Source organism: Nomascus leucogenys, chromosome 7b (assembly GCF_006542625.1).
Source record: "Nomascus leucogenys isolate Asia chromosome 7b, Asia_NLE_v1, whole genome shotgun sequence".
Classification (NCBI taxonomy): Eukaryota; Metazoa; Chordata; class Mammalia; order Primates; family Hylobatidae; genus Nomascus; species Nomascus leucogenys.
In genome coordinates, this window is record NC_044387.1 from 74435129 (window position 1) to 74507217 (window position 72089).

Consider the following 72089-nt stretch of genomic DNA (forward strand, 5'->3'; position numbering starts at 1 on the left):
CTTATCTTTTTTAATCCTGTGAATTTCAATATACTGGTTTGTGCATGCAGACACTGCCTTCATCCTTTGTTCACTTAGAAAATGCTGCCCTAAAACCTTTTACAAATATCTCTTGTAGAACAACTCATTTCTCAAGCTATTTATTAAAGGGAAGAGGAATTAAATGCATAGCAGATATGTAGTTTTAAAAAAACTGTTTTTGAGAGACACGGTCTTGCTATGTTGCCCAGGCTGGTCTCAAACTCCTGGCCTCAAACAATCCTCTCACATCAGCCTCCCATGTAGTTGGGATTACAGATATGAGCCACTATACGTGGCTATTTAGGCTAATCCCCACTTTGGGCATTTTAAGTTTATTAATGGGTCATGAGCCATCTTAGGAAACTCAGAAATCCAATATCCTTGATTACTTGCTTGCTTCTTCCAGTAGTGGGTGGACATTCACGTTTTCATCTGCCCACAAAAGAAATCTGATAGTTGAAAAAGTAAGAATATAATCATGATTATTGATATAATATAATCATGATTAAAAAAAACCTACCTGCTCTACCCCAGTGAGCATGTCTCATTGGCTTGTGCCCTCATCAAAGACAGGAACAAGAGGCATGAGGTAGAAGAGTTGGAAAGTGTATGGAGAGACATGTAATCATGCACCACTAACAACATTTTGGTCAATGATAGACTGTGTATACAGTAGTGGTCCCATAAAATTATAATGGAGCTGCCCTATACAGGTGTACCATATTTTATCTTTTATACCATATTTTTCCATACCTTTTCTATATTTAGATATGTTCAGAAACACAAGTACTTACCATTGTGTTACAACTGACTACAGTATTAATTACAGTAACATGCCCTACAGGTTTGTAGCCTAGGAGCAACAGGCTCTACCATATAGCCTAGATGACTATATATGACAAGAGGCAGACATTTGGGTGATGCCAGAGCTTCTAACTCCTCAAAACATGACCAAAGGTTGAGCCCCATGAATAGGATTAGTGCCCTTTTAAAAGAGGCTAGAGGGAGCTTGTTCACCCCTTCTGCCATGTGAGGACACAGCAAGAAGGCACCATCTGTGAAGCAGAGAGCCCTCATTAGACACCAAAATCTGCCGCCACCTTGATCTTGGACTTTGCAGCCTCCGGAACTGTGAGAAATAAATTTCTGTTGTTTATAAACTACCCAGTATAAGGTATTTTGTTATAGCAGTCGGAAAGGACTAAGAGACATTTAATGGACAGATGTCTGTCTCTCCTTTTTTACCCTAATTCAAGTTTTCACCATCCCCTTCCTCCTCCTTGCATACCAGTGGATACTCTCCAAATCATGGCTCTCTATCTGAGGGTTAGATTTGAGTCGGGGAAGGAATTAACATTTTTGCAGTGGTGTTTCTTTTTCGGTATGAAAAATCTCAAGAAATGAAAAGCACAACTGTAAAGCTCATAAACCTTAAGTTTAGGGTAGTGTTTCCACATAGCTGCAGCTGGACTGCTCAGAAGGGTCAAAAGGAGGCAACCCCTTTCTAGAGGCTGCAAGTCGCTGCTTCTGCAGGGTCAGCAGTGGTGAAATCTGTGAGATGTGGGGCATGGTGGTGGAGGGGGAGACACTTTCTGAGTCACTTGAGAAGTAGATCACTTTAAACTGCTGGAGGGCTGGGCTCATGGAAGGAAGTGACCACCCATGCATAGCTCCATTCCCAGTTTCTTTTACTAAGAAGACAAGACAAAAGACAAAGAATAGGTAAAACAGGATGTAAAGTTTATATACAAGAATATAATGTTTATCTGAAATATTTACAGTGTTGGTTAAAGCAATATTTTTACAACTTTTAAAGGTAAACTACTATGTATATTACAGGTAAGCTACAATGGGTTTAATTTGCAAAAGTTAAGTAAGAAATGTTTTAAACAAGGCTTAAAGTACTCGTCAATTATAACATTTATCTTTTGCCTTTTACTTGAAGAAATCATGCTATAGAAATGGTTAATGTGCTTTTAATAAATGGAAGCACTGTAGCTGGAATGTGATACATGATAAGTTCCCATTGAGGGTATAAAATGATGAATTGTTGTAAGACTTAGACACTGAGTCTCAGTCTGGAGCTGATGAAGATGTTGAGATAACAGCCAGCTTTATCTCAACAGGGTTTGTGACCCACAAGTTTGGGCCACAGAGAAAATTGAAGCAATTTGCATGTTGTGACAACCTCAGTGGGAAGTGAAAATCAGCTGACTCAAAACAACAAACAACAACAACCAGACCCAAGTCACAGTTGCACCTATTCAAAACTAGCTTTAAAGTGAGCTATTTTTAAACTTCATAAAAATATTCATGATTTTATTAGTTTGAATATTTCTACAAGATTCGGGTGGGCTTTTCCTTTATGTGAAAACAGCTATCCACTCCTGTGGCCTCCTGGGGCCTTATAACTCAGGAAATGCTGGGGATGCAAACGTGCAAAAGGCAGGGGGAAGCTGCCCAGGCTGAGGCTGGAGCAGCTGGGAGTGTGCTTGGGAAACGGGAGCTGAGATCCCGGAGCAGAAATGGTCAGCCGTGCTCTGGAGCAGGCCTTTCGGAGCCATCAGGATGCCGGGACTAGCACTGCAGCTTGCGGATGCTGCGGGAGATGCGCTTGAACTCTCTCTGCCCCTTCTGCCACCGCTTCACCGAGGTGATCACCAGCTCCCCACCCTGTTTCTGTCCCATGACCAGATAGGGCGCGTTGATGTCGTTCATCTCCTCACAGGTGCACTGCAAGCTGTCTTTGAGCCACAGCACCGATTTCTTCAGGTCCCTTTCGGACACACCGTTCAGCTTGTAAATGGTCTTGCTCTTGGTCTCCAGGATGATTTTGGTATCTCGGTTGATGTAGGTTATCTCCTTCACTTTTATTTTCAGTGCTATGAGAGAAGGCAGAGTCATGCCAGTTATAATGAGGGAATACAGTATATCTCCCCCTATTCTGCCTACTCGTGTGACTTGGCCTGGATGAGGAAAGAGAGGCTTCCTAGAGCTAATGGGACCCTCAGAGGCTGCAGATCAGGGGTTGGGAGCTAGGGGCAGCAGGTGGCTCCACTGCTAAAGCCTCAAAGCATTTGCGAGGCACTTTGTTTCCAATCAGCCATTTTTTCAAAACTCTTTCTCTTTGCGGGACTCAATTAACTTTTCTTCTCCTTTCCTCACCACCCTTGTGTTTGTAAGAAAGTTGCATGTGGTGCGTGCTCTCCACAACAAATGACTTCCTCTGTTGGAAACTTAAGCATGAAAAGAAATGCCTGACTTTTAGGTGAAATATGATCCCTCTGTGGCCGTAAAGTTTAAACTCAATTTATTATGCAGGAGGTTTTTGGACAAACCTGTAAGGAAACTGTGTCACATAATCATTGTTTTCTAAAGAACAGATTACAGGGAAGGAGAATTGATCTTACAGCTGCATTTGATTTGGTAAAGTAGGAGAAAAAATATGCAAGTCTCTTTCTAACAGCACAACATGTTTAGTCATAAAAGTGTTTTTCTGAAGACCTCATCCTTATATGCTCTCATTTGCCTGTCCAAGGCCAAGGCATTTACAGATCATATATGTACTGTTTCCAAAATGTATATGTAGACTCATTAGAATGCAAAGACAAAAGTAAGTGGTTTACTGTAAAGGACACGTTTTATAGTCATGAACAGTATGCTCTGGGAAAGAAAGCCCTACAAACGTGTATGCTGGAATTAAATTTCAAGACTCCATGAAAGCAGGAAAAGAATAGAATTTGAAGGTTAGAAGGGATCATCCCATTAAAATCGCTTGTTAATACACAAAGAATCTTAAATCCAGAGAAGTTTAGTGACTTGCATGAGGTCACCCAGTTTAGGTTGTTTCCTAGAACTCCGGTTGCCAAACCTCCTCCTGTAATACCACTGTGGTGTCTTGAGGCAATGACAATGTTTTTGTAGTGGCTGCTGCATAAACTTGCCCAGCTGCAATGTGTCCTAAGACCCTGGGTGCCCCTGACAGCTATTCTGTATAGATGATGTGTAAGTATGACTTCCTGACTTTGATGGAGTTTAATCTATGTTTAAATTAGTAATAGAGGAAGATTTTTCTGTGTTGCGTACAACTGTTTTTGAGATTCTCTTTTTCTTTTTTCAAATATCAGAATGGGAATTTGATTGAGTATGGCTTTCTAGTCAACCAGGAAATTATAGAAGCTCTATCAGGTAAATCAAACATGCTATGACTTGGCCAACCATGGTTTTGTCTGGTATGATATGCATCTGAACTGTGGTACTGAGTTCTCAGTTTTTGAGACTCAAGTCGTGGAGTAAGCCATACTTGTGGAAATGTTTCATGCTCTTGTGTCCTCTGCATTGGGAGTAGGGTGTTGGATAGACCTCACCATTGTGGGAGAAATGGACTGATTACACTTTACCTGGGAGCCTTGTCTGTAGTACAGATAGGGCATATATAAGATTTCACCTGGCCAAATGAAACATTCTCAAGCTCCAAACATCAGAAAAAACCATCACTTTTAACCAGGAGGAAGATTTATTAGTCGTCTTTGTCTAGCTCTCAAATAACTAATTTTGCAAATGTTTATCATGAGAAAACATTAGGGATTTTCTCCTTGGATTTTCAGCTAGGCCCAAACAGAGAGAACTGAATCCCCCACATAAACTTTCCTGTCCTGGAGGATGTGACTGAGGATGCAGAATGTGATAGGAGGCAGAGGTGATGATACTTTCTGGTCCTACAATAGGTTGTATATATAGGAAGGTAGTTCTGAACCATCTTTTATTCACCAGTAGTTGCACCATTGAATTTCCCTTGTACTTCAGGAGCACAGTAGGGAAGAGGTGATGCTTTCCCAGAGTAGTCAAGTCAAATAAATCAGATTTCTATGCTTGTTCCTCCTACTCTTCCATTATTCACAAAGAACAGAGGCAAGATGGAATAGTGCTTGTAAACCAACAATCTTATGATGCAGTTCTTAAAATTCTGCTTCATTATCCCTCTATGGGTCAAAAAGAGTGAAGAAATAGAAAAAAAAGCTTGTGAGGTATCTATGCATGTGATACCTTAAATGTGATAACTTCTGTGTTGTTTTGAAAGGCTTTCTCTCTGTAAGGAGACAGCACACTAAGGCACACAGGCATCCATGTTTTGGCTCATGTCTTGACAGGGCATGCTTTGAAAGGGGGTCTTCTGTAAGGTCAGCCACAAAGCAAGCAAGTAATAGGTGTGTGTATGTGTTTCCCAAAGCCAATTGTTATGGAGCTCCACAGTGTTAACAATCAACTTTTCATGGAAGTCAGGAAGGATCTGTTTTATGTGCAGTGCAAAGGATATAAACTGCCAGAAGAACATGATATTTTATAGGCTTTTTAATAGAAATTTTATAAAATGATATTTTTCTATCTTGCCCTTAATGAAGTGATGTAGCATGGAGGCTGAGAACTGTGTTTTGGTGAGGCTCTGGTGATTTGGAATTATCTGCTGCTAACATGCCTGGCCCTCGGCCAGTTTGAAGGTTGTGTACATTTGAAAACAGGCATATGAAACCCTGTCAGCCCCATTTGTGGCTCCTCCTGAGGGGAAAGTTTGCTAAGGACTTTGAGCTACCTCCCTTCTTTCTCCTTCCTCAGCAGTGTGTAGCCTTTCCCAACACTGGGACTATGGTGGTTCTGGGACCAGTCAGAGTTAAACCCAGGACACTTTCTGGAAGAGACCTGGAGCTGTCAAAGAGCAGGGATTGGATGGTTCCAAAGTTTTAGGGACCTGACTAGGCCTGAGATTTCTGGGATGGCAAGGTAAGGAGAGTGAGAGCTGGAGTGATTTCCCTGTCTCGAGGACTATGTTGAATATGTAGAAGTGTTAATATGGGTCTATTAGACTCCATTATTGATTGACAGAGCAGGGAACATATCTGCTTATGAGTAAGTTCAGCCTTGTGCCTGAATAAATACTTTTTAAAAAGGTACCAATAATTCCAACACACCAAAATGTACCTGCCCTTGGAAAAGGATAAAAGCAAGAATGCCTCTGGGTGAAGTTCCTGGTCATTCCCAACTCTGAATTTAGCATTGATCCTGTGTCTAGCTGGGCTCCTCTTCTGACCTGAGAGCCCTGAAGTCAGCAGATGAGGTGCTGGTGGAGTTCTATGTAGACAAAGTCCCAGCTCTCTTTCCCCTTATAATCCTGTCTTCAGGGGAGTGACTTGCAACTTATGGAACATATCACATGTGTTTTTTATTGTCCCCAAACACCATGTCATCTATCATGTATCTTGCTAAAGTAAATTTCTAAGCTTTTTTTTTTCTTTTTAAAACTATTTTCAAAACTGTGGCAAATGTGTCTAGACTTAGTCATACAAAATTCACAAAAACCTTTTAAAAGGGATTTTAAGATGGTGTTTTAAGGTTGTTAGGTGTTCCATGTTAGGTGTCTTCTCAGTAAGCCACTCTTCTTTTTCAATTTAAGGAACCCCTCCTCGACAAATTATTAATCAGTGCCTTGGATATATTCACTAATGGTAGAACACAGAGGAGCAAATCATTATGGGTTATAAAGAAAGTAAAAATATTTTTACTTGTGGCCAATTTAATGCCTTGAATCTGTTTGGCTGGGGCTAATATTTACACCTCCATCCCTGGTGCACATGTTAAGTAATCAAAAGAAAATAGAACTCGGGATTATGCCTGTTGGCAAAAAAAAAAAAAAAAAAAGGATTTAAAATGTGCCATTGGAAATTGATAATCTGAATAATTTTCATTATTTGATTATTGGCTTAACAGAACAATGAGTCTCACCTAACAAGATACAACTCAATGCTAGACAGTTACATAAGGAGGAAACTAGGATAGATCAAGTTAGATGATTTTGGGATACATGAGCTATAATGGTGTTTTACCCAACCTCTATCTAGCAACATCATAATGATTTGTACCTTGAAGTTTTACTGGTAAATAAAACTTCTGAATGTGAAATCTGTTGTTATTATTGTATTACTTACCAAAATCATTTTTACAAAGCGTTTCCATTATGTCGTTGTCATCATCATTTTTATTTTTGCAGGCTTCACATACCTTTGGAGCTAGAAATGTGAAAAACAGTCTTTAGTAAGTTTGCTTAAAAGAGAACAGCAGGTGGCATTTGTAAACAACTCAAAGGGACTTATCCAGGCAAAAGTAGCAATTGTCCTATTTAACCTCAGCTTCTGCCTCCTCTATAAAAGCAGGAACACTCATTCCTAAGAAAGTTCTCCCATGCTTCCCAATTTTTTTGGTGGGGGGGGGGTGGGTGGGAGCAAAATGAGAATGCCTATATGTTGTTGTGTTTAATAAATTATGACTCTCAAATAAAAAGGGAGTTGTGGGCAGAGTATACAAGTGTATGTAGTTATAGTTAACTGAGACAGGGTGCAGCTTTTCAGCTCATCCTCCCAACCTCTGGGAAATTCAGTCTAAAAAAGTTATTCCCAAGGCCTTTTGAAGGAGAAAGTACCCAAAGAACCAAAGATCCTTGAGGGGTTTGGGAAAACTGTTAACTAGAAAATATAGACAAAAGATTGTCTTTCTCAGCCACAGGACACCAGTGTAGCTGGCTCTACTCGGCAGAGCCCTGTATCTCAGGGGGGCCAAGTCTGGACTGGGAGGGGTGACTGGCTAGCGTTCCACATATGGGCTATTTCCACCTTGAAAACACATCTTACTAATTACAACAGCCTGCTCTAAGTGGTTCTGTGTCATCTTGTGCCTTCTGCCAAGCTTGTGCTTGAGTTAGGCAGCATTCATTTCATTGTTATCTGCAAGTTCCCTGGTACAGGTTCTTCTTGCCCTTCTGTGCCTGTTTCAAACTCTCAAAACAAACAAACAAATAAACAAACAAACCTGTTTCTGAAGCTAATCAAAGATGAAGCAAAATGGTTTAGTGGTCTGATCAAACCTAGGGATTGTATATTAGCCCAATTATCAGAAGACCTGCTAAAAGCTCTTCTAAGAGTCTGATTTCTTGGGAAAAGTAAAAAAAGAACAATTATATTGCCCTTCTCTCATTTATAAATGTGTTAATTATGTCTTTAAAATTTAGGTGAAATTAGATTTTCACTAATGTGAAATTTAATGTTCATAGAAAACGGTGTGACTTAATAGAAGCGTTATTTATCAAATTAGAAAAATCACAAAGATGGAATTTTGAAGAACGTAAACTTTTATTATGAAGGAGAACAGTGGCTTTTTGGAGAAATGTAAGATGCATAATGTTGCTGCTGATAGTGGGAAGAAATAAAAGCAACATACATAAAACTGCCCTTAAGTCCCCTCACCCAAACAAAATCAAACATTTCCAGTTAGGAGCTCTCAGAATGTATATAAAATGTTACTAACCCGTATTGGTTGGTCTATGGTACATGTTGGACAAATGTTTGAAAAATGCCAAACATTTGCAATAAATTAGAAATCTAACGAATAAAATGATTGCAAACTCATAGTCCCTGCCAGGAAAGATTGCTAAAAAACTTTGCATTTGCTTTAACTAATGATGTCTGTAGGAAAACTACTAGAGATTGAAAGGGAGAGGCTGCTGAAGCCCTGAAAGGGATTAGGAAGCTCCCTTTTCCAACCCAGGGGACCCAAATCAGCTCAGAGGCATTGTATATGTTTTCCTTTCAGAAAAAATAACGAGAGCCCATGAGGTTTTCATTGCTTTGATGGTTTTTGCACAGGAACTCTCCCTCCGTTTTCTAAAAACTTGGGAATCTCTTTTGCATGATTTTCTCCAGCTAATCAAAACCACTCTCCTAAGTTAAAAACTGATAGCAATAGAAAAGTGATTTCCAGAGATTCCCTTTATGCCCTCTTCCTCAAGTATCTGAGCAGTTACAACCAATGCTCAATTTTCCACACACTCCGTGCCAGTCCCGGTTTTATTTCCAATATATACATTGACAGAGGACAAAAAGACCCTTAAAAGGTTATCTACTTGTGCATCCTGGTTTTCCTTCCTGTTCGGGAAATGTTCCTGTGACTAGAATCCTGCCCAGTGGTAGGAAGGTGCAGAATGAGGCTGAGCGAGGGGCCTCTGGCCAGAATGCTCACCACCAACTCCTCCATGAAACACCACTTCCAACGCTCTGCGCGGCTCCAGTGCTAGCATCTTTAACAATAATCGTGTATCTTTTCTTTTTTAAACCGCCGTTCAGTTCTTCGTTTTATTTATTTATTTTTAAACTGCCCTTAAGTATAACCGGTACAACTCTGCGAGACTTGGGCGGCGTGGGAGGGGTGCCTCAAATGTGATACAGGCTTGTCGTGATGACAGACCAGGTCAGGAAGAACTTTTGCCCTTCCCGCTACTGGCACCCCAAGCAGGGATGCACTGGGATGCGTGGCAGGGGCGGGATCTCTTGGGAGCGTCTCAGCCGAGCAGGGAGTGGGGAAGCAAGAGGGAAGGCTTACCTTCCTCGGTGGCCGGCAGGAGGTGGTCGCTGCTAGCGAGGGGGATGCAGAGGTCGTTGTCCTGGGGGAAACGGTCGCACTCAAGCATGTCGGGCCAGGGGAAGCCGAAGGCGGACATGACCGGGGCGCAGCGGTCCTTCACCTGCACGCAGAGCGAGTGGCACGGCTGGATGGTCTCGTCTAGGTCATCGAGGCAGACGGGGGCGAAGAGCGAGCACAGGAACTTCTTGGTGTCCGGGTGGCACTGCTTCATGACCAGCGGGATCCAAGCGCCAGCCTGCTCCAGCACCTCCTTCATGGTCTCGTGTCCCAGCAGGTTGGGCAGCCGCATGTTCTGGTATTCGATGCCGTGGCACAGCTGCAGGTTGGCCGGGATGGGCTTGCAATTGCTGCGCTTGTAGGAGAAGTCCGGCTGGCCGAAGAGGAAGAGCCCGCGCGCCGAGCCCAGGCAGCAGTGCGAGGCGAGGAAGAGCAGCAGCAGCGAGCCAGGGCCCTGCAGCATCGTGGGCGCGCGACCCCGAGGGGGCAGAGGGAGCGCAGCCGGGGAAGGGCGAGGCGGCCGGAGTTCGAGCTTGTCCCGGGCCCGCTCTCTTCGCTGGGTGCGACTCGGGGGCCGGAAAAGCTGGCAGCCGGCGGCCGGGGAGCGGAGAAGCGGGACACCGGGAGGACCCCGCGGGCGAGGCAGTGCAAGCCCGCGCGCAGCTCCGGGGGCTCCGACCCGGGGGAGCAGAATGAGCCGCTGCTGAGGCACAGCCAGAGTTTTCTTGGCCTTTTTTATGTAAATCTGGAGGGGTGGGGGAGTAAGGGAGGAGCCAATGAAGAGTAATCCGAGGAGGGCTGGTCACTACTTTCTGGGTCTGGTTTTGCGTTGAGAATGCCCCTCATGCGCTTGCTGGAAGGGAATTCTGGCTGCGCCCCCTCCCTAGATGCCGCCGCGCTCCCGCCCTAGGATTTCTTTAAACAACAAACAGAGAAGCCTGGCCGCTGCGCCCCCACAGTGAGCGAGCAGGGCGCGGGCTGCGGGAGTGGGGGGCACGCAGGGCACCCCGCGAGCGGCCTCGCGGCCAGGTCCTGGCAGGAACGCGCCTCGCCCCGCGTGCCGCCGGGGCCCGGGCTTGTTTTGCCACAGTCCGAAGTTTCTGCTGGGTTGCCAGGCATGAGTGGGAGAGGGTGTGTGTGTGTGTGTGTGTGTGTGTGTGTGTGTGTGTGTTGGGGGTGGGGGGCTACGTCCCTGATAGCTCTGTGTGTGTGTGTGTGTGTGTGTGTGTGTGTGTTTTGGGGGTTGGGGGGCTGCGTCCCTGGTAGCCGCGGAGCCGGCAGCCCCTGGGCTCTTTGTGCCCTGTGATGGAGCCCCGGACCTGCCCGCCAGAGGCCGCCTCGGCGAACTTGGTTTTCCCTCGAATCTCCTGCCACCATTCAGCAGCCTGTCGGTGTGCTCCCCAATGTCCTAAAAAGAAATCAGAATTATAAATATATTCGTATGAGCAGAACTTTACATGGAAAACGAAATAACTAATAAAATGGGCTTGTTATTTTGTTGGAGTGAGTGCTTAGGAAGGGTTTTGTCGTTGTAGAAACGCCCCTACAAGAGTCTCACCAGTCACACAGGACTGCCCACCATTTCTTCGTTTTGGAGAAGAGATTTTTCCTTCTTAAATGAATGGCATGACTCAATGCTCAAAGGCATCACGGGCTCTAACACACAGCCGCCTTGCTGCTGTGCGCTCTGGAAAGCTGGAGTATGGGCCCCCAGGGCACTGTTTATAAAGACTGGTGGCCGGCACACAAGACGGGCACAAAAGATGGGCTGGCTGGGAAGGAGGGAGGTAGAGGAAGGAGTCCTGCCTAGAGATCCACGAGGGCTAGAATTAGCTCATTCATCCCATAGGTACCAGGGGGCACCATGCTGGGCGCTGGATGTGCAGAAATGAACAAACAGGCCGGCCTCTGCTCTCGTGGAGCCTGGGATCTAGAGTCTCTGACTGCAAACAGTAAGTTCACAGCTGTAAACCAGGAATAGGGTGCCAGGAAAGGGAAAGGGAACGTGTGTGTGTGCGCGTGCTCTGGGTTGGGGGGGGGTGGGCTCCTTTTGCCTAATTGTCCCTAGTCTCCCTATGGGGACAGGAGGCCTTCGCTCTCCTCAGCCTCTGTTTCCCGGTGGCTGTGAAGATCCAAAGAGATAATCCCCCGAAGGCGAAGTTCTTTCATATGTAAGGTGGGCGCATTGTTATTACTTCCCGACCACTTAAGAGCCATTCACAGGCTCAGACCCCGGCTTCCTAATTTCCCTCCTTCCGGAAGATGCATTGGCCTTGGCGGCTCCCAGGCCCAAGTTATCAGGCAGGCTTTGTGGTCCAGCTGCTTAGAGGAGCCGGGTAATGAATGAGTGGGTGGCAAAAGCCCACTCAGTGTTATCTGCTGACCGTAAACACGCCAGGAAAATCGCCATCTGGAGAGAGTGCACATTCTGAACTCCAAGAATTTGCGTCCCTAAGAGCCCAGCTTCCGGGTGCTCTGCTGGGGAAGGGCCCGGGGTAGGTGCAAAAGGCCTCTCTTTCCCCAAAATGGTCCAGGGCCTTTTTGTCTCTAACGAAAGCACTAAGAGGCCTGAAAGCCCCCTTCCCAACATAAACTACTTTGCAATGAAACCACAAAGGAAACAGAAGCACACCAAACGAAAGAGCTAATCAAGAGCCTGAGTTCTGAGAGATGCTACGACTTGGGCCTGGGAGTGGGATAAGGGCCCTCTCGCTTTCACGCCCCACCCCCACCCCCCGCCGGCCCCGGCCAACCCCTAAATCCCCAACGCCCTCCGCTGGGGTCACCTTCTCCCCGCAGAGCCCCTTGCTGGGAGTTCAAGGAGCTCGAAGGGGGTCTGGCTGGTTTGAGCCCCGCGCTGCTGCACGCCCGGGAGTGGCTGGGGGCCCCCGCGCTCCGCGCGCCTGCTACATTGTTTTGGGAGCCCTCGCTGCCTGGCTCGCCGGCAGGAGGCGCTGGGAGTCGCGCCTGAGTCTCCATCCCTGCCGTGCGCAGTGTCCACCTCTGGCCAGCTTGTTTGCCCGGCCCGCGGCGTCCCCTACGGCCCATCGCTGCTCCTCCCGGAACCCGCGCCACTTAGTCTCGTCCCGACCCTGCACTCACTGCTGCTGCCTTTCCCACCTCAAGTCGCGCTCCCTACTCCCTTCCTTCTGCTTTTGGGCCAAGACCGGTCCAGTTGATCACTGGGGAACAGGGCAATAACCTCCCGCGGAGGCTGGGACGCGGGCACGGAGCTCTGCCCATATGAGCAGCGCACGGACTGGGACACTGGATGACCAACCCAGCGCGCCTCCCCAGACTGGTCCCTGAGATGCTCACACGTGGCGCGGCCCCGCAGCGGCGCTTTGACGAAGCCGGACTCTTCTCTGCTGCCAGTTGACCTCAGTTCCACAGGCCTCCTTCGATCCTTGCAATTGATCAAAACCCACCAAAGGCTTTTATTTGTACCAATGGACCGTCCATGTTTACCCCCTCCCTGCCCATTTAGTCCCTGCCCGTTTTAGGCATGGAAAATCTATTGACCCAAGCCTAGGGTAAGTGATGGTGGATGCTCACTCCACTGGGCATCTTGCTTAAAGGGGGCTGCCCATAGGTCCCTGGAGAGGGGCTTGGTCCAGACCACACACAGAATGAACATCATCCCACCCCAATGCTGCAGGCCTACGGAAGGAAGAGCCTTGACCTCCCGTGCCCTGGGTTTGGCTCTGCTTCTCTGCTTGAGTGTTTCCTGTGCTCAGGGCACTGAAGAAGCTTGAGGCACAAAGAAAGCCCCTGGCAATCTCTCCAGAACAGTTTGGCTTCTTGTTTAAACCTGTGCTGGCTACAAGAGTTTCTGGACAGGCAAGACCTTCACTCTCACGTCCAGATTCTGTCCTGTCGGGGAGTCCGCTTGGCCTCCGCGAAGAGCTGGGAAAAGCGAGGCTCCCACCCCCACTCGCGAGTAGTAAAACGAAAGCGGATGGACCCTTATTTCTGAGGAGTGAGAGCGAGAAGAACGATGCGTGTAATATGCTAGTTCCTTAATTCACACAATCCAGCACCGGCTCCCGGATGATCATTTTGCACACAAGCAGTCACTGGGAAACTGAGGCACGGAGAGGTTAAGTAACGAACCGGGCCACACCGTAAGTGGTACAGCTGCTGACGTTACATGTGCCTCGGTGATGTGAAGTGACTACCGGGCTAGCCTTGGGGACCTGTCGCGACTTGTCTGGTGTCTCCAACCGCGTTGCCGCCTGGCTTTCAGCCGTGCGCTGGCCAGCCGGGCGGTTGACGTCACCTCTCCCCGGGTCAGTGCACCCAGGCCTTCCCTGCTCCGGGTGAGTATTTTTTCATGGCATTCAGCCATCTGGGGGCGCCATTTCCCAAAACAGAGATTGTCCCTTTGGGATTGCAAGTCAGGTTTCTTTACGCTGAGATCCTTTACATTTTTACTTGTAGGAAGGTTTTTTCGAGGGGTGGGGGGATGACATCATTCCTTCGTCTTTGGCCCTCCCTCTACCCGGCCCCACAACGAGGACGCCCCTGCCGCTGGCTGGGCCGCTTCCTCTCGCCACGCGGGAGGACCTGTACCCGCGGCCGTGCACCTCCGTGTACGCTTCTGCTCCTCGGACCCCATCGGTTCAGATGCGGATTTCCGAGAACGAGACCAGAGTCAGCGTCTGGAGAGCCTGTGCCCCTCATCTTAGGAAGAGTCTAGTCTGAGAACAAACAGTTTGCCAACTCCTACCCTGAGCTCTTGCGCGTATCTCCTTAAATATTTCAAGGGTCTGGGCCCCAGATCGGTGCTCGGAAAGCAAACGAAGGGTCCAGCGAGGCCGAGGCCGACGCAGGGCTCAGCGCCCCCTTCTTGCCTGAAGGGGTGCGCTGGAGGAGGAAGGGCGCGGCAGAGACCCAGAAGGCGGTTCCTTGGGGACAAAGCAGGAGCCAGCCTGGGGCCTACCTGGCGAGAACTGTAATTGCCTAGGTCTGTGTAAGCAATCTGGTCCGTGGGTTCAAAGCCAGTGTGAACACCACGTTCCTGATACCTCTTTGCCCCAAGTACAGCGAAGTTTTGAAGCTCAGAAAATGACTAAAAAACGGTCCAAACTCCAAAATGATAAAAACAAGTACACCTACAAGGATAATCTCCTGCAACAGAACATTTTCTTGTTCTTCCCCACCCCATGAGTGTTTTAGTCCACAGCTGACTGGGAATGGACTGAATGCTATTTTGTAGCATGCTTCTCTCAGGAAGATAGAGGCACATTATGGAGGCTGGCTGTGGGTTGGTGCCTTGGGAGAGACCAGTTTCTGTTTCTTCTGTTGTTCCTTCAATAAGAAAATAGCCCCAGAAGTTTTGGGAGAAGGAATGGGGCAAAGACATGGCATGTCTTGTTTGTGTCTCTGGGTTGCTTCTGATAAAACAAAACAAAACAAAACAAAACAAAACACAAAAAACCTCGAGGGCAGTTCGGCGAGCTCGACTTGTGGGAAGGAAATTACATTTCTGTTTAGTGCACACGTCCTTACTCTAGTCTTTTATTTATAGCATAAGGTCCCAAATTTGCTGGACCAGTAGAAATTCTTTGGTCTTTGGGTTCCAGAATTTGAGATTTATGTTAACAGTGTACATCTATTTTGCAATCTTAAATACAGAAATATTTATTGGCACTTCTTTTCTCTCCCCTGTCCCTTTCTTCCCAACTTTCCCTGTCTCTTTTTGGGGTCCTAGTAGGTTATTGCTCACTGATGTGTTGCAACTGCTGATGAGACCCTTGAAATGAAGTATCTCTTAATTGCTCACATTAGGAAATCCTGAATGGAAACAGCAAAAACCCAAGGCCATTCATGCAGGGTGGTCCACAAGCCACAGAGTGTCTCCGAAAAGGCCCGTTCCATTGTCTGATTTGAACAGCAGGGGTCACTGGCTAAGCTGGTGTTTCACTCTGGTGAGAATTTATTGCCATCAGATAAGAGCACAAAGTCAATACAATAAAGCCTGTAGACTCTAAAGCAACAGATGGAATCTGGGTTCCTGCACACATGTATGATCTTTCCAGAGACAAATCCCAGAATAAAAACCCCTTTGTCATTCTTACTGAAGTGACTTTTAGGAAACTTTTCCATACCCTGCGTGTGTGTGTCTGTTTGGGTCTTTCTCTATAACGATAGGTTTTTATGCTGCCTAAACTGAGACATTTGTCAGAATCATTACAGCAATTTATCCTTTTATGACATATACTCAGCTTTAGTAAGTCACAGGATTCACAGCAACACAATTAAATCTGTTAATCAGAAAAGCATGTGCTTTTGGCTGATTTAGAGCTAAGTGTGTAATCTGTAATTTCAAATCATAGTATCCAGCATATGCAGATTTAGCACTCTGAATGAATTCATTGGCACTACCAAAAAAGTTTCACTAGTAGGCCTAATATTTCCCAATAGTTTGTAAATCTCTGGTGGTACAATGGAGAGTGACATATAGAAATAATATTTCCAAATGTTAAATTTGGTTCCTGGTGGATTTGGTTCCTTGGTAGTCTGTGAAATGTCTAGTGATCATCTTGGCTATGTTGTCCAGAGCTTTGCTGTTTTCCCTTAGTTTCTTGGAAATCTTAATGAATTAAAGAAATTCATGATTAAGTTCTGCTCTGGAAGAAAATAAGAGAGTGCTTTTGTGAGTATAGTTGATTTGTTATTATTCTTTATGTGCCGGTTTGTCTAGAGTTTGCAGATGAGCAAGATTATCTGAGGTTTTTCTGTGATCAATTCTTGTCTGGAACACATACTGAAAACCTGTCTTTAATTCCTTTCCATTGGTATCAATAAGTTGAAACCCTTTGCTTGTTATGCTAGTTATTGTTCCATTCAGAGGAATTAGGGGTAGTAGGGATGGGGTAGGGAAGAAGAAGGAGGGAGTCACTCTTGCTTGTACCCAGCTTCAAAATCAGATTCCTTGCATTTTGAATTTTTTTGGGAAAGGGTACATTATTCCCTAGGATATTCCCATGGTGTCTGAATGATTCCGTAGGTAGTCACTGGAATGATTTTCATGGGATGTCACCATATCACCACAGGCAGGGCAAATATTCTGCTCTGCTCTTCTCTTTAACCATAGATGATATAATTAGCAACCTGAAACCTTAAAGATGGAATTCCCCAAGTTCCTTGGGGTTTAATTTCATTCATCCAGTCAAAAGACTGTTGGGCCTCTACCATGTGCTATGAGGGTAATAAAAAAGATCTATGCCTTTGAGGGATTTGTCTTAGTATTTGCAGGTAAAAGTAAAATTTCTGCTTGTCTGCATTTAACTTAAAGGTGAAAAAGGCACATATTTCTGAGAGTAAAGCCTTGTTCCCAGTATACTTGGACAAAGGGTGGAGGCTTATGAAGATCCTTATACAGTGAAATAATCGGTGTTGCTCAGTAAAGGAGTAACCAAGCAAAGGCTAACAATTCATTTGCTGGTCATGTCTGAGGACTTCAGTTGCTTTTTGAATTGTGATAGAATAAGCTTTATTAGAAAGCAGACTACTAGAGAAAAATTCTGGAAAAGATCTTGAGAAATTTGTTCCTTGTCCTTCTATAAGACCAGCTTAAATGAACAAAGGGAGATTATACTCTGTTCAGTTTATAAATTTACTTTCAGAGAATTACATTCCATCTTAAAAACCCTAAATTGTAGTAGATACATGGGAAATTCTCATGACCTACCAGATGAATGATGGATCTTGAACAATTGCATTTCCCCAAAAAACAGCTGAGAAATATGCTGATAGTCATATTGTGTTTCCCAAATCAACAGGAATGAATTGAAAATTAAACTGAGTTAATATGAAGCTTTTCACTCACAGCTTGCTTCCCCCACCCCAAATGCTTCTTTTTGTGTATGAAAGTTATACAACTCCATGTAAAAATTTCGGACAAGACAGAAAGTTATCAAGAGAAAAGTGGAAATCTCTAATGTCACTGCCTGGATCCACACAAAAAAGTTATATTCTTTTAACTTAAGAAAATAAACATACGTGAAGCTGTATAAAAATGCAGTAACATGGCACATACTATTTATAACAACTTTTCGCATGTCAAAATGGAGATCTAAGCTCTAATAAGTTACCTTTGAATATACTATTCAAGTCATATTCAGTTTCGGGAGTGGATGCGTGTTATTGATGGCTCCTCTCTAGTCTCCTCCCGTTCTCAGGTGGCGCTGCTTGCACAGTGGCTGAATTATGCATTGTGATCAGGACGGCTCTGGGTGAGCATCTTACTGTCCAGATTTCTGCCAATATGCAAGTTTGATTATAATACCTCTGACACTTGGGCAGATTGGCCAGAACTCAGAAACTGTTTTTCTTGTACTTTTCAATATGATATTTCCTGTATCAGCTTATTTGAAAACAGGAATTTTAGATTTGCAAGGAAAAAAAGAGCTGTTCTCTTAACCTCAAAAATGACATGGTTAGAATTTGAGAAGGGTTAGCTCTTACTTTTCTGAATCAGTTTTTCCCATCCATGTATTTCAAATATCGCTTTGTGCAGAGAATGTACTTTGGGAATCAGAATTTTCTGGTTCCTGGAGAACATGCTTAGAAGGCCCAATTCTGCCTTCCTTGAGGGTGATTGACAGGGAAGGTGGGGGGAAGTTGAGGCAATGTAGTCTGGGGGACGAAGGTGTTCACTGTTAAGTGTAGCTTTGGAAGGGGACAGTGTCAGAATAGATCTGACACTCACAGGAGTGGTGCTCCTTTTGTTCAGAGTGTGTGCCTACAAGTCCTCTAATAAGGATCTTTATGTTGGCATGAAATAGCTGGAAACTGATTTTTATGTTGTGTCTGTCTGTAGTTTTTCAGAATTAATTTAGCTCAAATAGATTTTTGATTTACAAGATATACAGGGCTATCCTTTATGCACAAGGATGGTCCTGTGAACATTGATCACTAAGATATATGCCATTGCTTGCTTTTATAGAAGTAAAGAAAATGTATACTGATTTATGCAAATCATCTTTCCCAATTCTCCTTAGAAGCACACATTAGTACTCAGTTTTTTAATGCAGTAGGGTTAAAATGATGTTTGGCCATTTATAGAGCAAGTTGACTAGTTTACTCAGAAATTGTACCTATGGCTCTGGGCTTCAGTATGATGCAAATCATGGATCACACACAGTACTGTATTATAATCACCACCAAACAACTAAAGTTTGTCTCTCACTAATGCAAAGTTTTCTGTGGAGGGGAGGGGCCTTCTAGGGCAGTGGCTTTCCCAGTTCAGCATTCTTAGCTGCTTGATATCATGGTATTCCCATATCAAGATATGCTCCTGTAATCACTGAATAGGCAAAGAGAAGGCTGGTGAATCCATCACTGGAAGTTAAATAGTTTCCTTCAGAAGTGACATGTCACTTTCACTCATATTCTATTAGCCAAATCAGTAAGAAGGCCAGCCCTAGCTTCAGAAGCGTGGAACATGTAGTCCTGCCAGTGGCTAGAAGTGGAGAAAAACTGGTTATTAGGGACTGATGCTTACCACATATATGTTCACATTTCATATGTATTGCTTTGAATAGTGCTTAAGACACTATTGATCAGTACCTGTCAAGTAATGAATAAACATTGTTGAGATTTATAGATTGATGTGCTGAAAAGTTGCGCTAGTGAACAGACTGACAATTGGGAAATATTACATGAAACTTTTTCTGTGGTTATGCTTTGGTTTATATCAGAGCAGAATCTATAGGTTATGATCCAGTTCCACTGCATTTGTAACTAGCAATGTCAACTGACATGAAGAAATAAAAATAGGCTACTGTTAGGAGAGCTAGAGAAATATAATGCAACTCCCTAGAACTAGAATGCCTATGCTGGTGGTCCTTGGAAAGTTTTCCTACATTTCTAATGGATAATTTTAATTAACTCCTATAGGAGTTTCCCATAGGAACAACTATAGGAAATAAAAGCATTACCAAGAAGACATAGCACAGAAAATGTGCTTTAAAAATCTGCTTATATTATATATCTGAGAAAGAGAGTGCTTACGAAAATGTAACCTGGGGGAGTAAAGCACTTTTAAGAAAGAAAAGTACTTTCCGAATTAACTTTCTTTAATCAAATAAAATCCTTGAGCCAACTGAAATGTGATGAGGCTGTAGCTAGGGATACACATTTATGATATATTTGTATAGCATGCATTACTGTCCTCATGAATTAAATTTTCTTTGTGCATTTTGAGGTGATGCAGCTATGAAAATATGTTCATGAAATGTAAACTGCCAGGAGATTAGATAAATACCATAGATTGAGGGAAGGAAGATAAAGGAACCTCCAAGATATTTTGATGCTCTTGTTTTCCACAGAACAAGGAATGGCAAAAAGAGGAAGAACATGCTTCAACACTCCTCAGGGGAGGGGAGTCAGAGTCTTATCGTCAGAGAGGGGGAAATGAGGATTGCAGATGTTTTCTTAAATTCTCTTCTTCAGCATTGTTACAACCAAAGAAAGCAAATCCTGTGGTTTAATTTCAGATACATATTTGGTGCTGGGACATATCAGTGTCTCCTAGGCTGATATCTGGGACAGGCTGATAGGAGGAACTCAAATTGTGTTCAAATCTGGTTTCACTACTTTCCAGCTGTGAGATCCTGAACAAATCATGTAAACTCTTCATGCCTCAGTTTCCTTATCCATAAAATGGGGTTAATAATAGCACCTAGTGAGGATTAAAAAAGAAAAAGCACTTAGAAGAAGTACATAGTGTTTTCTGTGTGTGCTATTTTTATTTCATCAGGTATACAGTAGTGTAGCCAACTCCACCCACAGAAGCTTCCTCTGGGAACTTATCGTGCAGATGTAATGAGGTGTTAGGAGACTTACCCAGGTCATAAATAAAGTCCCAAATCATTAGCAGAGTTGGAGTGCTGCTCTGCTGTTAAGGATGGGGCTGGGAACGAACTCCCAGTATCATCCCAGGCAGGGAAGGATGTTAAGGATGGGGCTGAGAATGAACTCCACAGCAACATCCCAGGCAGGGAAAACAAATTTGACTCACATTTTGTTGCATGTTCAAAAGAAAATCAGGCTCACTAGATTAAAAAGAGATCTAATTATTTAAAAAATGTTGTTACTGTTGTTGGGATTTGAATTTTAAATCAAAATTATATTGCAAAATAGATGACAAGTAGTTGAAATATTAACTGAGGGAAACAGTTTTGGCACTCCAAGAAAAACCCTTGTAATTAATCTTCACTGGTAATCTCCTCAGGCTAACCATTACTAATTAGAAACATGTTTTGTCAACCCATCCAGACTTTAAGCCTGGTGATGGTAGGAGTATATTTTTTTGTACTGCCATAGCCCCAAGACTGAGTAGTATGCTTTGCATACAGCAAGTGTATAATCAATGAAGTTTGTTACTACTTTGCACTGAGGGCTAAACATAACATCATACACTTAAGGCAAACACAGAACAGAAGGCTTTTCCTGGAATGGAGCTATTCTCTTTTCCAATCACGTGCTGTTGTTGAGAGACCATCTAAGTGGAAAGAGTGATTTGGTTCTGAAAGTGTGAGCCACAACATCTGGAGTCTGGCCCTCCACCCCAGGCCTTGACCTTCTCAGTCAGAAACAGTAGATAAACAGTGCCTGTAGAAAAATGATTTAATCAGTAAAAAGATGCAACCTTGTAAAATCCACGAGAGCAACATGACTAGTGTTTTGCAGATAAGTTCATACTGAGTATCATTCTTAGCATAAAGGCATTTACAGTCTTTACTTGATAAGTTATCAGAGGAGGCTTCTGTGCTTTGGGTGCAGATGATATAATTCTCAGCTTCCCATTCCTACCTGCTCTACTTTGCTGACTGACACGGTTTTATTAACCATGTCCCTTCCTACTCTCTTAGAAGGCTGGCATGCTTACAGGTGCTCTCTCTTTTTTTTTTTTTTTTATTATGCTTTAGGTTTTAGGGTACATGTGCACAATGTGCAGGTTTGTTACATATGTATCCATGTGCCATGTTGATTTCCTGCACCCATTAACTTGTCATTTAGCATTAGGTATATCTCCTAATGCCGTCCCTCTCCCCTCCCCCCACCCCACAACAGTCCCTGGAATGTGATGTTCCCCTTCCTGTGTCCATGAGTTCTCATTGTTCAATTCCCACCTATGAGTGAGAACATGCAGTGTTTGGTTTTTTGTCCTTGTGATAGTTTACTGAGAATGATGTTTTCCAGTTTCATACATGTCCCTACAAAGGACACGAACTCATCATTTTTTATGGCTGCATAGTATTCCATGGTGTATATGTGCCACATTTTCTTAATCCAGTCTATCGTTGTTGGACATTTGGGTTGGTTCCAACTCTTTGCTATTGTGAATAGTGCTGCAATAAACATACGTGTGCATGTGTCTTTATAGCAGCATGATTTATAGTCCTTTGGGTATATACCCAGTAATGGGATGGCTGGGTCAAATGGTATTTCTAGTTCTAGATCCCTGAGGAATCGCCACACTGACTTCCACAATGGTTGAACTAGTTTACAGTCCCACCAACAGTGTAAAAGTGTTCCTATTTCTCCACATCCTCTCCAGCATACAGGTGCTCTCTTACGTGATTCAGACTTCGTGTTACTTTTTTTTTTTATTGTGATAAAATACACTGTATGTTAACATGAAATTTACCATTTTAACCTTTTTTCAATTTTTTAAAATTTTTTATTTTTTAAAGAGACAGGGTCTTGCTCTCTCACCCAGGCTGGAGTGCAGTGGCATGATCATAGCTCACTGCAGCCTCAAACTTCTGGGCTCAGGGGATCCTCTTGCCTCAGCCTTCCAAAGTGCTGGGATTACAGGCATAAGCCATTGTGCCTGGCCCCATTTTAATCATTTTAAAGTGTACAGTTCAGTGGCATTAAGTATATGTGTCCACTTTAAAAATCAAAATATTATTCACATTTTGGGGCATTTACTCCTCATTAACACTTTTACCAAAGGAAAACCTGGCACAGAAGAGCAGGGACACCCTTATCATATAATGAGTTCTCTCAGCAGCAGCTTATTGTAAAATGAGTTGGTGGAGTAGGAATTAGAATTTATTGACTAGAGCGGAAATGTTGTGTTAACCATAGCCATTATTCTTTTTTTTTTGATTTCTCGAATTTTTTATTTTATTTTTTTGTTTTTTTTACAGCTTGATCCTCCTATGAAAAGGAAAGAATTTAAAGATGAACAATTACATTTTTTGTTTAAACAGCAATTAATTCTCATTACAGAGAACAAAAGATCTGTGGCACATTGTCTTTGGAAAGATCTTTTGCAGACTTTTCTTCTAAAAAAACTATAATTCTCTCACCGATCACATATTCTCTTTCAAACGACTATACAAGGCAGCTAAATTTTATTCACAAAGCCCCAAGTTGCAGTTCCATTGCTGAAGTAGGTAAAATACACGGAGTTCCCCTTAATTTGTGTCGCACACCTTCCCATTGAGAGCATCACTGTTTCCCTACCCTATGTACAAAATCATTGTGTTGATGATAGCTGGCACGCTATTCCACAGTAATTAAAGAAAAACTCATTATTTTAAAGATAGACCAGTGATTTTCATTTATCAACTGGAAAATTTACTCCTTTTTAAAACAATTTTAATAATACCAAGATTTGACTTTCCTCCAAAGTTATAAGAAAGCAAAAAATACATAATATAATATAATATATAATGGTAATAAAAGAAAGGCAACCCTGCTCAGGTATCATCCAAAACATGATCACATTCAGAAAAAAAAAATTAAAACAAGATTTGGGACACATGTGTGCATACATACATACATACACACACACACACACACACACCCCAACATGAACAGTGTATACTTGATATCTGAGGGGGATGTGCAGTAATTTTAACAATACATGTTGATGGCCTGAGCAAAAGGTGAAGTTAATGCTGCCTGTGTTAAGCATTGCTTAAAAAATCTACTTTTAAGCAAAGCAAGTTGTCTTCCTTAGGTCAGCCACTGCCTGGTCCGACCAGTGCAGCTTGGCCAGCCTTACTATGAGTGGTCTTATTCCCTTGTCCTCTCCAGGCCAATATACTAATATATAGGCTCACAAGGAGCTGTAGGGTTTCCCTCCTGCCCTCTTAGGTAGAGAAGTATAGGCACTTCTCTACCCAGTACAGTGCCTGCTGATCTCTGACGCTCAGTGGAGCAGAATATAGTGTCATTTCCCCCTGACAATAAGAAATTTATAGCCATCTAAAGGAAAGCAGTAGTTGGTATTGGTCAACTCACCATAAATAAGAACTGAAGAACGTGGTCAGTGCTCACAGTTCATGAAGAGATGAACACTCTAAGTCACCGAGAAACCAGCACAACTGGATTGCATATTTGAGGTTCACATGGTGGCAATACCACTTGCAGTGTTTGAAGGAAAACCCCCAACACTATGCTATTCTGCCATTACACCTCCTTCCAATAGAATGACACAAAATAAAGGCACAGGAAAATACCTTACCTCCATTAATCCTAAGCGGGACCTAAAACAAAAGAGGCAACTGGCTCAAGAACAAGAGGGGAAAAAAGGTACTGCCATAATTGATCCTAGCATCCCTTCATGGCTGCAATGCGTAACTCTCACTTTTCAGTGAGAAAAATCTATACTCTTGTGTTTCTAAAGGAAGCACAAAATATTCTTGCAAGATTTAAATACTGCTAATCAGTGGCAAAGAGTGTAAACAGATGAAATGGCGAAGTTTTAAAAGTTTTTTTGTAGTGTTTGGGAAAATAAAGAATGTGTGGTAGGAAGCAAGCAGGTTTAAGTACATTAAAAACAAACAAAGAAACAAACAAACGAGCCAAAAGCCCAGCCTCAAGCCTTAATCTACTTTAAGATGCACAAATACAACTCAAACTTCAAAAAGCAGAGGAGTAAAAGGTGCAAGAGCCATGTAGCATCCCTGAAGCCAACCATAGCCATTATTCTTGCTATTCTTTTCTCTCAACAGAATTGGTTAGACTTGCTAATAACTTCACGGAGATCACAGCTCTCTAAGCTGAGTGACTCTTTAGAATGAACACAGTTAGAAGCAGATCCGTAGACCTTTAAGCCAGGTGGAAAATTCTGGAATACTGTTTTCCTGTGGTAACTGCAGTTTTTGAAAGACCACCTCACCTTTCCGTGACTCTGACCGTAGAGACAGGGCGACATCACCTTCCTTCCTACCTGGAAAGACAGTCTCAGTCCTTTTTCTCTCATTTGGTAAGAGCCAATCTATGCTTTAAGGCCTATTTCAAACATTTGTGTCCAAAAAGTAGGGCAAAGATGATGGCAGCAGTAAGAGAGCATGTGCTTGAGAAATTTAGGAGCCAGAGGAAGGAGGGGACAGAGGGAGTCAAGTGAAAGTCTTTAAATGTGCTTTTGTTTTCATTTTAATTTCTAGATAGGAGAGTATATTTGATGATGGAGGTGATAATTCTCTTCCATGGAGAAATGAAAGTTTGTAGAGAAAAATGATAGAATCTAAATGTTGGAAGCCAGCTGGTCTATTCTCCACCCAGTGTTATGTCCCTGATGGGGAATCCAAATTTCTCCTGGACACACACAGGGATGGGGAGCTCCCTCTTGAGCTATTCTCAAGATTACCTGACTCCCTTCACTGTCTCCTGCATTTACCAAGCAACCTTGATCTAGGGAAAGATACTGTATTAATTTGCTAAGGCTGCCATAAGAAAATACTACAGACAGCATGGCTTAAACGGCAGAAATTAATTTTCTCACAAATCTTGAGGGTAGAAATCCAAGATCAGAGTGCTGGCAGGGTTAGTTTCCTCTGAGTCCGTTCTCCTTGGCTTGCAGATGGCTGCCTCTTGTTGCCTCATCACAGGGTTGTTCCTCTGTATAAGCACATCCCTGGTGTCTCTCCCTCTTCTTACTAGCACACCAGTCATATTGGATTAGGACCCAACCTCAATGACCTAATTTTAATTTAATCACCTCCTGAAAGAGTTTATCTTCAAACATGGTTACATTCTGAGGTACTGGGAGTTGGGATTTCAATACACAAATTTTGGGAGGTAGAGGACACAATTCAGCCCCTAAGAGATGCTCTGGATGGAGTCTTACCAGGGCACTCCAGTGAGCCACAGAAATCTTACAGATGTGCTGAGATATTGATTCCTGTAGTCTGTGAGGTGGCTGTTTAGGGTGAGGGGCTACTGGGCACCAAGAGGAGCTGCCAAATTTTACTCCAGTGTATCTTTCAAAGATCAACGTTTCTATTAGTGGCACAATGAAAAAAATACTGTGAAGCACTGGTGGAAGACCCATATATTCCAGTAACTAGAAAGCTTATGTTTATTCTTCTAAATTAATATGTTGTCTCGCAAAGTGGACATGAACACTCATCACCACTGTTATGCAGTGTAAATGTAAGATAGGATTTATTTGGAGGAGAAAACTTAAAGCAGAGAAGTGCACAGGAACCTCCAAGCTCTCATGATCCCACATAGAGACACATTTAGGCTAGGCCCAGCTGGAATGGTTGTATCATGAATGGACCCACCCTATCTTAGTCCATTTGTATCACTGTAACAGTATACCACAGATTGGGTAGTTGATAAAGAAAAGAAGCTTATTCCTTATAGTTCTGGAAGCTGGGAAGTCCAATATCAAGATGGTGGCATCTGGCAAGGGTCTTCTTGCTGTGTCATCCCAAGGTGGAGGGTGAGAGAGGGAGAAAGGGGAAGAAAGCAAGCAAGAGAGGGCTGAACTCTCTTTTTTTGATAAAAAGCTCACTCTTGCAATAATGAATCCATTCCTGCGATAGCAACATTAATCTATTCATGAGAGCAGAACCCTCAGGACCTAATCACCCTTGAAAGGTCCCACTTCTTAACACTATTGCATTGGGGATTACAGTTTCCAGAAGTGGACTTTGGGGCACACATTCAAACCATAGCACACCTGTACAATGCTCCATGTCAGTGCTGCTCATGGTGTACTCCATTGGCTGGCAGTTAGTTGCCAGTCCATGAGGGACACAAGCAGATGGCACCAGTATGTACATCTACTATGTCCCTAAGCACAACGTGTAGTTCAGCAGGCATTTTATTTTCTTGTAGCAAGCCTTCCTTGATGAAGAGAGTAGTGTGTTCATTACAGTGTGATACAACTTTCAGGTCAGTATCAAGCAGTTCCAGACTGTCCTTTGAGCATAGGGACATATGAGCAGAAAGCATTAATGGAAGCCTCTGGTGGAGGAAGTGGCCTCATTAGGAAAGAAAGTCTTTGAGGCTCAGCAGCTGCTGTCAGCCTGGATTCCTCTAACTCAGATTTGCTGAGTCAGCTTCTAAGATAACAAACGTTGGAAGAAGTGACCCTTCAGGGTTGTCCAGCTTTATTTCTCCTTACATACTGTCCTTTAGGCTTATTATCAATTTCTTTAGTATGTGATAATTCTCTATGCACTGACAGATTGTGTTTCTGGATCTACAATACTGAAGACCACGCTTTGGTCTATGGTGACACAGGAAACTATTGCCACCTTTTGAGCAGCTGACCATCCACCCAGCCACACTTTCTGACATCTTTCCATCAGGAAATACTTGACACACAGTATTTTCTCTTTTCTCATTTTCTACAGGATCTGATTAATTTAACAGTTTCCTTTGCCATGTTTCAGTCATTAGCCTTGATGCTATCTTTGTTTGACGGTGTACTTACCTCCTTTATCTTTTTAATTATCATTTTAAACATCCTTAACTTGTTACTCAATTTTTGTGTGTGGGTAATAAGTAGTGTTCTCAAACATTTTTCTATTTACTGCCAAGAATTGTTAGAAGCTGCTGATAATATTTTCTGTCTTAATTGTTTTTTGACCATGGAATTTAGTATTATGGCTGCATTTGGATGATTCATCCCTCCTTCTCAGATTTTCATTTGATGTCTTGCTCTTTTTCCAACGAGGAAACTGCCGTTGAAGTGCATTTCCACCTGACTTTCCACTCTTCAGCTATCAGTGGTCCAGTATTTAGGCATCATAAACCAGGATCTAGACAAGTGAACTTATTCTTTGACATTATTTACATAGCAAGTTGCTCATTTTCTATGCCCTCTTCCTTCCCAAATTATTATCTCCAACTGGAAAGACAGATGAAAATTCAAGATAGGTCTCCATGTGCCAGTTTGTGCAGGATTTCAAAGCCACTTTAGGTGCAATCCATATTTCTTCGAGTAATGTTAAGTAGCCTGATAATTGAAGGAGAAAAAAGATGGAATATCTCCTCAAGCGTACAGATGAAGACAGCCAGGTGACCTTGAGAAAGTTACTTTACCTCTTTGTCTTGCTTTCTTTATGAAATGAAAATCATGTATAATGAAATAAAACACATAGGAAACAAATGCTTAATTATGTTTGTGCATTTATGAAGCTGAGTTGACTTATTTCATGTGTATGTACCTTTTGAGAGGTGACAACGTGCTAGCAGCCCTCACTCGCTCTCAGCGCCTTCTCGGCCTCGGCGTCCGCTCTGGCTGCCCTGGAGGAGCCCTTCAGCCCTCTGCTGTGCTGTGAGGTCTCCTCTCTGGGGCTGGCCGAGGCCGGAGCCGGCTCCCTCTGCTCGCCGGTAGGTGTGGAGGGAAAGGCGCCGGCAGGAGCCGGGGCGGCGCGGGTTCCGGGTGGGTGTGGCCCCGCACTTGGCGCAGCCAGCTGGCGCCTGCTGGGCTTGATGGAAGGCTGGGTCCTGTGCATGGACCACCGCTCCCTCTTTGCGGGGTCATTGGCCACGATGACGGGTCTCCATCTCTTTCTTGCTTCCCCTCTTTTCCTCTTGGTTGTCTGGCATGAGCTCCCTCTGGGCTGCCATAGTGCCCGGGATAGGTGCCTCAAAGTCCAGCATGGGTACCAGTGAGAGGTGAAGCTGGCTGGGTTTCTCCCATGGGTGGGGACTTGGAGAACTTTTCTGTCTAGCTAAAGGATTGTAAATGCGCCAATCAGCACTCTGTGTCTAGCTAAAGGTTTGTAAATGCACCAATCAGCATGCTGTCAAAACGGACCAATCAGCTCTCTGTAAAACGGACCAATCAGCTCTCTGTAAAATGGACCAATCAGTAGGAAGTGGGTGGGGCCAGATAAGGGAATAAAAGTAGGCTTCCTGAGTCAGCAGCGATGCCCACTGGGGTTTCTTTCCTCAGGGTGGAAGTTTTGTTCTTTTGCTCTTAGCAATAAATCTTGCTGCTGCTCACTTTTTGGGTCCATGCTGCCTTTATAAGATGTAACACTCATTGCCAGAGCCAGTGAGACCACAAACCCACTGGAAGGAAGGAGCAACTTCAGATGCACCACCTGTAAGAGCCGTAACACTCACAGCCAAGGTCTGCAGCTTCACTCCTGAAGTCAGTGAGACCACGAACCCACCAGGAGGAAGAAACTCCAGACCCGTCCGAACATCAGAAGGAACAAACTCCGGACACACTGTCTTTAAGAACTGTAACACTCACTGCAAGGGTCTGTAGCTTCATTCTTGAAATCCGCGAGACCAAGAACCCACCAATTCTGGACACAATTTCATTGTAGAGGATTTTAATTGAAAATAAAAAATAACTTATAATAGCAAGTCCTTATATAATGCTCACACTACAAGGACCTGTTTAAGTCCTTTGCGTTTATTTATGTAGCTCATGCTCTTCTATGGGGTAGGTATGATTGTCTCCATTTTATGAATGAAGAAGCAAGACATGAAGATGTTAAAGATCTTGTCTAGGGTCACACAGCTAACAGGTGCTGTCAAGTTATGGAGTCTGTGTCCTTAGAACCTCTATAGCATGGGGCAGATTTGATTTTCACATGCAGTGTGCAAAGTAAAGCCCACTGGGGCTTTCAGAGCCAGATACCACTCTTCTTAGGATAGAAGTCTTTCATGAATATTGAATAAATGACATTTAGACTACCTACTTAAACCAGGCAGGATTTAGTTAGGAAAAAGTTAACATTGTGGAATCACAAGACAAATTATACTTTTTAGGTCATGGCTTGGTCCATATTATGCAAGAAAACCAAAGACCAGATCATGAAAATCTGAATTTTAACACATAGAAACCAGAATAGCAGTGAAACTTCTTAGGGATCCATACAACTATATAATTTAGATTTAAAAAAGAAAAATTGGCCGGGCGCAGTGGCTCAAGCCTGTAATACCAGCACTTTGGGGGGCCGAGGTGGGTGGATCATGAGGTCAGGAGATTGAGATCATCCTGGCTGACAATGTGAAACCTCGTCTCTACTAAAAATATAGAAATTAGCTGGGCGTGGTGGCAGGTGCCTATAGTCCCAGCTACTTGGGAGGCTGGGGCAGTAGAATGGCTTGAACCTGGGAGGCGGAGGTTGCAATGAGCCCAGTGCTACTGCACTCCAGCCTGGCGACAGAGCAAGACTCTGTCTCAAAAAAAAAAAAAAAAAAAAAAAATCAAGAATCACATGATTTTAAAGCTAGAAAAGGCTTTTGTTATTTTTTTTATAATAACCCTTCTCTTTACAGTAAAGGAAGCTGAGGCTCAGAAGAGTTGAAATACTTGACCAAAGTCATGCAGAGAGTTTGTGAGAGAGCTCCTGGTTCATGGCTAAATATTCTCAACAGCCTTGGTGAGCCATGTTTTATGGTGTAGTCTGGGGTTAGATAGCACAACAAAAATCTACTCTGATCGTCTGCGTTAATCAGGCTGACTGCATAGTTACTGAAGCTGCACTTCACCTTGAGTTGTGTACACAAAAGTGTTGAGTTAAAGCCTTTCTGGCCATCATCATGTCAGTCAGAAAGAATCAAAGTTAAAAGGGGAGAACGTAAAAGGAAATAATAGAAGACTGAAACTGCAATAACAAGAAATCCCCATGTTTCTGACCTTCCTGTCCCCCTTAGAATGGACATAATTTTCTTCAGGAAAAAAAAAAAAAGACAAGTAGGAACATGTTCGCCTCTCTTGGACTTCAGTTTATCCCTTCTTCTGTTTTTAAAAAATGCATTCTCTAAAAAGCCCTGGAGCTAAGGCCCTGAAGATCTAACTTAAAATGGATTTCCTTCCTTCCTTCCTTCCAACCTAACTTCCTTCCTTCCTTGCCTCCTTCCCTCCTTCCTTCCCTCCTTCCCTCCTTCCTTCCTTCTTTCCTTCTTCCTTCCTTCCTTCCTTCTTCCTTCCTTCCTTCCTTCATTCCTTCATTCCTCCTTCCCTCCCTCCCTCCCTTCCTCCTTCCCTCCCTCCCTCCTTCCCTCGTTCCCTCCTTCCCTCTCTCTGTTCTATTTGTTTTTTTTTTCTTTGTTTATTTGAGATAGGGTCTCACTCTGTTTCCCAGGCTGGGGTGCAGTGGCATGATCATGGTTCATGGCAGCGTTGATCTCCTGGGCTCAAGCAATCCTCCCACCTCAACCTCCTGCATATCTGGGACTACAGGTGTGTGCTAATTTTTGTGTGGTTTTTTTTTTTTTTTTTTTTTTTTTTTAGAGATGGGATTTTGCCATGCTGCCCAGGCTGGTCTTGAATTCTTGGGTTCAAGTGATCCACCCATCTTGGCCTCCCAAAGTGCTGGGATTACAGGCATGAGTCACTGCACCTGGCTATCTGTGCTGTTTTTAAAAATACATTTTTTGTATATAAAAAGTGGCATCACTTAAAGCTTGTAAAATTTGTGAATGAAATACAGGTATCCTGCTTCTCTATCATAGACTGTGAGTCCAGCAAAGTGCTTAGCACAGAGTAAGTACTTAATACTCAAATGCATCAAAGTGAAATGATCTGAAATTCATGTCTTTATTCACTAGATGTTCTATGAGAAGCAGGATGAGGTCAAAAAGGTTGGAAGAAAGTGAGAAAACAACCTCTTTTTCTTTATTTGCTTCTGCTTCTGTTCTGGTGTCCCTTCCTATTTTTTTCATGTTACTATGAATTTTGAAAAGTCAATTCTTGATGGTGCCTGGGCACATCAGTACTCTTGCAGCTTGAAATTGAGATAAGCCATTGATTTTCCATGTGGTTGAGCACATGATACCATCAGGTAGGTTTTAAGCAAGTCTTCTGGGATTTCATACTTAATCAGTAATGCAGTGAGTTTCCATTGCAACTGAAAGGCATTTATATTGGAAACGGGTGCCAGCTGTAGTGTGATGATTTCTTATTTCCAACCAGCTAGGGAGAGATAATTGCAGGTATTGATAAAGCCAACAGATTCGCTCTGTATGGTTCAGTGAACTGCTCTTTTTATTCTGTGTAGACAAATGTTATTATCGTTTATTTATGACCTGTGAGCAGGTTGTTATATCCTAGATTACTTATATTCAATGAGGCATACTCTTTTATTATTCTTATTTCTTTGCCCTTCTCATTTAATGACGTCTACAAACTCTTCAGTGCAATAGGTTCTTCTATAGCAGCAGAAGAATCATCCTGCTTTGCCTAACGATGCACTGCTCGGTTTCAGCCATCATTGATTGCTCAGTTGGTGAACCCTGCATCCGGCTTCCCTGTTTCTTGTTATGTACACTCCTTTCTAATGTCACAGATGCCCTTACGTGATGGGTACTTTCATTTTCTTTATTTGCTTCTGCTTCTGTTCTGGTGTCCCTTCCTATTTTTTTCATGTTACTATGAATTTTGAAAAGTCAATTCTTAAAAAATACTTTTAATTCCATAAAATAAATATTTCAAAACCAACATATTATTTTCACCTTCACTATCCTTTTTTTTTTCATTTTGACCTAGTTAGCGAATATGGAAGATAAAATTTGTTCATATTGCTCAGAGTATAGTGGTGATTATTCTCCTTGACCTTTGAATATCATGCACCGAAGAATAGGGAAGTAGTCTTCTAGAACTGAGAATGAAGCATAAATAAGTTCACATGCTGCACTGTCGCCCAAAGCCATAGGAAATTATGTTGACAGTCAAGAGAATGCTGGCAGTCACAGGACACTTCACCTGTTATTTACACAAAGGCATAGTGCAGGTTCGGTAGCATAGACTGTGTGGCTTGTGGTTCATGAATCAGACTGCCTAATCCCAGGAAACACGAGGGACATCTGTAAATCCATTGGCCAGTTCCTGAGGTAAGGGCTCACAGGCAAACAGACTATTTCTAGAAAATGGACAGTAGAAAAAGCCTGATGTGGGGCGGGGGTATCAAAAAATGATATTAATTTTCATAAATACTTTATGAGATTAAAATACCATGTGTATTTTAATGTGAGACAAACCTCACATTGAGTGTGATAAAATAGAATAAAATAATTATGAAAAATTAAAATGGTGACGTGCTGATAAACTCACAATAACAAAATCCTTTTGTCAAAGAAATGGGAAAAACTCAATAGAAATATTAGAAAAGTATGTAAATAATACTTCTTTAGGGAATAAAGAATTAATGTTACCAGCATTTTATTCAATAGAACTGAATAGGGTTAAAATAATAATTTAGGCCAGGCATGGTGGCTCCTAGTCACCTAGCCTAATCCTAGCACTTTGAGAGACTGAGGTGGAAGGATCATTTGAGGCCAGGAGTTTGAGACTAGCCTGGGCAACACAGTAAGACTTCCATCTCTAAAAAAAAAAAAAAAAACTAGTCAGACATAGTGGCATGCACCTGTTATCCCAGCTACTCTGGAGGCTGAGGGAGGAGGATTGCTTGAGCCCAGGAGTTCAAGGTTGCAGTGAGCTATGATCTCACCACTACCCTCCAGCCTGGGCTACAGAGTGAGACTCTGTCTCAAAAAAAAAAAAAAGTTTAAAAAACTTAAAATTGTTTCTCTATATGGAAATCACTTGATTGTCAGACTTCCAGGAAATACCCTGAACAATACCTTGCTAATACTCTTGTACAGATTTGCACATTTCTGAGTTTTTATGTTTTTACTGACTCTGAATGTACAAAACATGTATGCAAAGTGTGCATATTTCTTTCAGTGAGAACCAATAACATGGTAGTTTTCATATGTGAAGGATGGTTATTGCAAGATTGGGATTCTGCTGCAGTTAGCTGTGTAACTCTCTGTTAAGTGGAGGAGAGAGTATGTGGTTGAGGAGTAGGGAGGATGTTATCAACAGATATTTTCTTTCCTAGAATCTCCTTGCTAAATCCTGTTTTTGTTATATAACTGAAGACTGACATTCAACCTTAGAGTTCTTGAGACCCTGGCTGTTGATTAACAGACTCCTGTGAGCAGTCTTCTTGGTGGCCCAGTTTTTTGCTGTGATAGCTAAATGACAGCAGCAACAATGGCAACCCAGGCACCTGCAACAACACTGCCACCCATTGAGGCTTGTAAGAAACTTGTGGTACCCCCCTGCGGACTGGTGAATAAGCTAATTCCCCCACTTTGTCCCATAACGTGATGACTTGGGGACATTTTCAAAGGGGATAGGCTGTCAAGACCAGTCCTCCCAGTGTGTTACGTCACTCTTAAGACATTTCAGCAAGTTATTAAGCAATTTTATTTTTTTACAAGGAAAATTTCAATTTTCCAGTCCTGGACTGTTTTACAGATGTTACTTGGAGACATAATTTTTCATTTGGGCTTATGAGTGCCACTACACTTACGACAGGCTGAACTGAGCAACAGCCTGGAATGATAAAGTGCAAATCGATCCAACTAAATTTGGCTTCAAGGTCCTCAAACATCACTGACATTGGTTACAAGTGAAGCAAGTATTCCCATTAATTTAATATCTGAAAAGATTTGTGTATCATCTTTTAATGTTCTTTAGATTGGCCTTGGAGATTGGGAAGGTGATGCAGATGGTCACATTGCATAGAACATTTATGTTCTCCTTTGACAGCCAACTCACCTCTGGGCTCCTGGGAGCAGTTTCCACTGGAATGGAGAGCAGAGAGAATCATAATTATGTCTCAGCCCTGGTTCATCACCCAATGGGGACCTGTATTTCTACATGTGCCCTTATAAATATTTTAGCTAAATCAGGGTCTCAAATGTAAAATCTAGTTCCCTGGGGAACTTTTTAATATAAACCAAAGTCTGGTTTAAGCTGATTTTTTAAAAAAACACTTTGTGAAATGTATTTACTCATGATAATTGCAGGTTTAAAACAAAGTCTTATTTATTTTACATGACACTAAAAACTAAAACAAAAAACCCCAGTTGAACAAAAGTGGAAACATACTTCAAACACCTTATGACACATGATCAAATTCCTATAAACTTAAATTTATGAAAATACAGTTTGGAAATGGATAGAATATTCAGAGGAAGCACTATATTTATGGGCAATGCTATCATCATTGTTTTGCATTCTAATGGAATGTTTTTACTTCCTTATAATATGCATCCCTGAAGAGATAAAGTAGTGGAAATATGGCACACTTACCCATTATGACTGTTCTTGTGTCCTGTGACAACCATAAAATCTGATAATCAGTTAACCAACTGACTCAGTTGGGATTTAGTCCAGGTTAAAGCCTGGGTAAGTAGGATTCTGGAGTAAATCTCATAAGTAGCTCTATCTGATGATGTCCTGATTATCCTCAAAGGAAGAGATTCTGTTTGTTCAGCATTTTGGGAGCGAAGCGTTCTTTTAAAATCTGGATTGTCTGATGCTCATGTCAAAATCCAGACAGTGATAAATTACTCATAAATAAAAACAGAGGAAACTATTGCAGTGATGGTCACTGGCAATGATCTTGGTAATTCCAGTTCTGTAGCTCTACTTCTAGATACAAATCATTTTTATATTGAACATTTGATTCCCAATTAGAACCTCTGAATTTGAATGGCAGAAGAAGTTGCTGGAAGCTGTTAGCAAAAACTGTGCTGTCTACAAATGATCCTTGGAATCTCAAGAATCCTGCAAAAAAAAAAAAAAAAAAAGAAAACCTAGAAACTGGCCAGGTGCAGTGGCCCACGCCTGTAATCCCAGCATTTTGGGAGGCTGAGGCCGGTGGATCATGAGGTCAGGAGATCGAGAGCATCCTGGCTAACACGGTGAAACCCCATCTCTACTAAAAATACAAAAAATTAGTCAGGCGTGGTGGCGGGTGCCTATAGTCCCAGCTACTTGGGAGGCTGAGGCAGGAGAATTGCTTGAACCTGGGAGGCAGAAGTTGCAGTGAGTGGAGATCACACCACTGCACTCCAGCCTGGGCGACAGAGACTCCATCTCAAAAACAACAAACAAGAAACAAAAAACAAAAAACAACAACCTAGGGACCACCAAAAGCCATGTGAACTGCAGAGTACAAATAACTTGCATTTTCTGGAGAATAGACGACTATATTTATTTAATCGTTTCAATTATGACTGCTTATTAGCTGCAAACCCCAGAATCATAAATTTAATAGGAATCTTTAAAAAAGACACGTGTGTTAAAATTAGGGAATAAAGTTACACATTTGCAGAATTCAGGATTTATTAGGATGAGTACCTGTCTCATATGTTAGATAGAGTCTTCATAGGGAATATTGGCTTCTGGCACATAGTCTCTTGGCTTCTGTGTTCTTTCTGTCTGCACAAAGTGCTTTTTGTTCCTCAAACCAGTAGAAACTATTTAAGCCTTAAGTGATTCCCCCTCCATTCAGCATCATGTAAACCATAAACATACATGTTATATAAAGATACAAGAAAGGGTCCTAGCAGGTAAGTTTGTAGTGTTAGTAATACACTTCTATGTGTTAGCACACTACCTATTTTGGAGTAATTTTTTTTGATCTGAGTGTTTTTGTTAATTTGCTTTGAATTTATAGATTTTAATTTGGTTCAAAAGTTTATTTTCTGTTTTTTTTTTTTCCTCTTTTGAGACAGGGTCTTGCTGTGTCACCTAGGCTGGTCTTGAACTCCTGGCTCAAGTGATCCTCTTGCCTTGGCCTCCCAAAGTGCTGGGATTACAGGCGTGAGCCACCGCACCTGGCCTTCTGTGTTCTTTTGTTTGTTTGTTTGGTTTTAGCCTCCTAAGTGGCTGGGACTACAGGTGCATGCCACCACACCCAGCTAATTTTTTTTTGGTAGTTTTGGTAGTGACCATGGTCTCACCATGTTGCCTAGGCTGGTGTCAAACTCTTAGACTCCAATGATCCACCCTCTTTGGCCTCCCAAAATGCTGGGATTACAGGCGTAAGCCACCACCCCTGGCCTTATTTTCTATTTTTAATATGTGCTAGGATGCTCTAAATGAGTAAGACAGAAGAAATATAAATGAAGAATTAGCACATAGAAAAATTTCAGCCTCAGGAGTCATCAAATGAATGTAATGAATGTACATTAAAATGAGTTCCCCCCTGCCCCTATCAAATTAACTAAGGTTTTTAAAAAAGCCTGTTGGTGAGACTACGATGCTAGGGACAATTTGTTGTAACTTTGGAGTGAATGTCATAAGAGAGATCCAAATAAAAATCCCTGGGGGAAAGATTGAGATTGGAAACAGCAGAGAAAATTTCTGGAGGGATTAGTGCTTCAGGAAGATTTGAAGGAGGAATAAAATTCAAACAGATGGAAGGTAAAAATGGAAGGCAAAGCAGAGAGCTTGATTAAGGGTCGTACTTTTTCACTCCAGCATGTTTTGGAGATTTATCCCATTCATTTTAATGTTTTTATAGCATTCCATTGGATGAATATATAATAATTGATTTACTCATTCCCCTTCTGTTAGACAATTATGTTGCTTCCAAATTTTTATTGCAAACAAAGCTGTTTTATGAACATCTTTGTATTTGTCTTCCTGTGCACATTTGAGAGATTTTTTTCCTGGATGTACGCTGAGGAATAGAAGTGCTGAGCTATGGGGTATGCAGTAGATAGTCCAAATTGCTCTCTAAAGTGCCTGTGCCAATTGAAACTACTACTGGCAGTGTTTGAGAGTTCTTATTTTCCCACATCCTTATACTTGGTATTGACAGACACACACATTTTTATCAGTTTGATAGGTGTGAATGAATATCATAATCATTTTTTCAGTTCCCTCATTACAGGTGAGATTTGCAATATTTTTCACATATTTATGGCTCATTCAATTTCTTCTTGAGCACATTGTTTTTCTCTATTTTCTATTTTTTGTCATTTTCTTTATTGATTTGTAGGTCTTGATGTCATGTTTTTAAAAATACATATTCTTGATGTCATGGTTTTTAGAAATCTATTAAGTGAATTGCAAATATCTCCACTCCTTCTTAGTCTTGTTTTTAAAAATGTTATTGTGGTCTTTTCTCTCATCTAGAAGTAATTGTAATTTAGATAAAATTATCAATCTTTTTCTTTATAGTTTATGTTTTGTATGACTTGCTTAAGAAATTCTTTCCTAACATATTTTCTAAAGAGAATGTTCTACCATTCTTTGCAGAATGTTTGCTTTTTCATATTCAAATCTTTACTTGGCTTGGAATTGATTTTTGTGTATGGTGTGAGGAAGGGTTGTAGTATTTTTTTCCCAAAAGATTGGCCAACTCTCCAAGCCCATAAATAATTCTTTTTCTATTTTATTTTTGTTATGTATGCATCACATGCCTGGCAAGTTATACAGGTTTCAGTGAGCAAAACTATGGAAATCCTCTCAACGGCAAAGAGTGTGTGCATATCACTGTAGTCTGGGTGTTCCAGAAGCAGCTAGAGATGAGGAATACAGATCTGATTGAGTTTGAGTTCCAAACCAAGCAGGGTAAAAAGGATGTTAACAGAATGAATTGATTTGCAAAAGTTGGAACTGAAATAAATATTATTGGGCAAAAGTTTGGGATAGAAATATAGCGTATCCACATCAATTTCAAATAGTTGGAAGGGGTGGAATATACGGTTCTTCACTGGGCTCTGAAAGTATGGGAATGAAATGAAGAGAACCTTTAATAATACTAACTGCGAGAGCCTAAATAAAAACACTGAATTAAATCAGTTGAATGAAACAATATCAATGGAGTACAAGGTGGTATGTATGTGAAAACCATTTGTTATTGGAAAAAGAGCTGTTTGCATATAGCATCAGGACTTGGCTTACTCAGCTCCATTCCCAACTGACTTTTCCCTTGCCTTCCCCTTTTGTAAAGGCGGAAAGTGAAACACTCCGTTTTCTTAGGCATCTCCTGCCTGAGGTGACCACTTGGCTCAGCTCTAGCCAGTGATGGAAATGGACAACATTCCTTTCCACACAAAAAGACAAAAGCTGCCTGGGAAAAGCCTTTAGCCCTCTCAACTTCTTCCTTCCTGAAAATTGGATGTAGGGTCTGGAAGTGCAGAGGCCATCTTAAGATACTAAGGACAGTGACTTGTGGAATTCTGAGCTACTCTGACAGCCCTCGTGTTTCTACCCTTAGACTTCTTATTGCCAGAAACAAAATAAACCTGTATCTTTTTAAGTTCTTGCAGTGAAGGGTTTTATTTTTTATAGCCAAACATATACATATCTGATATAGTTTTGATACCTCATTCCTTCATTTGTTGAGTATTGTTATCACTGAAAACATTACAGTAATGGATGTATGTTAGTGAAGTGACGGAGGATTGAACAGAGGAAGGGAAAGAAGAAGATGGAACATGTACATTGTGTATCTGGGGTTTAATTTATAATAGGAGGAATAAGACATGACCACAGTAAGAGATAGGTTATGTACCAACATTTGGCCCCAAGTTTTATCAGATAATCTTTTACAAGCGTGTGGGATTCATTGTGGCAGTTTGGGTATTACATGGACATCTTTGTGCATCACTTTGTCCTGGGAACACATGCTATGTGCTCTGAAGGTTACATCAGGATTATGTTGTAGTATGAGATGTCAGTGTGTAGTATGAGTGATAGTATGAGTGATAACCAATATCGACATACTCATACTACTACTCCGGCCACATGGCTCATCTCAGTTACATCAGGACTATTTTGTAGTATGAGATGTCTAAAGGCAAATTTTCTGCTACAAAGCAATCCATAAAAAATTTCAACAAGCAATTCCATCTACCTGTTATAGACACAGGATGTCCCTCTTCCATTGATGTGGCTTTGAAAGAAATAAGCAGCCTGCTGTCATTTTGTGTTACCATCCTCAGCAGGCAGCAAGAATGCAGAAAAAAAACCTGCTTACAGCCAAGGGTCAGGATTAGGATGTAAACTCCTGGGAGTGTGTGTGTGTGTGTGTGTGTGTGTGTGTGTGTGTGTGTGTTTTATCCTGGTATCTCTCATGGTGACTAATTCCTTGCTTGTATATTTCAAGAGCTCAAAATATTTTTGCTCTTTGCAATGGTCTGAATGTGTTCCCCCAAAATTCATATGTTGAGACTTAATTGCCAATGTGATAGTACTGGCCAGTAATGCAATAAATCAGATTATATCTTTATAAGCTTTAAGAGATAATTAAGTTATGAGGGTAGAGCCTTCATGGAAGGAATTAAGGCTCTTACAAATGGACTTAAGGGAGTGGATTCATTACCTTCTATCCCTTCCTCCACGTGAGGACACAGCATTTACTCCCTCTGGAGCATGCAGCAACAATATACCATCTTGGAAGCAGACCACAGTGCAATCAAATTGGGACACAAGATTAAGAAACTCACTCAAAACCACACACCTACATGGAAATTGAACAATCTGCTCCTGAATGACTTCTGGGTAAATAATGAAATTAAGGTAGAAATCAAGAAGTTCTTTGAAACCAGTGAGAACAAAGAGACAATGTAGCAGAATCTTTGGGATGCAGCTAAAGCAGTGTTGAGGGAAATTTATAGCACTGAGTGCCCACATCAAAAAGCTAGAAAGATCTCAAGTCAACACCGTAACATCACAACTAAAAGAACTAGAGAACCAAGAGCAAACAAACCCCAAAGCTAGCAGAAGACAAAAAAATAATCAAGATCAGAGCAGAACTGAAGGAGACAGAGACACGAGAAACCCTTAAAAAATCAATGAATCCAGGAGCTGTTTTTTTGAAAAAATTAATAAAATAGACCACTAGCTAGACTAATAAAGAAGAAAAGAGAGAAGAACCAGATAGACACAATAAAAAATGATAAAGGGTATATCACCACTCAGACCACAGAAATACGAACAGCCATCAGAGAATATTATAAACACGTTTATGCAAATAAACTAGAAAATCTAGAAGAAATGGATAAATTCCTAGACACATACACTCTCCCAAGACTGAACCAGGAAGAAGCTGAATCCCCGAATAGATCAATAACAAGTTCTGAAATTGAGGCAGTAATAAATAGTCTACCAACCAAAAAAAGCCTGGGGCCAGACAGATTTACAGCTGAATTCTACCAGAGGTACAAAGGGGAGCTGGTACCATTTCTTCTGAAACTGTTCCAAACAATTGAAAAGGAAGGATTCCTCCATAACTCATTTTATGAGGCCAGCATCATCCTGATATCAAAAGCTGGCAGAGATACAACAAAAAAAGAAAACTTCAGGTCAATATCCTTAGTAAACATCAATGCAAAAATTCTCAATAAAATACTGGCAAACTGAATCCAGCAGCACATCAAAAAGCTTATCCACCACGATCAAGTTGGCTTCATCACTGGGATTCAAGGCTGGTTCAACATACACAAAACAATAAACAATTCATCACATAAATAGAACTAAAGACAAAAACCACATGATTATCTCAATAGATTCAGAAAAGGCCTTCAATAAAATTCAACATCCCTTCATATTAAAAACTCTCAATAAACTAGGTATTGAGAGAACATACCTCAAAATAATAAGAGGCATTTATGACAAGCCCACAGCCAATATCATATGGAATGGGCAAAAGCTGGAAATATTCCCCTTGAAAACCAGCACAAAACAAGGATTCCCTCTCTCATCACTCCTATTCCACATAGTATTGGAAGTTCTGGCCAGGACAATCAGGCAAGAGAAAGAAATAAAAGCTATTCAAATAGGAAGAGGGGAAGTCAACCTGCCTCTGTTTGCAAATGGCATGATCCTATATCAAGAAAACCCCATCATCTCAGGCCAAAGGCTTCTTAAGCTGATAAGCAAATTCAGGAAAGTCTCAGGATACAAAATCAATGTTCAAAAATCACAAGCATTCCTATACACCAGCAACAGACAAGCAGAGAGCCAAATCATGAATGAACTCCCATTCACAATTGCTACAGAGAGAATAAAATACCTAGGAATACAGATAACAAGGGAAGTAAATGACCTTTTCAAGGAGAACTACAAGCCACTGCTTAAGGAAATCAGAGAGGAAACAAAAAAATGGAAAAATATTCCAGGCTCCTGGATAGGAAGAATCAAAATGGCCATACTGCCCAAAGTAATTTATAGATTCAGTGCTATTCCCATTAAACTACCATTGACATTTTTCATAGAATTAGAAAAAACTACTTTAAAATTAACGTGGAACCAAAAAAGAGCCCATATAGCCAAGACAATCTTAAGCAAAAAGAACAAAGCTGGAGGCACCACACTACCTGACTTCAAACTATACCCTAAGGCTACAGTAACCAAAACAGCATGGTACTGGTACAAAAACAGACACAAAGACCAATAGAACAGAATAGAGAACTCAGAAATAAGACCACACTTGTACAGCCATCTGATCTTCAACAAACCTGACAAAAACAAGCAATGGGGAAAGGATTCCCTATTTAATAAATGATGCTGGGAGAACTGGCTAGCCATATGCAGAAAATTGAAACTGGACTCCTTCCTTACATCTTATATAAAAATTAACTCAAGATGGATTAAAGACTTAAATGTAGAACCTGAAACCATAGAAACCCTAGAAGAAAATCTAGGCAACACCATTCAGGACATAGGCATGGGCAAAGATTTCGTGACGAAAACACCAAAAGCAAAAATTGACAAATGGGACCTGATTAAACTAAAGAGCTTCTGCACAGCAACAGAAACTGTCATCAGAGTGAACAGACCATCTGATAATAAAATATCCAAGAAAAACACCTATTTTTTTTCCTCCAAGATTTGAGTAAATAGGAGAAAATTTTTCCAATCTATCCATCTGACAAAGGTCTAATATCCAGAATCTACAACGAACTTAAACAAATTTACATACACAAAAAACTAAACAACTCCATTAAAAAGTGGGCAAAACACATGAACAGACACTTCTCAAAAGAAGACATTTATGTGGCAAAAAAACATATGAAAAAAAGCTCAACATCACTGATAATTAGAGAAACGCAAATCACAACAACGAGACACCAACTCATGCCAGTTAGAATGGTGATTATTAAAAATTCAAGAAACAACAGATGTTGGCAAGGCTGTGGAGAAATAGGAACACTTTTATAAACACTGTTGGTGGGAATGTAAATTAGTTCAATCATTGTGGAAGACAGTGTGACGATTCCTCAAAGACCAAGAACCAGAAATACCATTTGACCCAGCAATCCCATTACTGAGTATGTACCCAAAATAATATAAATCATTCTATTACAGAGATACATGCATGCATATGTTCATTGCAGCAATATTCACAATAGCAAAGACATGAAATCAACCCAAATGCCCATCAATGATAGACTGGATAAAGAAAATGTGGTACATATACACCACAGAATACTACGCAGCCATAAAAGGGAACGAGATCATGTTTTTTGCAGAGACATGGGTGGAACTGGAAGCCTTTATCTTCAGCAAACCAATGCAGGAACAGAAAACCAAACACCACATGTTCTCACTTGTAAGTGGGAGCTGAACAATGACAACACATAGATACAGGGAGGGGAACAACACACAGTGGGGCCTGTTGTGGGGTTGGGGGAGGGAGAGCATCAGGAAAAATAGCTAATGCATGCTGGCCTTAATAGTTAGCTGATGGGTTGATAGGTGCAGCAAACCACCATGGCACATGTTTACCTATGCAACAAACCTGCACATCCTGCTCAAGTACCCTGGAACTAAAAAAAAAAAAATTGATGAATCCCTGTGTTGGTTAACATTAGTATTGGCCCACACTGAAATTCATGTTGACCTCAGAGTGGAAGTTTATCTTTTTTTTTTTTTTTTGAGATAGAGTCTTGCTTTTTTGTCGTTGCCCAGGCTGGAGTGCAGTGGCACCATCTCGGCTCACTGCAACCTCTGCCTCCTGGGTTCAAGCGATTCTCCTGCCTCAGCCTCCCAAGTAGCTGGGATTACAGGCATGAGCCACCACACTCAGCTAATTTTTGTATTTTTAGTAGAGATGGGGTTTCGCCATGTTGGCCACACTGGTCTTGAACTCCTGACCTCAGGTGATCCGCCCACCTCAGCCTCCCAAAGTGCTGGGATTACAGGCCTGAGCCACCACGCCTGGCGGAAGTTTATCTTTTGTGGTTGCTTTGACTTTGGGGGAGGACGGATATTGGAACTTCCCATGGGGAATACTGCTTGCTTGACTTATTTTTCTTCTCCATGATGTTAGGAGAAAAATCTCTCTGACCAGAAGGCTAACTCCTCAGCCAAAGTGGCAGTCCATCTGCTGTATCACTGGCTTTACAGGGGAAAGAATCCCAAGAGGTCAGTTGATCCAGGATGCAGTCCTAGGCTGGGAAGACATTTCTGCTGTTTTACAGGTGACGTACCTGAGGCCCCAAGAAGGCCAAGCAACTTAGCCAAATCACTAAGAATGATGCTGATGGTGGAGTGGAGATGCAGTGGGTGTAGGGGAAGACAGGGGTTGTAGTAGTGAGGGAATGAGAGTAGATGCTAGAATTCCTGGTTCCCAATTCAAGTCTACCAATCTGTATTGCAGAGCTGTCATAGGTCAGCTTTTTGAGTGGTCTTGATGCTGATCTATAGGAATTGGAGACTAAGGTCCGGCTGGATGGTGAGGAAGACAAAGCTTGTCTTGCTACTCTCTCCTGTTTGATAATTGTTCACTACCTCTTGTTTTTCAAAATCTCTTTAATAAAATATCAAAGAAAAACACCTATTTTTTTCTCCTCCAAGACTTGAGTAAATTCTCTGCTATGGTTTCTTCATTGACTGTGTTCCTTTAGGAATCTTTTTTGTTGTTGTCCACTGTATTTACAGTCTCTCCTTCTGTGACAAGTCTTCCTTGCAGTTTATAAACATATTCAAGTCCCTCCTTATTAAGAAAAAAAACTCTATTCTGCATCCCTCATTATCCATTTATTCATGTCTTAGCTTCTTGAATGAGTCTTCACTTATTTTTTCCACTTCCTCACCACAAATTTACATTGAGCCAGCTGCAGTCTCTGCTTTGATCATTTTATTTAAACAGTGCTGTCAAAGGTCACTGTGATATTCTAATTATCAGTTGAGTAGATTCAGTTTTGGTTCTTATTTGACTTCTCTATGTCATTTGGCAGCTTTTCACTCAATTTGGGGTGGATCTTGAATATAACTCATAACATTTAAGGTAAAAATCTAGCTTCTTTTTCAACATTAACCCTCAATTATTAGCATGGATATTAATTGAACTTAAGTTACTCAACATAAACATGTTTTAAAAAATAATTAATTGACTTGATTTTTTAGAATGGAAATTGAGGGGAAGATACAGAGATTTCCCATGTACCTCCTTTTTCCCTGCACAGATTCCTCTATTATTAGCGTCTTACATTAGTATGGTGTATTTCTTATAACTGATCAGTCAATATTGACACATTTTTGTTAACTAGGTCCGTAGTTTACATACAGGTTCAATCTTTGTGTTGTATATTCTGTGAGTTTTAACAAATGCATAATGTCATGTATCCACCATTATGGTATAATCCAGATGAGCTTCATTGCTCTAAAAATCCCCGGTGCTTCACTTCCCTCTCTCCCTCCCTTCCACAAACCCAACCATGGATCGTTTTACTCTCTGCGTAGTTTTGCCTTTTCCAGAATGTCATATAGCTGGAATAATACAGGATGTAGCCTTTTCAGATTGGCTTTTTTCACTTAGCAGTATGCATTTAAGTTTCCTCCATATTTGCCTGTAGCTTGATAGCTCATTTCTTTTTATCACAGAGTAATATTCCCTAGTAAGTATGCACCACAGTTTGTTTAGTTACTCATCTGCTGAAGGACATTTTGGCAATTATGAATAAAGCTGCTATTAACATTCATATGCATGTTTTTGCGTAAACATATATTTTCAAATTATTTGGTAATTGTCATTCAATTTTGAAAGCTTGTCCTTTCTTGAATTTCATGGCATCCTTCTCCCTTTTTTTCTCCTCTTACTTCTTTGAGTATTCCTTCCTGTTTCCCTTTGCTGATGCCTCCTCTTCTGCCAGCTTCTCAATGGTGGTGTTTCCTAGGGTTCTATGCTGGGCCTTTAAATATCTTCAGTATTGCACATATCCTTCAGAGATGGTCTCATCCACTCCCAGGGCTTCAGCCACCACCTCACTGTTGTGCCCTACCTTGTATTTTATTGTAGACCTTTTGCTGAACCCCTGACACACATGTGCACTTTGCTTCTTAGATGTCTCCTCTACTGAGATATGAGAAACACCCCAGAGAGGAAGGTCATTCAATTCTGGGGACTGTTTGTCACATGGAAGTAAAAATATTTCTGTTTTTCTGACAAATACATGAGTGATGAAGCTTTTCTACTCTATTTCCTCTATGTAGGGTTTCTCAACCTCAGCATTACTGACATTTTGGGCCAGGTAATTTTTTGTTGTAGGGGCTATTCCATGCATTGTAGGATGTTTGGCAGCATGGCTGGCCTCTACTTGCTACACAAGCAGAACCTTCTCCCTGCAGCTCTCAGCCCCAGGTAGTGACAACCATAAATCCCTTCAGACATTGCCAAATGCCCTCAGGGGGTGGGAGGCAGCTCAAATCACTCCCCAATGAAAACTGCTTCTCTAACATAATATGTTTTCTCCCACTCAGTGTCTTTGCTTACACTTCTTCCTCTTCCTGAATTGCCCTTCCCCAAGGGGAAAAATCTACTCATCCTTTAAAACTTGGCTCATTCATCATCTCCTGTAGGAAGTCTTCTCTCATCTCTCTCTCCCTTCTTTTCTCTGTAGAATTCCCTCTTCCTTGGTGCCTGATTGTCTTCCTGTGATGTTCCTGTGCCACCTGTTTACGTGGTGATGCTCTTCTCTGCATTGCTAGTCGATTGGGGATTGGCATCATGCCTTCATCTTTGAATCCCTGGCACCTTCACAGTGTGTGGCAATTAATGTGCCCAATTAATATTGTTGAATAAATGAACCATAATGGCCCCCTCTGGTCAAAATCCTCTATGATAAATTCTCGTAACATTACGTATCGTTCTTTCAAAGTACTTGTACAGTAACAACTTTCCATTTTTTTGGAGTGTGATTATTAAATCAATGTATTTCCCCTTCACTAGACAGACCATAATAAGCTCTATGAAGCTTTTAGTAATCACTGAATCATGCCGTGCTTGGCACTTAATAGGTGCTTGGGACATATTTGTAGAATGAATAAATGATCTTGGGAAAGAATGGCCTTGGGAGGTTCAGTTTGGGCTTAATAATGGCAGCAGCAGCAAAAACTAGTATTAGTTTAAAGTGTTTTCATAGGTACTATTTTCATTTAATAATTTAAAAATTCCTACTAAAAAGGTATTATTTCTATCATATAGATGAAAAAACTGAGGAAGATCAGAGAGGTTAAACATCTTAAACTCTTAGACTCTATGATCACTGTATTACAAATGTGGGCCCTGGATTATTTCTTGTCCATACAGCCAGACTTGCAAAGATCAGTAAATGTTTTATGGCACATGAAGTGAATGAGAGAATATGTGATTCTTTTGTGTATTGGTTTAGAGCAAAAGCATTTTTACATATGAGAAGAGCTCACTGGAATTGATAATAAGGGCTCACACCCCTTCACTGGCCCTGTAGTAACACAAACACTATCTTCATTTGTATTCCAGGGGCCAGCAAGAAACGGTTGATGTAAGATGTCTTACAGGTCCAGCTGATGCTAACAACCAATGAGAGAAAAATGTTCATGCTTTGAAGACTAAAATACTTTCTCTGTTTGAATTTATAATATAAATGATTGACAACCTGAACAAGATAAGGGAGGCCTAGGTCCATGGTTCTTGAGCTTTTGTGACACATAGAATCATTTGATGGGACACAGACTAATACAGACCCCTTCATCTGGTCATTTCTTACTACTAGAAATATGGGGATAACAATGGTCACTCCCACTAATGTGGAAATAGTGGAAAGGATGGATTTGCATGTATGAGTGCCTTATGGGTAAATTATAAATATATTCCTGAAATTGACTAGAGACGTGAACACCTTGTGAACTTGAATGCTATAGGAGACCAGCAGAAGCTCCTTTGTGGAACATTGGGATTCCCAGGCTGCAGCCAAATGCCACTGGCTAATCACCTTAGAGTTTTAATTCAGGAATGATGGGTTGAATCTTGAAAATATATGAATATAGAAAAGGTGAAAAGGGGATGTCAAGTGTATACTAATGACTTTTAGAAGACGCATTAGAAATAGGATGGGATTCTTATGGAGTGGACAATTATTACTACCTAGTAATACGCTTTATTTCGCCATGCCAGTTCAATGAAGGCATTCAACAGTTACTTGTTGAATAAAATAGGACCTCCATTCTATCATATGAATGCCTAGCTAGAGAAAAGCCTTCCCAGACCAAGAAACTTACCTCTGTTTCATGTAATATTTGCTGAGGTGTATGGAAATGTATCCTGTGATGACAACAAAAGAGTCTATATTCTGTCATTTTATTTCTTACATAAAAAGAATGGCATCAAAGACATTTGAGATGACATGTGGAATTCCTGTAAAACATTCTTGATGAGGCTGACAAAGACAATTCCTTAAAGATGTCTGGCTCATCTTTGACATAAATGGAAAGACTGAAGACAAATGTGAATGAAGGAAAGTGTTTCTAATAATAACAATAATATGAATGTATGAGGTATTAATCTTTGCATTACTGATCATTGATTGATTTCTTGGTGAGATCTTTATCACAGGATGACCTTGTTGCCAAAAATTACCAGGTATTGGGAAAATGTGTAGCTACTGATAGGAGCATGTGCAGATTTGCTTTTTGTCAGTGTGTGTTTATGTTACATGTAGATATTGTCACTTTATTTAGCAAGGCATTCTTTCTTCTTGAGTCAAGAATATAATGTAAACTCAAATGAATTTCTCTTTAGTGAGAAGAGCGTTTTATTTGTCCTTTCTGACCCTTATATTCATACTTTTGACCACCCACGGGCGAATCCAGGAGAACCGGAGATAACTTCCGTAGACTGGAAAACCAGAATGAAATTGTGTATATTTCAGTTTAAAAGATTCCTTTCAGGGGAATTATCACTGTGATGTTGGAAGATATTCTTTCATTCACAAGGCATTTGCAAGATCTGTTATGTATGAGATTCGTCACATGTAAATATTTTGTAGATGTAAAGCAAATTTGCTCCCTGCAAAATGGACCCAGTGGTGGGAACCAGTTTGAGGAGATGAGGCTGTATTTCCCTTCTCTAAGCATCACCAACAGAGCTGCTTATTCTGAGTCTGGAAGAGATCCAGTGGGATTTAGTTTTATGAGTTTTAATATAAAGGTGTTGTATTTCATGAGATGAAATCATAACACAGTGGATTGCAAGAATTTTGAGGGATTATTTTTTCAGAGTGTTGGCAAGCACCATCCTCTAGAGAATTTTGTGTCTACAAAAGAAATATAGATATTCTTTCATAGGATTCACATGATAACTAATCATTAATTCCTTCTAGATGGTCAGGGTTTGACTGGAGAGGCTGATTTGGAACATCTGGAGCAGGTCTGACCTCTCTAGTTGGCCTTTAGTGAATTCATGACTTCCACAGCATCTTAAAACTTCAAGGTACATGGGCAATGCATTTTTTGGGGGTCCTCTACTCCTAAGCCATGATTACAGTTCTTTTTATTTATTTATAGATTATACTTCACCTTTAGTCTTCATGCACAGTTTGATTCTCTATGAATTTTGACAATCCAAATGAATATTTGGCCAAGACAAGAAATGTTATCAAGCTGTATCTCAGGTTTCTTTCCTCTCCTGTTCTTGTTATGTTTTCAGCTGAGAAGTTCTCTGTCTCTGTTTTAGAGAAAGCTGAGCCATTTCCTTGACTTAAGTTTCACCTTTTTTTGCTTCATTCTGGAACACCTATAACTGTCCTTAGGCTAAACATCTCTCTACTTTTGTGACTGTCTCATCTCCAATTTCCCTGTAATGCAACATGTTGGAATAGGTTTCTCATGAATGGCAGGGGAGAAACAAGACACTCTGGGGGAAATCTGGCACTTCTGATTTTGTTGTGTATGAAAGGGAGTTTGTGTTCTATGTAGCTGAGAGCCTTCTTGAAAGATGGCTCAGGCAAGAAAGTTTCAGAAGTGCAATTAGTTCAGCATGGGAGTCTAGCAAAACGAATGTATGCCCCAATGTGTGTAGCTCTTTTCCCAGGGAGATTTTTTCCTACCTTATTTCAGAAATAATAGATGAACTCTTAAGACTTTATAAAAGTTCTGCAGCGGCTGACATATCATGTGTAAAGATAAAAAGATGTGTACATCAGCACAGATGTGTTTGTATGAAATCGTGCACATGATAGACCTCATGTGGAGCCTTTAGTGAATTCTCATGGTAACGCTGATGAAATTGGTGTTATGGAGGAAGGGAAAGGGGAGTTATGAGTTATTACCATCAAGCAACAAATGTTACATTCCTTATCTTTCTCAAATGCTGTCTTGCAAATGCATATCAGAGGAGGCTGTGATTGGAGACAGTCCAGGCATTAGGATGCTGAGGGAGTCAAGCTGAGGGAGATTAAGCAGCTAGGGGTATGAGCAGCAAGAGGAGCAAGCTTACTTGCAGCTGTAGACTGTCACCTATCACCTTGTTTTCCAAACTTGCCTGCTTACCTGGGGAGTGTGTTAAAAATGGAGAATCTTGCAGACTCAGCAAATCAAAGTCTCCAGGGGAAGGCCCTGGAAAACAGATTTTTTTTTTTTTTTTTACTTGCTCTGTCTACAAGGTTGATGTGAAATGCCACTTACATAATGTAGATGACACAGCCTTGAAAAACAGAAAGCTTTTTTTTTTTTTTACCACATTCTGGGATTTTATTTATTTATTTTTATTTTTAAAATTTTACTTTAAGTTCTGGGATACATGTGCAGAATGTGCAGGTTTGTTACATAGGTATACATGTGCCATGGTGTTTTGCTGCATCCATCACCCCATCATCTACATTAGGTATTTCTCCTAATGCTATCCCTCCTCTAGCCCCCACCCCCCAGCAGGCCCTGGTGTGTGATGTTCCCCTCCCTGTGTCCATGTGTTCTCATTGTTCAACTCCCACTAATGAGTGAGAACATGCAGTGTTTGGTTTTCTGTTCCTGTGTTAGTTTGCTGAGAATGATGATTTCCAGTTTCATCCGTGTCCCTGCAAAGGACATTAACTCATCCTTTTTTATGGCTGCATAGTATTCCAATTGCTACAAAGAGAATAAAATACCTAGGAATACAACTTACAAGGGATGTGAAGGACCTCTTAAAGGAGAATTACAAACCACTGCTCAAGGAAATAAGAGAGGACACAAACAAATGGAAAAACATTCCATGCTTCTGGATAGGAAGAATCAATGTCATGAAAATGGCCATACTGCCTAAAGTAATTTATAGATTCAATGCTATCCCCATCAAGCTACCATTGACTTTCTTCAAAGAACTAGAAAAAATCTACTTTAAAATTCATATGAGCCGAAAAAGAGCCTGTATAGCCAAGACAATCCTAAGCAAAAAGAACAAAGCTGGAGGCATCAAGCTACCTGACTTCAAACTATACTACAAGGCTACAGTAACCAGAACAGCATGGTACTGGTACCAAAACAGATAAACAGACCAATGGAACAGGACAGAGGCCTCATAAATAACACCACACATCTACAACCATCTGATCTTTGACAAATCTGAGAAAAACACGAAATGGAAAAAGGATTCCCTATTTAATAAATGGTGTTGGGAAAGCTGGCTACCCATATGCAGAAAACTGAAGCTGGATCCTTTCCTTACACCTTATACAAAAATTAACTCAAGATGGATTAAAGACTTTAAGACCTAAAACCATAAAAACCCTAGAAGAAAACCTAGGCAACACCATTCAGAACATAGGCATGGGCAAAGACTTCATGACCAAAACACCAAAAGCAATGGCAACAAAAGCCAAAATTGACAAATGGGATCTAATTAAACTAAAGAGTTTCTTCACAGCAAAAGAAACTATCATCAGAGTGAACAGGCAACCTACAGAATGGGATTTTTGCAATCTATCCATCTGACAAAGGGCTAATATCAAAAATCTACAAAGAACTTAAACAAATTTACAAGAAAAAACCCCATCTAAAAGTGGGCAAAAATATGAATAGATACTTCTCAAAAGAAGACGTTTATGTGGGCAACAAATATGTGAAAAAAAGCTCGTCATCACTGGTCATTAGAGAAATGCATATCAAAACCACAATGAGATACTATCTCATGCCAGTTAGAATGGCGATAATTAAAAAGTCAGGAAACAGATGCTGGAGAGGATGTGGAGAAATAGGAATGCTTTCACACTGTTGGTGGGAGTGTAAATTAGTTCAACCATTGTGGAAGACAATGTAGCATTTCCTCAAGGATCTAGAACCAGAAATACCATTTGACCCAGCAATCCCATTACTGGGTATATACCCAAAGGATTATAAATCATTCTACTATAAAGACACATGCACATGTATGTTGATGGCAGCACTGTTCACAATCGCAAAGACTTGGAACCCATCCAAATGCCTATCAATGATAGACTGGATAAAGAAAACAGAATTTTTAACAAGCTGACCAGCTGATTGCTATGATCAGGCAAGTCTTGGAACCACTCACTGAGTGTAATCAGATGGGCATTGAAAAAGGGCTGGGTTTTGTGAGTATGGGTGTCAAGGGTGGGTATGGATGCTAAATAACATAGTCAAAGGGACATTTCCAACTCTGTGTTTGTTGAAGAACATTGGCTTTATGTTCTTCAATGCCCCGTCTGTAATGCCCCACCCATTATATTTCTTTCAAAATTGATTCAAGAAAGACGTTTGTCTTTCCCAAGAAGATGGTTTGTGTCATTTATGAGATGAAATGTTGCCACTTCCTGAGCTCCCATTGCCTCAGTTTCCAGGAAATATGATGCCAAGTTTTATGCTCTATCACTATTACCACATCTACTACTATGATTGGCCTGTTAGATTTTCTTTTCCCACCATTTTTACCTTCTTTTAAAACCCTATTTTGATTAATTTTTATTTGTTTTGTAAGTGACTTCCAATTTCTTTTTTTCCCTGAAAAGTGGCAGAGTATAAATGTATTAAATCGAACCCATAATTAATAGTTGCTAATGGAAGGAAAATAAGATGGTGATTAAATGATGACAAATCTAAATAACTTTCATTTCTGAATGCAGTTGTACCTGTACCAAACATATGTGCATTTTATCCTTACTCCTGCCAATGACCTAATGTGGGTTAGGGAGGGAGCCAAAGAAGCCTAGGTCAATTATGGATACTTGGGAAGATGCATATTTTAAAGCTAACTGATGTAATTTGCATCTGCAAATAATAATAACAGTTCTATATAATAACAATAGATTGTGATAATATAATAGTTCTAATAATAATAATAGTTCTATATAGGTAGGGTGACTTTTTCCCTCTTATTCATAATTCACAATTATGGGTGTAATTAGAGATATGGTAGGCAGCATTTTTACTTCTTTTGTTTTCACATTAAAATAAAGATCCACCCAGGGAATGCACAAAAGCAAGAAACACAAAGCAGACAAAGGAATTTCTAATGAAAATCAAGCCCCTCACCCATCCCGTCCAACAACAGTCCTTCTCTGAGGTTGTCACTTTGAACTGCTTCAGTTTTCAATTATGTCAGTGGCCACTTGATAATTTCAGGTAGTATGGATATACCATTGTTTTTGAATTTATCTTCTTTTGCCTTTTGCTGTTTTGACATTTCAATTCTGTGTCCAAGTGGTTCCCTTTATATGCAGCGTACTCCATGAGCCCATACAAATAGAAGACTCACTTTCTTCAGGTCTGAGAATATTTGATTATTATTTCCCTAATAATCTCTCACTCTTCATTTTCTCTATTCTCCCTTTTAGGAAATCCTACTGGATCATTCCTCCTCATGTCTCCCCTCCCTCCATCCTGCTCCCTTTCTTTCCGTTGCTTAGAGAAGATTTTTTTTTCTTCCTGGAAGGTAAACAGTGGCTTACCTACCTCTTTGTGAACAGGGTAACTGGTCCAACTTTTCTATTGCCAGGTATTCAACTAATTCCTTGTTTTCAGTTCTGTGCCTCCCACCTGCCTTCCTCCTTGATGGCATTTGTAGGTTTCTTCTGCAAAGGCTGTTTTTCACCTCCACTGTAGACTTACCCTGCACATACTGGGACTGTAGCTGTCTCTCCTCTGTTTGTCATCAATTGCCCCCCTGGGCCTTCTCTCTTTCAGAATGTATTTATGAATTTATCTCCTGTGGATTTCTTTACTTTCGCTAAGTTTTTAGTCTATTAGTCAGAGTGGGTCACATTATGATGCATTAACAAAAATCCTGAAATCTCAGTGGCTTCATGCAATCAAGGTGTATTTCTGCCTCACACAAAGTTCTGTTTGATGCTCCTGTTTGGGCAGCTCTTCTGGTCAGTTCTGCTCAAAGCTGTGAGTCCTTCACTTCCTTTTTTTTCTGCTTTGCTATTCTATTAAGTATATATATCATATTTTGCTAAAGCATCGCCTGATCATTGGATCTTTAGATGATTCCAATGTTTTGCTTTTATAAGCATTGCTGCTACAAACTTTTTAAAACATATTTTAAATTTTTCTTGACTTAGAATTTTTCCTTAGACATGGAATTACTTAATGAAGAGTCTAAAAAATTTTAACGTCTACGAAATTGCTCTCCAGAAGGCTTTTTCAATTTATTATCCCACAGCATTATTATTGTTATTTTCTAATTTAATTTTGTACTTGAAGAATCTTTATTTTATTGAAGCTTTATGCATGGGAGAGAAGATTTCCTCCCTTTTGTAACAAATTACATTTCCTCTTTTTATATTGTTTGTTCATGTAACTTTAACATTTTTTTCTATTGGAAATTATCAATTTTTAAAGTGAACTCTTCATATATTAAGCCTAGTAACCCTTTAGATAACTCATTTTATCACATACTAGAGGCTCATATAAAAACACGCAAACTTGGTTTCAATTTATGAAAAACTGCTGGCTACTTTATCTTTTCTCCTTTGCTGTTTTTCAGTAATGGAGGAATGAGCTATAAACCCACTTTAGAGGACTTATAGTTTCTTTTTTCTTCAAGAGGTTATGGACAAAGTTTTCCTAGATAGTTTGTTCATCAGTTTTGCTTAGAGGAGTGAGTGTAGCGTATAGTTTATTGGGAGAAGGTGAAGCAACATTTTAGGACTGAGAGACAATGGTGGAATGGGGGCAAGGAGAGTAGCTGGCAGAGAAGAAAAGGTGAATCTTTTTAGATATTTGGAAATGAAATGGCTGGGTGTCAGAGTGGAGATGGAGGGGTGTGATGGGGTCAAATCTCGAGATTGGGAAATTGTTAAATGAGACTATAACATATAAAATAAATGACAATGAGACTATATTGCAGAGAAATGTCTGCCAGAATCAGAGCTTCAGCTAAAACCACACAGGGGACTTAATGATTGTTAAAGGAAAGGTGAAACCTAATCAGTTTTTTACACTTCACTCTTAATGTGTTAATGACTTGTTCTGATTCTTTCCTGAGAATGCCCTTTGGTAGGAGGAGGGAGAAAACCTGCAGCACTGGGGTATGACTTGGAGATAACAATGAGAAGGAAAAGGCAGACAGAGAGGTGGAGGATCCAAAGGCACATTTTCCTCATTTGGTTGAGTGTGATGCATTCTGGACAATGACTTGGGCACCACCAGGAAAGGGGACAATGTAAAGGGCAGGCAATATATGGAGGCTATTCCCTGAGGAAGTGCTGGAGAGCATGCCACAGCTTGAGAGAACTAGTTTCTGAGGTAGGTAGGATGCAGAAAACCACGGCAAATGCAAAGACTGCCCAAGGAGCCATGTGGGTGGATGTCTTCCATTTTAGCAGTGAAAGCTGCAGGGATATAGTTACAGCGGGATCATCAGGGATGCCTCTGCTTCTGATTCTCTGTGTGTCAAAACTTGCCAACTCTGCAAAAAAGATCCCAAACAAATGGATATAGTTGATTTATTCTGTCTAGGTTCAGAGTAGAAGTTTATATAATACATTGGTCAATGATACTGAAAGAGCCAAAAATATGACAGCAGAGATTAAATGTCAAGCCAGATTTATCTTGTGTGACCATTTCTGGATGATGTAAAATAGCACACTATCTTTAGTTTGGAAGCATATTAATTTATCTGGATTTTTTTTTACTTGAGGGGTAAACTCATGTTGAGGATTTCATTAAAAATGGGTAATTCAATCCAACAACTAGACCTTATGTGGGGTGATTCTTTTTTACTTTAAGGTGGGAGAGCAAAGAGTATTTTTCAAAAACTAATTTCCTAATTTTCAATTTCTAGAGATCTCTTAAAGCCATCAGAACTATTACTGCCCAAAACATGCATGGCAAACAAAAGTGTCTCACTGGATTTCAAATAAGGGGAATAATCAATGTTAAGTGCTGCCTTGTTGGATTTCTTCCTGATTTTTTTGAAGCGCCGGTAAATCTTTATAATTTCTCTTTTATGCACTAAATTGTGGGTTTACTCTAGAATGTATCTCATCATGAAGCAGATATAATACTAGCTGATACATATTAAAATGGTTAGGAAACATTGCTTTTAAACAATTGTGACTCACACCAAAATTTGTATTTAGTAACCTAAATACACTTATAAAACAGATGATAGCCTGTTGTCCTAATTTCAGCTGATGCTCTAAAGCTGAGTACAAAGCAATAGCTACCTCCTACATTCCAGAGGCGGGTGGATTAGTGACCTTCCTGCTGGATTTATAAGAGGATAGCAGAGCCAGTCACAAAACGATCAACCCTGTCTCTCACCTTCAAGCCATCCAAAACAAGGTTAGATCTTTGAAAGATGGGTTGGAGAAAGCCATCAAGGTAAACACTTAAAGGTAAAAGGGTTGTGTCAGCCCAGGAGGTAGTGGCTGTATGTGTGCATGTGTGTGTGCATGCACATGTGTGTGTATGTGTGTGTGCGCGTGTGTATGTGTGTGTGTGTGCGCAGGTATACATGGCCAGGGAGGTGGGCAGTAGCACTTCAAGAGAGCTGCTCATGGAGATTTGGCATATTCTTAAAAAAGAGAGAGAATCTCATTTCCTTTCCCACCTGGCTGTTTGCTGAGCCACAGAAGTTTGTCAGCTCACTCCAGGTACTGGAGTGGAGCTCATCAAGATTTGCTGGAAGCTGCCTGGCTCTGGCAAAGGGGTGGCAGCTGCAGGGCCTGTATTCCCACTGGGAAGAATGGCAAGGATGTGAATTTTCCGCAGGTCAGCTAGACATTGAGGAGTGAACCCAGGCTGGAGTCATTGTTATGGACCGATAAATTAAGTCTAGCCTAAAGCTGCCTCCTTACATATTTTAAGTTCAGCCTAAAGGTTTCTCTGTACATAGTGAACTGTAACCTAACTGGATGTGTAAATAGACCGTAACCTACTCTTGGGCCAATCACTGAGATTTTGCCAATCAAAGGTGGCCAACTGTTCAAACTACGTTTAAATAAGGCAAACATGGAGCTGAAACCAATCCAGCTGTTTCTCTACCTCCCTTCCATTTTTGTACATCACTTTCATTTTTCTGTTTACAAATCTTTTTTAACCATGTGGCAGCACTGGAACCTCTCTGCACCTCTTCTGGTTCAGGGGCTGTCTGATTCACAAGTTGCTCTTTGCTCAACTAAACTCCAAATTTAGCTAGGTGCGGTTGCTCACACCTGTAATCCCAGCACCTGGAGAGGCCGAGGCGGGCGGATCACTTGAGGTCAGGAGTTCCAGACCGGCCTGACCAACATGGTGAAATCCCGTCTCTACTAAAAATACAAAAATTAGCAGGGCATGGTGGTTCATGCCTGCAATCCCAGCTGCTTGGGGGCGCTGAGGCATGAGAATCACTTGAACCCAGGAGGCAGAGGTTGCAGTGAGCCAAGCTGCAGCACTGGCACTCCAGCCTGGGTGACAGAGTGAAACTGTGTCTCAAAACAAAACAAAACAAAACCAAACCAAACCCTCCAAATTTATTTTGTCTAAAGGTTTTCTTTTAACATGCCTAAGAGGGCAAACTTCAGGCCTGAGGTCCAGAAGCCCCTTAAAAAAGAGTTTAAATCTCATCCAAAGCTGATGCTCACACCTATCGTGATGTGTCTGACTATTGCTATAACAGATGCTTACCCCATGGGAACCTGGTTCAAGGGAGATTAGGAACAGGGTCTCTGGGAGAAAGTTACCCTCAGTGAACAAGGAGTTGGAAAGGATGGGGAAGACCAAGCCTGCGACCCAATGTCAGGATGGCACACGGGATCTAAGGTGGACAACTGTGCCCTCCTGCCCACACCCATGTGCTCTGTGTAAGAGGACTGTGTATGAGGAAGATGCAAAATAATAATGCCACAAGAGCCCCCAACCCCATTGTTGTGAGTGCCCTTGACTCTTCTGAACAAAAAGGACATTAAGAAAGAAGCTGCTGCCCTGAGATGTTAGCAGGAGAGAGGCAATAGTGGCCACCACAAGATGGAGGCCAACGCCTGAGGCTGGCAGTGCAGAGAGGGCTGAGGCCTGGGGTTCCTTGTAGCCAAGAGCAGGTGAGCACAGGATGTAGTGGCCTCAGTAATCCCACAGCAATGGCACTGGAACCCAGGAACCCCAGAACTGTGTGATGGAGAAAGCAGTTAGAGAGCAGGACTGGGCTGGTCAGATGACGGCTCCACTCTGAACATACGTGTCTGCTCTCTTGGAGCCTCTCAGACACCTTGGGGCTGGGAGCTTGAAGGCAATTCCTATCTAGTAGATGAGGACCACTCATTCAGCCCACCTAGACATACAGTGTCCAAGTGCTCTTCTGCGATTCTCAAGCTGCGCAGGACCTTGGGAACCCCTGGATTACACTACAAACTCAAGTGTGACTCACCCATCCCCAAGGAGGGTATTTCTTTAGAAAGCCTCTATGATACTCATTAGAGAGCACTGTAGGATCTTGATAAGGAGGACAAGTGTGGCAACTTTCAACATTTAGTGGGCTTTAAAATAGTTTTGCCCAGACTATAATCTAAGACTAAAAACTCTAATGTTCATGAAGAAGTTAATATCGAATAAGTCTCTGGTTGAGAAAAAAAGGGAAAGAAGTCTACCTCAAATGCTTTGAGGTGTTGCTCTACTTGCTTCTCTTCTGGAGGACAGTGACCCACAAGTGAGATTCCTTGTAGGAGCCTTGAAATGGTGCAGCAGCTGGTTTTATTGGAAAGAAGGGGTGCCAGTGCATATCAGACACCTCTCCCTATCCATCAGATAGATTTCCTAGATGGCTGCAGGGTCAATATGCAGTCTACGATAAATACACTCACATATTGTAACCCAAAGAGAAACATGAAATGATTCCTTTGTCCAGGAGAATTTCAGAGGCTGAAAACTCCATGACCCTCTAACCTCCCAATCCCTTTCCTCTGTGCACTCTCTTTCCTCTTGCCTTGTTTTGTTGAGGGATTTTCTTTTGTCTTCTGATTCTGCTTCATTTGGCCAGCTCTCTGTGGGTCTTTGGCACCTGGGAAGGTCTGAATGTGGCCTTTGTGTTTGCTGAACTGCACTGTGCCCAGCCAGGCAGAGATGATCACTAAGCTTTTCTATAGCTTCATGACTGCAAATTGCTCAGCCATTTGTTGTTTAATCCTCACAAGCCCTTTGTCCTGGAGGCAGTGCGGCATTATCATCACCCTTCATTTTCCAGTCGAGAAGGCGGACGATATGTGACTTGTTCAAGGACACAGGTTGAGTTGAGAATCTGTCTGCTTGGGCCATGGGAGACTTGCAAGTGAACACAATAGCAGCAAAGCCCAACTGGGAAGAGTGGGTTAAACTGGGCTAGGCTGAAGTTTGCATCCTTTTGAAGAAATTCTGACACCCTAAATTGAAGGTGTGAAAGAGTTACTGGTTGAAGACCTCTAGGGGGGAATCATGCCACAAAGAGAGCTTGTAAACTCAGATTATTTCTGGGTGGTAGCACTTATAGAGATATAATTTTGAGGTTAATGCCATATAGGTTCCTTGATTACTTTAGGTGATCTATCCAGGCAATAATGAGTCAATAAAAGTCTCTAGCTTGTACTCCCATCCTGCCTATTGTGAAGGCTTTGTCCCTTCCCTTGGACCATGTCATTTCCCCCACGTTTTGAAGGTATCTTTGTTTTCTGCTTCATTAAGAAAATCTAACTCGTCAGGCTTTTAGCTTCCTCATTCTTCTCTTTTTCATCTTTTCTAAGCTGTCCTTTTACTAATCCTACCTCCTCTCCTTCTGTTTTCAAGAAAAAGTGGATCTGTCCTTTTGTGTGGGGGCAATCTCACCTTCCTCCCCTTGGTTGGCTTTGATTTACCTTCTCAATGATTTCCTTCACTCTCCCCAGTGCCCTCTTCCTCTCTGGCATATAAAGCCTCTTCTATTGACTCCAATCCCTACACGTATGCATTCACGATGCTCCTTTATCTTGATTTCAGGTGATCCTAATACTCTTTCCAGCTGCCTGAGTATTTTCCTCTTTCCTCCTCTTGTAAACCTTTTGAACCAGAAGACTCCACTTTTTGTCTCTGCTTCTTACCTCCCACCTTCAACTTCTTGTGGTCTTGCTCTGACATCACATGGTGTGGATGCTGCACTCATTCTTCTGTGTGTTTGGTCTCCAATGACCTGTGATTGGCCATACACAGGTTTTTTTTTCTTGCCTTCATATGTGATTATTGTATGCAACATTTGACATTGTGGATTATCCCATGCTCTTGGAATCTTTTTCTCATCAAGTCCCATAAGGCAGCCTGCCCTTGTCCCTTTCTGTGTTGGACTGTTTCCTGTGTCCTTTATAAGCCCCTTCAACCATATCCAGAGGTGCTTTCTTATCTTATGTCCCTCAGAGAATTCACTTAGGGCTTTCTCTAATGATCCACTATTATGACAACATGACACCTAAGTCTCTACTTCTACCTTGAAATACCCTGCTGTGCTCAAACTCCTAATTTCAGACTTGTCACTGGACATTTCCAAACTGATGACATGACAGCAGCTGAGGCAAAATGTATGTTAAATGGAATTCATCATCTGCCCTCTAAAGCCTGCTTCTTCCTCCTGAGTTCCCATTTCTGTTAATTATGTCACCAAGGGCTAAATCTTAGGGCCATCTTTGATCCCTTTCTCTCCTTGTCTCCCATCATCCAGTTAAGTCCTGTCACTTCCTCCATCACAGTGTGCCTTGGATGTGTCCTTTGCCCTCACACTGCCATGGTCCTGGTGCACTGCCTCTGACCTTGGCCTTCCTCATCTCTATCACTTCCTCCCTGGCCTCCCTCTCTCCAGGCTCTCCTCTACCATCCATGCAGCACATTCTCTAGAAGAATTTCCCTGCATTTCCAGTTACAGAGTGACAGTTATTTTGTTCACATTCTTTCCTGGCTAAGAAATTAGCAGTAGTTTCTTATTACTTCTGAAATCAGCTTCAAACGTAGCTGCCTTCAGACTCTCTGCCTCTGGGCCCTGCTGCACATTTCTAGCCTGTTCTCCTCCTTAATGTCCCACAAGATTCTGCTCCACTCAAACTCAAAATCCCTGAAATGCTCCTTTTTCCTTTTCACATCTTTGTTTTGGTTTATGGTGTTTCCTCCTCCTCTGACTCACTTTCTCTGTTCTCCATCCCCAACGCTTCAAAACTGCCTATTCTTCATGACCCAGTCCAAATGCTACTTAACTCAAGGGGCCAATTCAGGTGAGAGGAAGGAAGGAAGAAAGGAGATCCCTACAATGTCCTGACAGCTGTGCACTGACACCCTCAGCCATCCATGTACTGTGTGTCTCTCCATTGCTCTTGTAAGCAGTGCTTCTCAACCTCAGCTGCACAATAGAATCACCTGGGAGCTTCTAAAAAGTACCAAAGCTCAGGCTCCATCCCAGACCAGTGAAATTAGAATATTTGGGGCCATGACCCGGTGATTCGTATTTTTAAGGCTCATTGAGTGACTCCTCTGTGCAGCCAAGGATTAATGTCTACTACTATGTGAATCTTTGTAGATTATTTTTAGTGGCTCTGCATTTTTTTCCTTTTTCCAACTTTGGTTCTTGTGGGATTCTTTGTTTTTTAGCCTCTGTGATGTCTAGCACTTTTGTTTGTTTGCTTGTTTTGAGATGGACTCTTGCTCCGTCACCCAGACTGGAGTGCAGTGGTGCGATCTTGGCTTACTGCAACCTCCACCTCCCTGGTTCAAGCAATTCCCCTGCCTCAGCCTCCTGAGTAGCTGGGATTACAGGTGCACACCACTACGCCTGGCTAATTTTTTTGTATTTTTAGTAGAGATGGGGTTTCACCATGTTGGCCAGACTGGTCTTGAACTCCTGACCTCAGGCAATCCTCCTGCCTCTGCCTCCCAAAGTGCTGAGATTACAGGCATGAGCCACTGCTCCCGGCCAGCACTGGTTTTTTTACTCAGTGGAACTTCAAAGAAAAAAAGTGTTAAGATTTAAGAATGGAAAACAGATAAAAAGAGTTGATTTTTAGGGAAGGACTGCCAACTGGCTCAGTGGCTATCCCACACTGGAAATGTTGAGTTAAGAGTCTCTTGTATGTTAAATAACCGACTTCAAGTATTTGGTGTAAACTATTTGTATCCAAGCAGTTAATATGCCAATTAAGCATTTATTAACATTTGTCTCATGAAGCCTTACTTGTTCATGTAATAATATTAGTTTCGTGCAAAAGTTAATTGTGGTTTTTGCCTTTAAAAGTAATTGTATGTAGCAATTAATATAATGCTACATACAACTCAAATATCTTGGATGAGTACCTGTTCTACCTCTTGGGTTGTTCTCAAGATTAAACACACAAAACTTCTGGGAAAAAACAAAAGCTTTAAAAACCATGATTAGATATTATTTTTAATGAAGCTGTATTTTTTTTTAAAGAAATGAATCTTAAAGAGCTCCTATTCAATGCATTCTCCCTTTCAGGAACACCATTGAATATCTTAAGTCAAAAGGAAAACTTGTCTTGTGGTGGGCATATCTGTTTCTCTCCCTATGCTATATTTCTGATAACAATTTGTGGATGTTGCAGAGTTTATTTTGGTCTAGGGGATGGGAATGAATTTAAATTCATTTCTACCTCAGGTGAGGCAGCCCCTTTCAGAAAAAAATAGGAAGTAAAGAAGGAAGACTGCTGAGAAAATTCTCTTCTCAACTTAGAAAAGCACAGAATGCCTCTTGGAGAGTGATTTAATGGCCTGGACTCAGTAGCTTATAGATTCATGTTCAAAATCTGGCTCAGTTTACCAGCTATGTTGATCTTGGACAAAGTGCTTGGCCTCTCTGTGCTTTGGTGTCCTCAGCTGTGCATAGAGAGTAACATTGAGGTCTCAGTGTTGGGAGGATTGAGCCATATGATATATGGAAGGTAGCTGACACTTAGTAGGACCTCACAGAAGTTCCCTTTTCCTTAAGGCACCATGCATATCAATGAGTCCTGTTTTTGTCATGACCTTAGCAGGCTTCCTCTTAGTGTTTTTCAGGACATGCATTTTACTGGTATGTTTGTAAACAGAAATATACAATTTCACTTTGGGTCTGAGAGGTTTTCATTATTTTTTGAACCACATAATGATTTTCTTTCTTTCCTCTTCTGTAAATTCATTGAATGTTGGAATTCCTTTGCAGTACCGTTGCCATAAATTCTACTCACCACATATAATTTAAATCAAGCAGGTATAACATAATTGCCCTCATAAGGAGAGTGTAGGATGGTATACTAACTTTGCTTCCAAGGAATTCACATCGCCATTTGAAAAAATTTCGAAACTGATTTTCCCAGTTGCAGAAGTTTCTGGAAACTTGGATTGAAGAGTCTGCATACTTTGGTGGGCTTCTAGTTAATGTATTGCCTTGAACATAGGTTTCTTGAACGAGTCACAGTAGTGTCTTACAAATCACAAAGAAAAGTTCATCCTCATTCTAGTTACAAGTCCTATGCCATGAAACAAATCTTAGCAAAGACTAGCTTAGAAATCTTGAAAAAGGCCTGACATTTTGTTAAAACGACAGGCAACTAGATTTCTCCTGCCCTCCCTCCTCACATTTCCTTTCCTTGTTCAACAACAGTACAATTTGTGTAGTGGTATTTTCAGTCTTACTTCTTTTTCTATACTGAAAGTAATTTTTTAAGCATGAAACTGGGTACTTTATTGCCCCCATACAGAAAGACTTTACAAGTTTAGCTGGAATAGAGTTGAAGAGCACATAAAGTTGATGTCAAGGCCTACTTACATTGAAGTAAAATTAGATTTATGGATTGAAATGGGAAGCCTAATTTGTATGTGGCTCCTTCCTAAAAGCCAGCTATAATCTAGAGGGAAAACTATCTGAACCAATCTGAGTGAACCCAACCCATTTCATCTTCTAAGACTGGTTTTTCATTACTTAGGGGATAAAGGCAGAGACTAGCTTATGGGGATTAAGAATGACAGAGTGCCTCTCCGACGCTAAGCTATAAATGTATTAGCATATTTTAGTACCTTGCCCAGATAGCCTGGGTCTTTCAAAAAAATTATTTTTTAAAGAATGATAAGATACATTTTTCCTACACCCCAATTTAAATTTTCTGAATTTCTATTCACTGTTCAATATTTCCAATTCCCGGGTAACTCTTCAATTTTTTTATTATTGTTTCTTTCCTAGCTTCTTCTGTTTCGGAGCTATGTTTCCCCAGTGGGCTACCACATCTTTGGGTTTCCAGTATTTGGAATTTTGCTTTCCAGTTGCAGAGCTAAGAAGCCAATTCACATTCCATCGTTGTCCCAAAGTCTTTTTCCTATTTTGAATAACCCATCTTGTCTGGATTTATCAAGGGGTAAGAAGTATGTATTACTTTGGCCTGAAAAATTTCTTGCTGAGTCCCACTCCATTAGAAAACAATAATATTTGAAAGAAATTGGCCAGTGACAATTCCTAGGCCTGAACAGTTCAGACGATTTCAGAGAGAGTCTTTTTGTGATTGTTTCTCTTCACATAGTGACTGAAACAATTCAGGCTTAAAACACACCCTGATCATTAGTTGTTATTACAGATGGTAGGACAAGCAGTTATGCTGAATTGAATTTTTCCCGTCTTATCTACTTCCGGTAAAAGAGTCAATGTAGAGCATGAGATCTTAGATGAAGTTTTCCAATGTTCCAAGGTTTTCCAACCCAGATGAAGTTTCTGTCTGAGCTCCTGGCAAATCTTGAAGTTTTCCCTGTAATCCTGATAGGTTTCACCACAATTCTGATACATATTCCTTGGTTTAATTATGTGCCATAGTCGGCCGGGCGCGGTGGCTCAAGCCTGTAATCCCAGCACTTTGGGAGGCCGAGGCGGGCGGATCACGAGGTCAGGAGATCGAGACCATCCTGGCTAACACGGTGAAACCCCGTCTCTACTAAAAATACAAAAAATTAGCCGGGCGTGTTGGCGGGCGCCTGTAGTCCCAGCTACTCGGGAGGCTGAGGCAGGAGAATGGCGTGAACCCGAGAGGCGGAGCTTGCAGTGAGCCGAGATCGCGCCACTGTACTCCAGCCTGGGGGACAGAGCAAGAGTCCGTCTCAAAAAAAAAAAAAAAAAAATTATGTGCCATAGTCATAGACTTTTGGAAGCAGAAACAAGCTTAAGGGTATCTAGTTAAATGCCCTCCTCCGTATTCTACAGATGAGAACATGGAGTTTGAATGGGATCTCAGCGAAAAATGAACTGGGGTATTTTTTTGTTTACCTTTCCTCCCAAGGAAATAATCCTTATCTCAGTATTTTCTAAATTAGACCAGCCACGTTTTTCTTGCCTTGACATTCTCATTTCCCTTTGGACAGAGTAGGTTAGCCAAAATTTAGTGAAATGATAGACAATGATATTGCTATTTAATTCAGATTCTTTTTTTTTTTTTTTTGAGACGGAGTCTTGCTCTGTCGCCCAGGCCGGAGTGCAATGGCGCGATCTCGGCTCACTGCAGGCTCTGCCTCCCGGGTTTATGCCATTCTCCTGCCTCAGCCCCCCGAGTAGCTGGGACTACAGGCGCCCGCCACCTCGCCCAGAGATGGGGTTTCACCGCGTTAGCCAGGATGGTGTCAACCTCCTGACCTTGTGATCCGCCCGCCTCGGCCTCCCAAAGTGCTGGAATTACAGGCGTGAGCCACTGTGCCTGGCCTAATTCAGATTCTTTAGCACAAGAATTTATCCTAAGTAAAGGCAAAAGGTAACATTATTGGCAGTATTCAGACTGCCCTTGACTAGTGCTGTCTATGTCACGTTCCTGATTTATTTCTTGAAAAGCAGTCATTTGGTGTAAATATGCCCAACCTCTCACCACTGAAAATGGCACCCCCATTTATTTTTGCTCCTTTTCTCTAAATAAATAAGTTTACCTATCGAAGTGTACTACTTCGATGACATGTATTTTGTAACACCTTTATTGAGATATAAATCACATACCAAATGATTCACTCATTTACAGTGTATAAGTCAATGGTTTTTAGTATATTCAAGAAGTTGTATAATCATTACCACAATCAATTTTAGAACATTTTTATTACTTTCTACAGAAACCCTACATCCTTTAGCCATCACCACTCCTCAATACCCCCTCCTCCAACCACTAATCTACTTTCCATTTTTATAGATTTGACTATTTTAGATAGTTCATAGAAAAGAAATAATACAATATATAGTCTTTTGTGACTGGCTTTTTTTCCCCATTCAGCATAATGCTTTCAAGGTTCATCCATGTTGTAGCATGTATTAGTACTTCATTCTTTTTCATGGCCACTTAATATTTCATTGTATAGATAGACCACATTTTGTTTATCTATTTATCCGTTGATGAACATTTAAGCTATTTATGCTTTTTCACTATTACATATAATGCTGCTATGAACATTTGTTTATAAGTTTTTCTCTTTTTTTGAGACAGGGTCTTGCTCTGTTGCCCAGGCTGGAGTGCAGTGGTGCAATCATGGCTTACTGCAGCCTCAACCTCTTGGGCTCAAGCAATCCTTCCACGTCAGTAGGAGCTATATGTCATCCTTCCAAGTAGCTGGGACTATAGGTGCATGCCACCACACCTGGATAATTTTTTATTTTATTTTGTAGAGATGGGGTCTTGCTATAATGGCCAGGCTTATGTAAGTTTTTTTGTGTGTGGATGTATGTTTTATTTCTTTTGGGTAAATATGTAGAAGCAGAATTCCTGGGTCACATGGTAACTTTGTGTTTAACTACCAGCCTGTTTTCCAAAGTGACTGTACCAATTTACATAATAAGGTTTCAATTTTTCCCCATCCTTGTCAATACTTGTTATTATCTTTCTTTTTGATTATAGTCGTTCTAGTGGATGTGAAGTGGTATCTCATCGTGGTTTTGAATTGCATTTCCCTGATTACCAATGATGTACCTTTTCATGTGTTTTTGTCATTTGCATATCTTTTTCAGTGAAATATATTCAGATGATAATAATATCTTTAGGAAGAAAAAAATGCATGTTATTGGTAATTCGGATAAAAAGATTGCGAGCAAGGATTGTTATAGGAGATTAACATTTGACTAGAGAAATCCAAGGAAAAGATTTAATTCTGTGTTATTGTTATAACTTTTGTGTATTGAAAAAAAGACATTAGAGGAAACAGGGATATATGTATAATAATATATGCATACATGTACACACCTCATATATACAAATACATGTACAATTATATATTGAAAACACATATCTATATCTATATATATATATTTTTTTCTCTGCCTGGGATTCACATTTGGAATCCATACATATATCTGTATCTATATGAATATCTACGTATTAGATCTATATATTCCCTACCTTCCAAAAAGTGACCTGAGGCAATAAAAGAGGAATTTAAATTCATCAATTGGTTCAGTCAGCACTAGCTGTATCCTAAGAATCATGCTCAGTTCACAGGATGTACTAAATGAATATGACAGGCTAAATAACTTTTAGGCAAGTAACCAAAAACATATTATAGCACACATGTTGCCTTAAACTTTATATTCTACTACTCATGGACTGCAGAATCCTGAAGTAGATGGAGTCACCTTGATTTGTCCAGTTGCATTCAGCCCGCGCAATGGATGCATCAGGAAGTCTTACTGATTTTTGTTTTGAAATATAATTTCGTTTTTATTACTGTAACCCTAGATTAGGCATTTGTTACTTTGTGCTTGTAATATTGCTTTGGTTGGCCTCAGAACTCTAGTCTCTGTACTTCATTTTATTCCAAAGACACAACAAGACTAATCTTATAAAACAAAACCAAGCTTACCTTTTATTGTTTCATCCTTTTTGCTCAAAAATATTAATGACTCCCTTTTTCTTATTTCATAGTCTAAATGTTCTGCCAGGTTTAAAGTTCTCTGTCACCTTGCCTCTCCTTGCATCCACTAGTCTATTCATTAATTCATTCAATATATATTTTTGGGTACCTACTTTGTGCCAAGCACTATGCCAGGGTAGAGACCATTTCATTGAACAAGGTCCCTGCCCTCACAGAACTCACCATCTACTGGGGAGCCTGGAAGGTCAGTCGAGGAATAGACAAGGATGAGAGAAGGAAGCTCAGATCATAGTAGGAGTGAGCTTAGAGGATGAGTGTATGACCTCCCTTGGGAGTTGAGGATGAGAGACTTCTTGGTGGAAGTGGCAGAATGTGAATCCCAGCAAATGAAGAGAAAAATAACATTATTCCTCTGTGTAGTAGAGGACTGGAGGTGAGAATGAGCCTGCTTACTTGCTAATGGGAGTGAGAAGTTAAGACAGTATAAGAAGCAGAGGAGAACGGGGAATCAGTAGGCAAGGTCCCTGAGAAGTGGGTGGCATGGAAGGAAGAGGGAGGGATGAAAGGATGGGGTGCTAATTTAATTGGGTTGGTGATGGGAAGTGAAGGCAGGTATTCTGTTTTTGTATGGCTCTTGCTTTTTCCGTGAAGCAGAAGTTGAGGGCCTCAGCTTCATCTGGGAGGTGGGGGTTAGAAGAAGGAGGCCTGAGGATAATGAGGATGTAGAGTAGCTGCTGTGTTATGAGAGGAACAGCACTGTAGGGTGCTAGAGACTGACAACAGTGGTCCATGCTGTGCTGGTGAGGAGCACAGGCTCTGAGATAAGACATGCTTGGGCTCAGTCCCTGTGAGGCCCTACTCTGACACCATGTATGTTAATGTGGGCGAGGATGTAATGTCTCTGATCATCAGTTGCTTCCAAGAATGGAGATAATGAGTACACTGAGTTGTTCATGGGGTAGTTGTGAGCTTAGATAACACATGTAAAGCATTTAGTACAGTGTCTGGTAGGTAGTAAGCACTTAATAAATATTCCTCTTCTTCTTATTGTTGTTGTTGTCATTTTTATTGCTATTGTATTAACTTATGAGTTTAGTCCCTAGCAGTGCTAAGCAGCACAGATGTGGCATGCAGAAGGTAGAGAGTTTTTTGTACACAGAGCTGGGCTTTTCCAGGCCAGAGGTGATGGAAGGCCAGGTGGGCAAATGAGTTGTTGATATTGCAAGGAGAGTGGTCAGATGACAGCGTCCAAGCTGGATGTATAATATGACAGATGGGGCTGATTGATAGATGTGTCGGGAGTAATTCAGTGAGAGACCTAGGGCAGGAGATTGTGAGAAGACATTAGGAAGTTTGAATGGAATATTTCAGAGATGGAGTGATCACAGATAAAGATATTTACTCTACATCAGTATGACTAGCTACTCAAGATGATGAGACTTGATAAACTGTCTAGTAAAATCTTTCATTACCTCTGAACCCCTAAGGAGCAGTCATGTGAAGGAACTGAGAGGCTAGGATGGAGTCTTGAGATTCCCACAGTGTGGGAGTATTTGCAGTTTGGGATGAAGACAGTAAGTGGGTTCTATCATGTTAAATGAAAGCGAGGAGTGACTGGGACATATGGCAGATAAAGATGAGGGGGATGAAGAAGAGTAGGGTTTTCCCAGAAAGTTGGAAGAGGAATGATCTGGAAGAAGTATTAGGGAATAAGAAAGATAGCTTCACCCTTGAAGGCTGTGGAAGAAGATGAGGCCTCCACTTGGGAGTGGGAGCAGGTCCTCAACGACTCGCAGGATTCTCCTGAGGCAGGGAGGTCAAGGACAGAGAGCAGCTGTGGTCCCCAGGTGAAGATTGAGGGTATGGCGGAAGCTGAGTTAACAAAGAAGTGCAGCACACAGCAGTGGGAGGGAAAAAGAGCCAGTGGGTGCTCCTCCAACTGGATTTCGCTTTCTTCTTTGGAGGTTTCTGTGTGCAAATTAGTGGTGATTCATGATGTCAAAAATTTGTGCTGAGGCAGGGGGTTCGCATTGTTTATTGTCATCTTCATGTTCAACTGTAACAATATTTGTACTGTAAGAGATAAGATGGTCTTATAAGAGCTTCTTAAAAGATAAATTTAAATTCTAAATTATTAAAGTTGCATTTGGTTTGACATTTTTTTCATTTTTAAAAATTATTTTTGCTAATAATTAAGTTTTAGCTAAAATCTGCCAGAGGAGAGAAATTGATGTCAGCTCTTCTAGAAATGCTTATGATGATTTTGTTTTGCATCTAAGCATTCCATGTATTTTCATAGTTCATAAAAAAGAATTTAATAAATTTTATTGGTTATTACATGCATTCTCTATCAGATGAGAAAAATAAAAAGAGAGTGAATTAACAAACTTACTTGCTCACTTTAAATTTTTGGATAAAATCTTTTTCTTTTCTATATGCCTTATTCTCATGAAAGAAATCATAATTATTTTATTTTTTCTGTTTATCAATATGACACATGGTCAGTGTAGAACATTTTTAAAACATCTACAAGGTAGAACATTAAAGAATAAAGTATACACTCCTTCAGCTCCCACGTCTCAAAGGGGAAAAACATTGCTAACTCCTTTTAAAGAATGACCTATAAAAAAAATGGTGGTGTGTAACTCAAAAGAAATTATGGAGAGAGGTTAATGATACATGGTTTAAGGTTTCTCTGCAATTGAGTATTATTGTCTTTTTTTTTGCCCTTAAAACTTGGTCTTTGCATCATGTAAGTGCAGCAAAAGTGTGCATGCTGCCCAGTGGAAATGAATCCACCAGGAGGCCTCTGTGGACTTGTTGCTAGTCCCGCCATGAGAGGGCATCTGTTTAAGTGCTGGACAACCTAATAGTCAGGAAGGTCTTTTTTATATGGCTTGTGCTTGTTAGAAAACATTTACTTGTGGTTAGATTTATGGTTAACAAAACAAAACAAAACAAAACAACCTGATGAATACCGCTAGCTCAACATCCAGAATGTCTTAGTGTAGGGACTGTATTTGAGGAACCAATCTGGGACCTTTCGGACTCAGAAGAATACTATTCAATACCTTATTGCCGCAGGGCACTAAACATTAGCAGGATTGAACATATTGGTTTCCTTTCATTGAAAAATGACTTGAATGTTTTCAAAGGATGTCTAACAAAAACCAAGAAGTCCAGTGACTGCTAGTGCTATTGGGACTGGGACATAAGAACCCTGCCCAATTCATGAGAGCCTCTCAGTGGCTGCTAGGAGACAGCTCTGGGAAATATATTCCTCAATGGGATTTGGTAGACTGGAGGTGTGCTATCTTATTTTGAACTGTGATCCTTTGGGACACTTCCATCTCCCATGTCAATTTATGACAAAGTTATCTGTCTATGGGGCAGAAAGGAGGTCATCAGAAAAGGTCAGAGGAGAGTATGGAATAGCTCTGCGGTCAGTTATTCCAAAGCTAGGCTACAGGTAGGTGAAGTAGTGGATGGCATGAACTGGGGACATGGGCAGGATGAAGATGAACCTACCTGGAATTATGTATTCCATGGGCCTGCACAAATACCCCAAGCCCCTTTTATAGATGTAGAAATCACCTGCTAAGGTTCACCTACTTTCCTGGAGACACAGAACTGTATGGAGGAAGGAGCTTGGGTTTACATGTCAGGCAAGTATCATTCTAATGCTGGTCCTATAAACTACTCAATCTTAGAGGTAGGAGAGAGTCACTAGCACTCTCTTTTCCCTGAAAAATGAAACGATCAAAAATATATGGCTGTTGCCATGGATTTGTCCTTGTGGAATGCTGCAACAGTCTCCTTGAAGCTTTTGTCCACATTCCAAGCTTCAAAGGCAATGTATGTAAGCTCTGTGAGGGCAAGGTCATGTCTTTTGGGTCCACAGATGTATCTCCAGGGCCTGGCACAGTGCATGCTCAATAAATATTTCTTGATAAAGAGAAAGAAGGTGGGAATAGTCAGAGTAATAGAGGTAGAAAGTAGAATAGTGGTTACCAGGGCCTGGAGGAGGCGGTAATGGGGAGTTATTGATGAACAAATCCAGAACTTCAGTTTGGGATGACGA

The 72089-nt window shown here is 41.2% G+C and overlaps 1 protein-coding gene across 1 annotated transcript; it reads right to left on the reverse strand.

Moving 5' to 3' along the window:
- Positions 1-2310: 2310 nt before the first annotated feature.
- SFRP2 (secreted frizzled related protein 2) lies at positions 2311-10202 on the reverse strand. The gene is made up of 3 exons (XM_012508213.2): positions 9445-10202; positions 7002-7082; positions 2311-2903 (listed from the first exon to the last, which is right to left on the reverse strand). The coding sequence occupies exons 1-3, from the start codon at positions 9944-9946 to the stop codon at positions 2599-2601; spliced, it is 888 nt and encodes a 295-aa protein (XP_012363667.2). The 5' UTR covers positions 9947-10202; the 3' UTR covers positions 2311-2598.
- Positions 10203-72089: the final 61887 nt, after the last annotated feature.

What these genes read in the sequence shown, in the direction of transcription:
- SFRP2 (XM_012508213.2), bottom strand. Translation starts at nt 9,946, where the DNA reads ATGCTGCAGGGCCCTGGCTCGCTGCTGCTGCTCTTCCTCGCCTCGCAC. An exon ending in CCTGCCGGCCACCGAGGAAG is followed by an intron (nt 7,083 to 9,444) that starts GTAAGCCTTCCC and finishes TCACATTTCTAG; the next exon opens with CTCCAAAGGTATGTGAAGCC. An exon ending in GCTTTGTAAAAATGATTTTG is followed by an intron (nt 2,904 to 7,001) that starts GTAAGTAATACA and finishes CTTCTCTCATAG; the next exon opens with CACTGAAAATAAAAGTGAAG.